This window comes from Ovis aries, chromosome 26, assembly GCF_016772045.2.
Source record: "Ovis aries strain OAR_USU_Benz2616 breed Rambouillet chromosome 26, ARS-UI_Ramb_v3.0, whole genome shotgun sequence".
In the NCBI taxonomy this organism is placed as follows: Eukaryota; Metazoa; Chordata; class Mammalia; order Artiodactyla; family Bovidae; genus Ovis; species Ovis aries.
In genome coordinates, this window is record NC_056079.1 from 15,549,574 (window position 1) to 15,621,662 (window position 72,089).

Below are 72,089 nucleotides of genomic sequence, written 5' to 3' on the forward strand. Positions count from 1 at the left end.
AAAAACAAACAAACTGTCAATTTTGTATCAGGGTATAGCCAATTAACAAAGTGGTGATAGTTTCAGGTGGATAACAAAGGGACTCAACCATACTTATACATGTATTGATTCTCCCCCCAAACCTTCCCCAATCCAGGCTGCTGCATAACATTGAACAGAGTTCCATGTGCTATACAGTAGGATCTTGTTGGTTATCCACTTTAAATATAGTAGTATGTACATGTCCATCCCAAGCTCACAAACTTATGGTTGCCAGGGGGCGGGGAAGGGACAGTTAGGGAGTTTGGGAAGTTTCCCTAATTCTCTCTGTGCATTAAGGAAGTGAAGCTCAGAGCAGCTGGAGAAGACTCTTGGCAAAAGGAAGCAAACATATGTTCCTCCAGGCTGGTAAATGAGCCTATCCAGAAGCAGCACTAGGCTGCTGCTAAGACCAGAGTTGGAGTTTCCCAGAGAGAGGTGACAGCCTTGTCCCCTACTACATCTTACCCCACCTCATCCCCCAACCTGGAGCCATCCAGACCAAGGGACCTTGCTTTAGGAACCATTAATGAACTCCTCAGCAAACTGAAATGGACCAAAATTGGGGAATTTAATTCAGATGACCATTATATCTACTACTGTGGGCAAGAATCCCATAGAAGAAATGGAGTAGCCCTCATAGTCAACAAAAGAGTCCAAAATACAGTTCTTGGGTGCATCCTCAAAAACGACAGAATGATCTTGGTTCGTTTCCATGGCAAGCTATTCAATATCACAGTAATCTAAGTCTATGCCCCAACCAATATGCTGAAGAAGCTGAAGTTGATCAGTTCTATGAAGACCTAGAAGACCTCCTAGAACTAACACTTTAAACAGATGTTCTATTCATCATTGGGGATTGGAATGCAAAAGCAGGAAGTCAAGATATACCTGGAATAACAGGCAAGTTTGGCCTCGGAGAACAAAAGGAAGCAGGACAAAGACCAACTGAATTCTGCCAAGAGAATGCACTAATCATGCAAACACCCTTTTTCAACAACACAAGTGATGCCTTTACACATGAACATCACCAAACGGTCAATACTGAAATCAAACTGATTACATTCTTTGTAGCCAAAGATGGGGAAACTGTATACAGTTAGAGGAAAAAAAAAAAAAAAGACCTGGAGCTGACTGTGGCTCAGATCATCAGCTTCTCATACCAAAATTCAGGTTTAAACTAAAGAAAATGGGGAAAACACTAGGCCAGACAGGTATGATTTAAATCAAAACCTGTATGAATTTACAGTGGAGGTGATGAATAGATTCAAGGGACTAGATCTAGTTAACAGTGTGCCCGAAGAACTATGGACAGAGGTCCATAATATTGTATGGGAGGTGGGAACAAAACCATCCCAAAGAAAAGTGAGAAGGCAAAGTGGTTATCTGAGGAGGCTTTGCAAATAGCAGAAGAACAAAGAGAAGTGAAAAGCAAGGGAGAGAGGGAAAAATGCATCCCATTAAATGCAAAGTTCCAAAGAATAGCTAGAAGAGACAAGAAGGGCTTCTTCAATGAACAATGCTTAATAATAGAAGAAAACAACAGAAGGGGAAGGACTGAAGATCTCTTCAGGAAAATTGGAAGCAGCAAGGGAGCATCCCACCCAAACTTGCGCACAATAAAGGATAAAAATGGCAGAGACCCAATAGACACTGAAGAGATGGAGATGAGATGGAGGAAGTACACGGAAGAACTGTATGAAAAAGATCTTAATGAACCGGGTTACTATGATGGAGTGGTTAGTCACCCAGAGACAGATGTACTGGAAAATGGGAAGGCAAGGGGGCTTCAAGAAGCACTGCTATTAATAAAGCTAGTGGATGCGATGAAATTCCAGCAGAACTGTTCAGATCCCTAAAGGAGGATACCATCGAGGTATGGAACAACTGATTGGTTCAAGATTGAGAAAGGAGTATGGCAGGGCTGTCTGCTGTCACCCTCTTTGTTTGATCTATACACAGACCACATCATGAGAAATGCTGGGCTGGATGAGTTCCAAGCTGGAGTTGAGATAGGCAGGAGAAACATGTTTCAACAACCTCAGATATGCAGATGATACCACTCTAAGGGCAGAAAGTGAAGAGGAACTAAAGAGCCTCTTGATGAGGGTGAAGGAGGATAGTGAAAGAGCCAGCTTAAGGCTAGATATTAAAAAAACTAATATCACGGCATCCACCCTCATTACTTCATGGCAAATAGAAAGGGAAAAGGTGGAAGTAGTGATAGATTTCCTCTTCTTGGGCTCCAAAATCACTGCAGATGGTGACTGCAGCCATGAAATCAAAAGGTGATTGCTTCTTGGCAAGAAAGGGATGACAAACCTAGACAGTGTGTTGAAAAGCAAAGACATTACTCTGCCGACAAAGGTTCATATAGTCAAGGCTATAGTCTTCCCAGTAGTCACGTTCGGTTGTGAGAGCTGGACCACAAAGAAGGCAGAATGCCAAAGAATTGATGCCTTCGAATTGTGGCACTGGAGAAGACTCCTGAAAGTCCCTTGGACAGCAAGGAGATCAGCCAGTCAATCTTAAGGGAGATGAACACTGAATATTCACTGCAAGGACTGATGCTGAAGCTGGAGCTCCAGTATTTTGGTCATCTGATGCAAACAGACGACTCACTGGAAAAGTCCCTGATTTGGGGAAAGATTGAGGGCAGAAAGAGAAGAGTTCGTCACAGGATGAGATGGCTGGATGGCATCACCGATGCAGTGAATATGAACTTGGGCAAACTCTGAGAGATGGTCAGGGACCGGAGGACCTGGCGTGCTACAGCCCGTGGGGTCACAAAGAGTCAGACACGACTAGGCGACTGAACAGCAACAAGAACAATGGACTCCTCAACCCCTTAGGACATAAGCCAGGGTGAGAGACCACTCTGCAGGGAGGGTGAGATAGAAGACACTCATTTCCTCCTAGCCCAAAGCACGTCCCATCCCAGTGGAAGGGAAGATATTGGAAAGACACTGCCCAAGATTAATCCTCAGAGGAGTGAAAAGCTGCATGATTAGACCTCGTTTCTACCTTAGCCCAAGCTAGACTCCAGCAAGGTATGTTCTAACAAGCTAAAGAAATGTCAGTTGACTTAGACAAAATGAGCCGTAACTGATTTTTTTTAAATTGAAGTACAGTTGATTTACTTGGATTAGTTTGGGGTCTACAGCAAAGTGCCACAATTATACATATTTTTTTTTCAGATTATTTTCCATTGTAAGTTACAATATGATTTTGAATGTAGTTCCTTGTGCTATATAGTTACTTCTTATTGTTTATTTTACATAAGGTGGTTTGTATCTGTTAAGTGATTTGAAAATGATTCTGGGGGACTTCCCTGGTGGTCCAACTGTTAAGAATCTGCCTTGAAATGCAAGGAATGGGGGCTCAATCCCTGGTTGGGGAACTAAGATCCCATATGCTGCAGGGCAACCAAACACACACCCCTCAACTAGAGAGAAACCTGCGTGCTATAGCTAAGACCCAGTGCAGCCAAAACTAACTAAATAAATATTTTTTAAAAAATAAAATGATTCTGGGATATGGTCCTATATTGATTCCAGGAACACTTCCCTTCCAAGGATACCAAACTCTATAGATACTCAATACCCTTATATAAAATGATGTATGGAGGACTGTAAGAGGCAAGCTTCTCAGCCCTCCTTTGGTTTCCAACCCTAAGGAGAGCTTGGCAACTGGCCATGCCTGGTCAGTGAGGTCTGGAATGGTCCCTGGCACTGGAATTTTCAAAACTATTCCAAGGAGATCTTGCTGTGCTGCTGGGTGTTAGGCACTATAGGGTAGTAAATATGCAAAAGTGTCGTCGAAAGGACTAACATATACAAGATACAGGATAGGCCCACGTTCAGCAGGAAACATACAAAGGAGAGAAGAATTATATATTTAATGCACTTTTTGTACTCTGGAAAACAGTTAAACAGAGCAGGAATCAACCAAACAAAAAGTTAAAATGGATCAACAGGAGACTGGAGATTTAGGAAAGGAAATAAAAGACTGAATGGCATTTGAAACGTAGTAAATTAGAAACAGCAGGAAACAATGATCAGAGCTGCAAAGTAAATTGGTGGCAGCAAGGAAGGACCAGAAATACCACCACAGAGGGAAAGACAGAGATGAAAGCAACTGAAGGCAAAAGATATGGTCAGCCCACCCAACAGCCTGCTCACGCAAGCAAAGCACAGCACAGGCTTTTCTCAAGTTCGAAACACATGACATTTACAGGAAAAAAAAATTCATTTAGAGAAGTACGAAGTACTCCTCGACATCAAAAGGAAGGAAAATTTAATAGAAAACTAAAAGGTATAAAGATGGCCAATTAGTGTATGGTCGTGTAAATTCACACAAGATGAAAACCAAGATAATGTAATTTATTGCCTTTTACACTTCCTGTTGGTAAAAACTGAAGAGATAAATAAAACCTAGTATTGACAAGGCATGAAATAGGCATTTGTATATAATGTTGGGAAAAGCTATCATTTTAAGATACAAATACCACGTTCATTATTAGGCAATTACCTACATGCACAGACACAGCTAGGGCACGAATATGTATGAGTAAGATCATTCTAGCATTTTCACTACTTGTGAAAAATAGAAAAAAATTGTCAATTTTTGTTTGTGGAGGACTGGTTTAAATTCGGAACTATCTGTATAAAGGGAATGGCAGGTGTTTAGAGTATATGTTAGGATATAGGAACTCTGTTGATATAGAAAGATCTTCAAGATGAACCAAGTGACAGGCTTGGTATTTAGTCACAGTTAAAATATGAATTCCTATGTGTCTAAAAAGACTATAGCTTATATTCATATAAAAATGCATTAAAAATTCACAATAAATTGTTCATAGTGATTACAGCTGAATGAAACTGAGCATTTGGGAGTAGAAGTGATATTTTATACCTTCCCATTCCTTTTGGAATTTTAATCACATGCTTGTATTCTCTTCATTTTTAATGATAAAAGACTTTAGAAGTTTTTCATTAAAAGGGGTTAGATATTTTAAAGTTTAAGGGTTTTTAATGGAGAAAAAATTCATTAACCAGCAAAACAGACTACTCATCAATGTTTCCCTCACAGTTTAGCATAGCTAAGATTTTACTCTGAAACATACACCATTATTTTTACTGGCAACTAAGAAATCACACAATTATATTGGAACTGGTGTTGAATAATTTTATTCTGTTCACAGAAAGAAACATGAATAAAATAGCTATAATTTAAATCTGACACAAGTATTAAAATTACACGCCCAGCATTCATTTTGCTAAACTGCAGCAAACAGAGTTTTCCCTCTCCTAGCACTTACAATCAAGGCCTGCAAAGGAGGCCTTCTTTCTTTTCTTGGAGAGACATCTTGAAGTTTTAAGTATACCATGAACTGACAAGTTTCAAACCTGAATTTTCATAATTAACCAATGTCATTTCTTAGAAAACAATATATATCACAGGCTTTGTGTGTAGTACTATTGTTTTTCCTTAGATTATGTTTTGTTATCTCACACCCCAATTAATGATTATTCTTAATATATAGTGACTCTTGTTAGCATGATTACTGAAATAATGAGACCCTAAAATATTGATTTCAGCTGCTCCCAGAACCTGACTGTTCCTACAGGACACTGAGAAATTGTTATCAATGATGTTAACACATATTAATTAATTTTAATTTATTTATCTACCCTCTCTTGCAACATAGAGACTTAAACGCAAAGGAAATGGAAGCCAGTTGCTAACTATTTTTAGAAGCGTTATACTTAAGGTGAATTAAGAAAGACAAAGAGATGGGAATACCAGACCACCTGACCTGCCTCTTGAGAAACCTATATGCAGGTCAGGAAGCAACAGAACTGGACATGGAACAACAGACTGGTTCCAAATAGGAAAAGGAGTACGTCATGGCTGTATATTGTCACCCTGCTTATTTAACTTATATGCAGAGTATATCATGAGAAATGCTGGGCTGGAAGAAGCACAAGCTAGAATCAAGACTGCTGGGAGAAATATCAATAACCTCAGATATGCAGATGACAACACCTTTATGGCAGGAAGTGAAGAGGAACTAAAAAACCTCTTGATGAAAGTGAAAGAGGAGAGTGAAAAAGTTGGCTTAAAGCTCAACATTCAGAAAACTAAGATCGTGGCATCTGGTCCCATCACTTCATGGGAAATAGATGGGGAAACAATGGAAACAGTGTCAGACTTTATTTTGGGGGGCTCCAAAATCACTGCAGATGGTGATCGCAGCCATGAAATTAAAAGACACTTATCCCTTGGAAGGAAAGTTATTACCAACCTAGATAGCATATTGAAAAGCAGAGATGTTACTTTGCCAACAAAAGTCTGTCCAGTTAAGGATATGGTTTTCCAGTAGTCATGTATGGATGTGAGAATTGGACCATAAAGAAAGCTGAGTGCTGAAGAATTGATGCTTTTGAACTGTGGTGTTGCAGAAGACTCTTGAGAGTCCCTTGGACTGCAAGGAGATCCAACCAGTCCATTCTAAAGGAGGTCAGCCTTGGGATTTCTTTGGAGGGAATGATGCTGAAGCTGAAACTCCAGTACTTTGGCCATCTCCTGCAAAGAGTTGACTCACTGGAAAAGCCTTTGATGCTGGGAGGGATTGGGGGCAGGAGGAGAAGGGGACGACAGAGGATGAGATGGCTGGATGGCATCACTGACTCAATGGACATGAGTCTAAGTGAACTCCGGGAGTTGGTGATGGACAGGGAGGCCTGGTGCGCTGCGATTCATGGGGTAGCAAAGACTGAACTGAACTGAAGGTATGGTCTGATTATATTTATCCTTAGGTTATAAAAGTTATAATACATTATGTTTTAGATTCAGTCTTTCTAACGCTCCTATGAGTTCAGCTCCCAGGAAGAATCAGGAGACAAAAATCCATGTTTTAAGAAAATTCGTTATGATATGGGGGAAATTCACCTACTTGTAGATAACCACTGTGATTTTGCAATTCAGATGTGAAGTTACTACGATGAGTACTTTAAACACACACACACATACATGGAGACACACTGTACTCTTTGCTTTATAAGATGAGAAAAAGACAAATACTGTATATTAACGCATATATATGGACTTTAGAAAGATGGTACTGACGATCCTACATGCAGGGCCACAAAGGAGACCGAGGCTAAAGAACAGACTATTGGCCTCTGTGAGAGAAGGTGAGGGTGGGATGATCTGAGGGAATAGCGTTGAAACATGTACATTACCATACGTAAAACAGATAACCATACGCAAGTTCAAGCATGATGCAGGGCACTCAAAGCCGCAGCTCTGGGACAACCCAGAGGGAGAGGGCAGGGAAGGAGGCGGGGGGGTAGCTCAGGATGGGGGGAACACATGTATACCTGTGGCCTATTCATGTGGATACACAACAAAAACCATCACAATATCGTACAGTAATTATCCTCCAATTAAAATAAAAATAATAAAAAATATAAATTGAAAACCTGAAAAAGCCATAGAAAATGCTTCCTCTCAAATAAAGAGTGTGTTTATTCTATATAGTTCCTATTAATTATCCTAATTGTCTGAGGAACCTCGAAGTGTCTTCTCTGTTGAACTGGACCAGGCCGTTTGCGTGGCTGACAACATGCGGCTCTCCCTATATGGAATTCAATGAAAACTTCAAATCAACATATCAGCTCTTATTCGAAAGAGCTTGTTCATCCACTGCTTTGTTTTACCTACTACAGTTCAGTCCTCTCAGAGAAACACTGAAAGGTTGGATTGGCATGCTAAAGTTGAATTAAACGAGTTACACTTTCTATGGTTTCCCAGGTGGTGCTAGTGGTAAGGAACCCATCTGCCAGGGCAAGAGACACGTGAGACATGAGTTCAGTCCCCGAGTCGGGAAGATCCCCTGGAGGAGGGCATGGCAACGCACTCCAGTATGCTTGCCTGGAGAATCCCATGGACAGAGGAGCCTGCCGGGCTACAGTCCATGGGGTCGCAAAGAGTCAGACACGACTGAAGCGACTTAGCACAGCAAGCTTTTTACTTTTCAGATGGTCACGGGTATCAGTGTCAAAACAGATCTGTCTGTCATTCAGCCACGGGAGATGAAGTCAATCAAGGCTAAACTCTGTCCACAACTTCTTGCTCAGATATTCTCCTTGATAATGAGACTGGGTAACACCCTCAGAACGGATAGCGTCTCCAACTTACAGAACATAAAACTCATGGAAAAAGTGTTTTCCTTAACAAACTTACAATATTATCGCATTGCAGACACTGCTTTAAGTACACTGCTTAAGTACTGTTTTAAGTATGATTATTGACTCATTTGGGACTTTCTAGGTGGCCAAAGTGGAAAAGAATCTGCCTGCCAATGGAGGAGGCACTAGAGATACGGCTTCCATCCCTGGGTCAGGAAGATTCCTCTGGAGTAGGAAACGGCAACCCACTCCAGTATCCTTGCCTGGGAAATCCCATGGATAGAGGAGCCTGGGGGCTACAGTCCATGGGGCTGCAGAGAGTCGGACACAAGTGAGCATGTACACACCCCATCTTCTTGAAGCAGGCTTTTCTTTTTAAAAAAAAAATTTTTTTTTCACAATTTCTTTTTCACCCTTTTGCTTTTCTTCACTCTCATGCTTGAGAATAAATCTCCATTAAAAAGTTACTCTGTACAGAACAAAAAGAGCCATATTCTTCATTTAAACATGAAGAAATCTAAGGGCTGAGTAATTTTCCCAAGGTGACGTAGCTGGTCGGTCAGTGGCAGAGCTGTGGTTTGAACTCAGGTACCATGGTATCAGCATCCAAGTTCTGAATGACTTTGCTATACTGTTCCTGTGACTGTGATGAAGTTTTCTCAATCTCAGCACTATTAACATTTGGGGTTGGATAATTCTGTGTGTAGGGGACTGTCCCATCCACTGTAATATCCCCGACCTCTGCTCACTAGGTGCCTGCAGCATCTACCCACATCCCATGGTCTGCCAGGCTCCTCTGTCCATGAGATTCTCCAGGCAAGAATACTGGAGTGGATTGCCAGTTCCTTCTCCAGGGGATCTTCCCGACTCAGGGATCAAACCCTGGTCTCCCACATTGCAGGCAGATTCTTTACCGTCTGAGCCATGATGGAAGCCCCCAAAACAAAAAGGCCTTCAGATATTGCCACATGTCCCTCTTGTTAGAAAATCGTCCCCTATTTCTATCATTGAAACAGAGACTGATTAGAGGGAACAGTAATAGAAAAAATATGAGATGACTAAAAACAATCCCACCTTTTGAGACAGGCTTACTAGGAAGCATCTCAGCATATGCCTTCATTTGTTTTTAGTTTGTCTCTTTCCTAGCTTTCTTCTAAACTCTTCTTTGGCTTAGGCAGCTAGAAAAAAAGAGCTCTTTCCTTTTTAAACTCCAAGCATTTGAGAAATTTACGATGTACTCAATGCTGTCCGAGATGATAGGTGTTCAGAATTATAACACAGATTTTAGCTTAGCTGAAGAAAAGCAGCAGCAGAGAAGCTAGTGTCAGCAGAGCAGAAGGCTGTTCTTCTAACCTTTCCAGGCTTTATAATGACTCTGCCCACCTTACTGCTAATGATTAAATGCTCTGTTTATAACACTGTATTTTTTAAAAGATTTTTTTTAATGTGGACCATTTTAAAAGTCTTTATTGAATTTGTTACAATATTGCTTCTTTTGTTTATGTTCTGGTTTTTTGGCATTCAGGCATGTGGACCCTTAGCTCCCTGACCAGGGATGGAACCTGCACCCCCTGTATTGGAAGGTGAAGTCTTAACCACCGGACCAGCCAGGGGAGTCTCCAGGCACTATTATTTGGCATCCTGTTACTCCCAATGCTATCACAGAGTCCAGTTCTGTACCGACATTTCCTAACATTGGCTGAGCTGATAGAACGGGACACCTATACTGAGCACCACAGTGATGACCTTCTCACTGGTGAACTTCTGATAGCTTTGGCCTATGGGTGCCCCCAGTGGCTCAGACAGTAAAGAATCTGTCTGCAATGGGGGAGACCCACACTCAATCCCTGGGTAGGGAAGATTCCCTGGAGAAAGCAATGGCAATCCGCTCCAGTATTCTTGCCTGGAGAATTCTATGGACAGAGAAGCCTGGCAGGCTGCAGTCCATGAGTTGCAAAGAGTTGGACCTGACTGGGCAGCTAACACACTTGGTCTATGACGTCTCCTGCTGGTGGTCTTGGGAAGCACAGTCATCTGATTGGTTTTCTGCCCATTAATACATTCATTCCGTATCCAGTGTCTCTAGCTACACACTCTCTGAATCTTTCTACACCTTCTTGTAGCACTTGCAAAGGAAATTTGACCATTCTGCTTCACTCTTCATATGGGCTATCACTTTCTTCAATCTTTCTACGAACCACATTACCAACCGATTAGCCCCATCAGGGTGTTCAGTGTTCACCCAGAAGAACAGAGAACGTTCTCATATTGATAAACTCTATCAATACTCCTTCCCCTTGGACCAGAATCCTTAGGATCCAGCCCAACATGTACTAACTAGCTCTGATTCACATGTGAGCGACGTTCTAGAATTTCTCTGGGTTGTACCCTTTTTCCTCTCTTACTATTCCCAGCACTTCCCTAGCCTGGTGGTGTGTTTTGACTCTAATTATGACTCAAGTGGAGGGGAGGGAAGATGGGGATAGAGCCTGAGCAGGGCATTTGCTGTCTTTCAAGGTAGAGACTTCCGCCTCACCTTCAGGCAAGGGGGTGGGGGAACAACAGACTTTCATATGAGAAATGGACCATTTCTTCCTGTCCAGAGGGTCTAGGGTTATCTGGGTGTGATAGGTAGCTTCTAAAGTGGCTTCCAATGATCTCCACCCCTGCCATTCACGCCCTGAAGTAACCACCTATCTTGGGGGTTGTTTTAATAAAAACAATACAGCGCAAGTGATGGGATGTTAGTTCAGACACGAGTTACAGAAGCAGTCGACTTCCTTTGGTTTCACTCCCCCGCTCTGGTACTGTCTGCCTGCTCGTGTCTCTTGGGACCTGCTTTAAGAAAGAGGCACATGGGACAAGGAAGAGAAGATGGTCTCCAAATAGAGATGATGAGGAACTGAGGTCCTGGGTCCACGTAGCCCCGAGAAAATGAATGTTGCCAACAACCAGGTGGATAAGCTGGGGAGCCAAGTGTCCCCCAGTCGATCCTTGAGATGACTGCATCATCAGCTTACACCTAATCGCACCATTTTGGGAGACTCTAACCTAAAGAGCTTTCCTAAGACCAGCCAGAGACCAGAAATCACTGACCCACAGAAACTGTGAATTAATACATGTTGCTTCTTTAAGCCTGTAAATCTGTGGGTAGTTTGTTACAGAGTAACAACTGATACATTCAAGTCAAGGACTGACATGAACATGGCCTTGAACTTCCTTTTGCTGTTTCTATGAAATGGTCATGCCAAGGTCTAGAATATAAGCTGCCTTTTCCCTACCCTCAGAGGTTGCAGGAAGAAATAAAGAAATAAATCCCATGCATGTACAGAGAACAAGAACAATCGTTTCGGGATTTAAAACAATTTTTTTATAGAAATACATTTGTTAAATAGAGCAACAAATTTATATTTGGAATAGAATACAGCTTGTTGGTTGCACATATCAAGCTGGAGAATATCATGTTCAATTAATCTAAGTTCCCTTCCATGATGGATGAGAACATATAAATATATGATATACGAACACGGGCTTCCCAGGTGACACAGTGATAAAGAATCCACTTGCCAATGCAGGAGACACAAAAGATGAGGGTTCGATCCCTGGGTTGGGAAGATCCACTGGAGTAGGAAATGGCAACCCACTGCAGTATTTTTGCCTGGAAAAATCCCATGGACAGAGGAGCCTGAAGGGCTACAGTTCATAGGGCCGCAAAGAATCAGACACAGCTGAGCACACACACACATATGATTAGCCATGTAATTTATATTCTGCTAAGTAAAATGCCGAAAACAGAAAGACAGGCTGATTGCTGACAAACAGGCATGTATCTTAAATAACTATCAGATGACCCTCCATCATTAATCAGCTTATAATTTCCAACAAATAACAGGAAAAACTTACTAACCACCTTGAAAATAATGACAAGAAATCAGTCATCTTTACATGTATACAGATATATATATACATATATATATACATATACACATATATAAGTTTTATTAGAATGAATAAATATAAGCAAACATCCCACTGAATTTCATCTTTGGCAGTTACTAGGTACAGACAGGTAGACAAAAGTAAAGAAAAACATGAAGTATATTACATGATGAGTTACTTTTTCAAAATTATAAAAATAAACTGTTTTTTGAAAAAGCAGGTTTTGTAGGTTTTTATTTAAATTTATACTCAAACAACAAGAAAATGGTGACAAGTATAAGGCAATATCAGAATTCAGGTTGATGCTTTCTATTTTGAGTTTGTCTAAACTTTAGCTCAATGGTCAGAGTGCTAAACACTCATCATGGCAAAAGAAGGTACAATTTTTTCTATTTTAAATGAACAAGATTATTTTCTCACCTCAATGTTAATAGGACAGATATGCTCACATCACTCACTTCATAGTAACAGTTTTATCAGGAATTAGAGCACCGGATGACCCATGAAAAGACAGAATCAGTACCTAATATATCAAAGCAACAATAACCAACTGGTTTTGAAACAATCGTGTTAATCATAGCCCTCTTGTAATCAGAACAGTAACATGTCCTCATGGGAAAGGTACTGTTTCCTACAGACAAAGCATCATTTCATTATTACTAACAACAGAGCACAATACCCAAGTAATCTTTTCACTTTTCAAAAGTTCTCTGTGGAGAACATTCACATTCTCTGAAATCATCAACATTAAAAGATGAAACAAAAAGCAGTCAACTAGTTAAAACACACAGTATGTATGTACATATATGCACAGATACTTACACACAAACACTGTCTCTCATGTTAAACTCAACAATAAAAATATTCCTAAATAAAACTCAACATTCAAAAAACTAAGATCATGGCATCCGGTCACATTACTTCATGGCAAATAGATGGGGAAACAATGGAAACAGTGGCAGACTTTATTTTCTTAGCCTCCAAAATCACTGCAGATGGTGACTGCAACCATGAAATTAAGAGACGCTTGCTTCTTGGAAGAGAACTATGATCAACCTAGATCGCATAAGAAAGGCAAAGGCAACGCCAAAGAATGCTCAAACTACCGCACAATTATTCATCTCACACACTAGCAAATTAATGCTCAAAATTCTCCAAGCCAGGCTTCAGCAATATGTGAACCGTGAACTTCAGATGTTCAAGCTGGTTTTAGAAAAGGCAGAGGAACCAGAGATCAAGTTGCCAACATCTTCTGGATCATCGAAAAAGCAAGAGAGTTCCAGAAAACACATCTATTTCTGCTTTATTGACTATGCCAAAGCCTTTGACTGTGTGGATCACAATAAACTGTGGAAAATTCTGAAAGAGATGGGAATATCAGACCACCTGATCTGCCTCTTGAGAAACCTGTATGCAGGTCAGGAAGCACCAGTTAGAACTGGACATGGAGCAACAGACTGGTTCCAAATAGGAAAAGGAGTACGTCAAGGCTGTATATTGTCACCCTGCTTATTTAACTTATATGCAGAGTACATCATGAGAAACGCTGGGCTGGAGGAAGCACAAGTTGGAATCAAGACTGCCGGGAGAAATATCAATAACTTCAGATATGCAGATGACACCACCCTTATGGCAGAAAGTGAAGAAGAACTAAAGAGCCTCTTGATGAAAGTGAAAGAAGAGAGTGAAAAAGTTGGCTTAAAGCTCAACATTCAGAAAAATAAGATCATGGCATCCAGTCCCATCACTTCATGGCAAATAGATGGGGAAACAGTGGAAACAGTGTCAGACTTTATTTTTTGGGGCTCCAAAATCACTGCAGATGGTGATTGCAGCCATGAAATTAAAAGGCACTTATCCCTTGGAAGGACAGTTATGACCAACCTAGATAGCATATTCAAAAACAGAGACATTACTTTGCCAACAAAAGTCCATCTAGTCAAGGATATGGTTTTTCTAGTAGTCATGTATGGATGTGAGAGTTGGACTATAAAGAAAGCTGAGCACCGAAGAAGTGATGCTTTTGAACTGTGTTGTTGGAGAAGACCCTCGAGAGTCCCTTGGACTGCAAGGAGATCCAACCAGTCCATTCTGAAGGAGATCAGTCCTGTATATTCATTGGAAGGACTGATGTTGAAGCTAAAACTCCAATACTTCGGCCATCTGACGCAAAGAGCTGACTCATTTGAAAAGACCCTGCTACTGGGAAAGATTGAAGGCAGGAGGAGAAGGGGATGACAGAGGATGAGATGGTTGGACATGAATTTGAGTAAACTCCGGGAGTTGGTGATGGACAGGGAGGCCTGGCGTGCTGCAGTCCATGGGGTCACAAAAGTCAGACACGACCGAGCAACTGAACTGACTGAATGACTGACTGAGACAGTATATTGAAAAGCAGAGACTTTATTTTGCTGACAAAAGTCCGTCTAGTCAAGGCTATGGTTTTTCCAGCAGTCATGTATGGATGTGAGAGTTAGACCTTAAAGAAAGCTTCATGGACAGGAGTTTAAGCACGCCCCGGGAGTTAGTGATGGACGGGGAAGCCTGGCGTGCTGCAGTATATGGTGTCGTAAAGAGTCAGACACAACTGAGCGACTGAACCGATTGACTGAAATAATCACCTTTATTAATTTAAAATGTTTCTGTTCTGAAGATGGTAAATACTACAAAAATGATTAAGGCTTGTGATTGTAATTATATATTCCTTTATGATCGATGTCTCATAGTGGAATTTAAATTTCCCTTTGCCACTTTAAAGTAAGGTGACTGGGGGGCTTCCCTGGTGGTCCAGTGGCTAAAACTCCACACTCCCGCTGCAGGGTTTGAACCCTGGTTGGGGAACTAAGATCCCACATGCCACAGAGAATAAAAGCAAAACAAAAGAAAATGATTGACATCTTGCGCAACGACTCCAGGGGTAGGTAGTGTAAGTGGAACCCAGTTAGGATCTATCCCACATTTCAGGAACGTGGCACAAAAGTTTAGATCACATCTATCTAAAAACCTGACAATTACCAGACCATCTCCTGGTACCCACTTGATTTATTCCTAAAATTTTACCCTATTTGTTATTGCTACATTATATGTAGGTTAAGATTTTGGCCAAATATTTTGGTCTTTTCCTACATTTTTACAATTCTCCTTTACATTGTCTTTGGTGTTCCAAAAGACCCTTGCTAAAACAAGTACTCACTCACCGGCAACATAAATATTAGACCCAACTAAAATCTCCCTTTCCCCCCAAGTTTTTACCAACATGCTCTTTTGAGAGATTTACGAAAGTTGCAAGCAAAAATAACAAAACTGTTGTTCATCCTTGTAGAGAATCTAGCTTTTGTTTTTGTTCTGTACAAAATAATTTTAAAACGAAGATTTATTTTCAAGCATAAGAGTAAAGTAAAACAGTGAAAAAAATTCTGAAAATTATTTTTTAAAGAAGAAAAGGCTGCTTAAAGAAGATTGTGTGTGTGTGATCAGTTGTGTCTGACTCTTTGTAACACTATGGACTATAGCCCGCCAGACTCCTCTGTCCATGGAAGTTTCCAGCCAAGAATACTGGAGTGGGTTGCAATTTCTTCCTCCAGGGGATCTTCCCAACCCAGGGATCAAAATCCCATCTCCTGTGTCTCCTGCATTGGCAGACAGATTCTTTACCACTGAGATACTGGGAAGCGCTTATGCTCAGATAACTCTCTAATGTAACATTCAGTATTTAAATTTGATACGCATCTATTGTGGTCCAGATGTGTTTGCTTATTCACAGTGAAATATTTGATAATGCATCAGAGGCAGTCCAAAAAATGGTCAAAATTATTCTTCATTACAAAACGTTCAAGTTGAACGTGTTTACTCAAAGAGCAATTATAGATTTAATATCCAAGACTGGTTATAGTGTCACACTGCTTCCCAGAATATTTAAAATCAAGCAGTTCTGCTTTGTCAAAAAATAATACTGTTTATGCACATAAATGATTTACATACCCAAATACACGGTAATGAAACATGAAGTCAAGTAGAAAACTGAAATTACTCCTTCCTCAAAGCACAATACTCTAGTCACTCCTTAGTTTTAAACGAAAATATGAAGGTTACATAATGAAACACAGGCAATAAAAGTCCCAGACTAATATATTCCAACTGGTATAAGAAATACAAGATATGTTTAAAAGCGAGATTCAGTAGAGGCAAACAGGGGCAAAACAGAATTCTGTGTGATTAAATTTTTCAGAAAGAAATACAATTGAGGCAAGCCCTCCAGAGTTAATATGCAAATGACTGATGTAAATTGAAATGGTCAGACTCTGGAGTCTGTCCACTACAACTGGATATTAGTGTAGGAATGTAAATAATATCATGTTAGAAATTGCACATGATTCTAGCAATTGACTTTTTAAAAAGACAACAATAGTTTTTGTTCTTTTTTTCTTTTCTTTTTTTTTTTTTTACTATTCTTATCCTCAAACAGTCTTGTGTAGACTTTGTGTATTCAGATTCTGGTTAAAAAAAAAAAAAAGTATTTCCTCACCTTATAACATAGGTGTTGCTATCAGCTTCACAAAGCAGCCAGCCTAGGCAGTGAAATGCAAGCTACAGACAGCCCAAATACTCATAAAATCTGCAAATTGTGCCGCTTCAAAATGTCATTTCATTTTACTGCTAACCCTCATATCAACACCAGGACTCTAACAGATAGAGGGAAGGTTGACAAAAACTATTACACTGGTAAGTAATTCTGGTAAATTAAAGAAGTTTACCTTAACAGAGGCTTATAGTTAATTAACATAGCAGACCTGATGAAAATGTGCTCCCTTCCGTAACGCAGCACATTGCCAGCTATTCATTTTGTACTATGCAACAGTATTTATCATTAGATCAACAGTAATCTAGTAGTCTTTAAAGAGCTAATCTTTCAAACAGTTCACAAAGTAATTTACACACTGGGGAAATCAGGCACAGCAGATTACCTACCTATCTGAGGTTTTGTCAGGAGAGAAACACTTTCTATTTATTAATATTACAGTGAGGACACCGCTGATCCATGTCTCGAAGGCTTACATGTCTTTTACAATGTGATTTCAACAGAGGAAATCTCAGTCTTTGATCTTTATGAGTTAGTTTTTCATTGCCGTTCTTTTAATGAGCTAATATTTTGATGATAGAGAGGAAAAACATTTCTAGACTTTAAAGTCACTTACTTGCTCTTCAGGTGAGATACTCTACTTGGCAGATAATTTTTAAAAGGCATAGCTTCTGTGCAGTATTTTTGCTATTGTATAAATTAAGAAATAAAATGCTATAAAGAGCAAAAAATCATACTACACATAGTTAGCAACACAGTAATTCATCCTCAGCGTCAAGAACAAAGTATAATATCTTTCAAAAGGAGTTACCATGGTTAATCTTTTTGAAAGTTCAGTTATCTGAAATTTGGAACATTAGCTTTAAAATGATCTTTACTATTTAATTTAGCTATGACTAGACCTTTAACACATAAATGACTTGATGGGAAAAGTTTGAGAGATGACTTACAAACATACACACACACACCCCCATCACTATCACCATCATCTTCTTCTCTACAAACTATAATTTGCTGTTGTTCAGTTGCTAAATCCTGTCTGAATCTCTGCAACCCCATAGACTGCAGCACACCAGGCTACCCTGTCCTTTACTATCTCCCGGAGTTTGCTTAAACCCATATCCGTTGAGTCGGTGATGCCATCCAACCATCTCATCCTCTGAACCCTCTTCTCCTCCTGCCTTCAATCTTTCCCACCAGCAGGGTCTTTTCCAATGGGTCAGTTTTTTGCATCTGGTGGCCAAAGTATTGAAGCTACGGCTTCAGCATCAGTCCTTCCAATGAATATTCAGGACTGAATATTTAGAATATTCAGTTTCCTTTAGGATGGACTAGTTTGATCTCCTTGCAGTCCACGGGACTCTCAAGAGTCTTCTCCAACACCACAGTTCAAAAGCATTAGTTCTTTGGTGCTCAGCCTTCTTTATGGTCCAGCTCTCACATCCATACATGACAACTGGAAATACCATAGCTTTGATTATATGAACCTTTGTTGGCAAAGTGATGTCTTTGCCTTTTAATATGCTGTCTAGCTTTCCTTCCAAGGAACAAGCATCTTTTAATTTCATGGCTTTAGTCACTGTCTGCAGTGACTTTGGACCCCAAGAAAATAAAATCTGTAATAATTTAGTATTTCCCAAATACGCTTAATCAAACAAATTATCAGAGATATCTTTTACAATAATTGACCCTAGAATTTTCCAAGGAGATTCTGATTATATATCTGTAGAGATATTAGCAAACATATCCAGATCAGTTTTGTTTTCTGGATATAGTTGCAAAACACCAATTCATTCTAGAATGTGATAGTTTGTTTTTCTTGTTGTTGTTTTATTTTTGCATAACTTTAAAATACAAGAAAATTTGGTTCTAATTTCCTGCAAAGCACTCCATGCCACAAACCTCATAGTACTTCCAAATAGCTATTTGGATTAAACTTAGAATCATAGTTTATGAAACCATAGTTTACTCACGCTTTTTTTCCTTCTTCTTCTAGACTTTCAGTATTATTAGGGCAATGAAATATTGAGCTATTACAGAATATTGTTTTGAGTTACCTATAAAAGAAAAACTTTCTGGTTTAGCAATTTACTTGCCCAAATCGATTATCAATCAAGAATCCATTCATTGCATTTAGCGCATATATATAAGAATCTATAGCTCTTTGATTCTTTGGCATTTTTAACTGATTCAGTTCAGTTCAGTCACTCAGTTGTGTCCAGCTCTTTGTGATCCCATGGACTGCAGCATGCCAGGCCTCCCTGTCCATCACCAACTCCTGGAGCTTGCTCAAACTCATGTCCATCGACTCGGTGATGCCATCCAACAATCTCATCCTCTGTCCTCCCCTTCTCCTCCTGCCTTCATCTTTCCCAGCATTAGGCTCTTTTCCAGTGAGTTAGTTCTTTGCATCAGGTGGCCAAAGTATTGGAATTTCAGCTTCAGCATCAGTCCTTCCAGTGAATATTCAAGACTGATTTCCTTTAGGATGGACTGGTTGGATCTCCTTGCAGTCCAAGGAACTCTCAAGAGTCTTCTCCAACACCACAGTTCAAAAGCATCAGTTCTTCAGTGCTCAGCTTTCTTTACAGTCCAACTCTCCTATCCATACATGACTACCAGAAAAACCATAGCTTTGACTAGACAGAACTTTGTTGGACCTTTTAACTGATTAGATGACTCAATAAATTAAAAGAGAAAAATTCAAAGCAGCTGGTCAGTGACATGAATGATAATGATATTCAGTGACAAAATCATAATAAACCAAATGTCTAACAAAGATGAACACAGTTTTCTATGTAGTTAGTGCTTTAAAATACTATGGTTATTGACATTTGAAAAGAATTCTGTCACATAATTTGTTCTTTATCTAGTTGAATGTTCAGCTTTTAATAGAGAGGATCACTGTGGTTATCACGACTGCAGCTCCCCAGTGCTAATCCAGCCAACTGAAGACTTGGTGATGGCCATGGTTGTGGAGTTATTCACTGATTTATTTTCAGTCTTTCTCTGTGTAATGAGTTACTCATCTCACTTTCCCTTTTTTGTTCCATGTACTCATTTTTAAGTAAAATACATTGCTTGTTTTTCTACTAGAAATATTCAAAAAGTGGAGGGGAAAAAAGCAATTAGTACCTTGGTAGCAATTATTACCTTGGGAATACCAGACCACCTGACCTGCCTCTTGAGAAACCTGTATGCAGGTCAGGAAGCAACAGTTAGAACTGGACATGGAACAACAGACTGGTTCCAAATAGGAAAAGGAGTACCTCAAGGCTGTATATTGTCACCCTGCTTATTTAACTTATATGCAGAGTACATCATGAGAAACGCTGGGCTGGAAGAAGCACAAGCTGGAATCAAGATTGCCGGGAGAAATATCAATAACCTCAGAAATGCAGATGACACCACCCTTATGGCAGAAAGTGAAGAGGAATTAAAAAGCCTCTTGATGAAAGGGAAAGAGGAGAGTGAAAAAGTTGGTTTCAAGCTCAACATTCAGAAAACGAAGATCATGGCATCTGGTCCCATCACTTCATGGGAAATAGATGGGAAACAGTGGAAACAGTGTCAGGTTTTATTTTGGGGGGCTCCAAAATCACTGCAGATGGTGATTGCAACCATGAAATTAAAAGACGCTTACCCCTTGGAAGGAAAGTTATGACCAACCTAAACAGCATATTAAAAAGCAGAGACATTACTTTGCCATCAAAGGTCTGTCTAGGCAAGGCTATGGTTTTTTCCAGTGGTCATGTATAGATGTGAGTTGGACTGTGAAGAAAGCTGAGTGCCAAAGAATTGATGTTTTTGAACTGTGGTGAGAGTCCCTTGGACTGCAAGGAGATCCAACCAGTCCATTCTAGAGGAGATCAGCCTTGGGTGTTCTTTGGAAGGAATGATGCTGAAGCTGAAACCCCAGTACTTTGGCCACCTCATGCGAAGAGTTGACTCATTGGAAATGGTCCTGATGCTGGGAAGGATTGGGGGCAGGAGGAGAAGGGGATGACAGAGGATGAGATGGCTGGATGGCATCACCAACTCGATGGATGTGAGTCTGAGTGAACTCTGGGAGTAGGTGATGAACAGGGAGGCCTGGCATGCTGCAATTCATGGGGTTGCAAAGAGTTGGACACGACTGAGCTGAACTGAACTTTGGTGGCACTTGGCAATAAAAGAAAAGTTTGCACACTTTCTCCACTTGAATACATTCAGCATTTTTCTTAAAATTAACTCCCACTCTGTTCCCTGAACTACACTCTTCAATGAACGTATAACTCATGGTATGTTCTGTTTCTCTTGGTAAGTAGAACCAGAGACTTGTTCAAAATGCTGACAGCACATTAGCTCAGACATATAGGGACAAACTCTAAAGACTGTAAGCTTTCTCCCCCACGTTGTTTTTCTAGGCATCTACCAAGAGGGAATGAAAATGAGTAAGGCTTGGAGTAGCGTTCAGATCTTGCCATTCATGCTCCACATTTTTAAACGGAGTCCACCTTTATTAGGTTATGGTTGGCTATTAATGGAGAGGGTTTGCGTTTAATTCTATCTGCTACATGATTGGAGCTATCCACAAAGAACATCTTGGTGGTACACAATGAGACTATAATTTTTCTGTATTCCTGCCTGAAATTTTGGTTCAGTAGTCCATATATGATCGCATTGAGGCAGCTGTTGAAATATGCCATATAGTAACTAGCCACAAACAGCCACTCGGGGATCCTGGGTGCCATGCTGGCGGGGTCCGAGGCCACAACGAGACCAATGAAGTTCAGAGGAGCCCAGCAAATGGCAAAGAGGACAAAAACCACAAACATGGTGACAAAATTCCTGAAGTCCTGGGGCTTCAGTTTCGGTTTGTTGTCCGGTTTCACCTTCCATCTGACCTGAAGAACCAGGGCCCAGATTCTCAGGTAACAGAAGACGACTACGAGCATCGGAACTATGAAATGGAATACCACCACGGCGATCGTGTAGGCTGAGCTGACGGACTGCGTGAAGGTACAGGAATAGATCCTCGGGTCGTACTGCAGGGTCCCCACACACAGGTTGGGCACGATCGCCACGAGCGTCAGCGTCCAGATCAGGAACACGTAGCAGAGGGAATTCGTGCCGCTATACAGCTTGCCGTATCTGAGGCTGTGGCAGATGCAGCAATAGCGGTTGATGGCAATTCCCGTGATGCTGAAAACGGACCCGATGACGCTCAAGCCCATCAGGAAGCCACTAAGTTGGCAATGCAGGGAGCTCAGGCTCCACCCATTGTTAACTATAGACGCCAGCGCCAAGGGGTACGGATACACGGCCACCAGCAGGTCTGCAACTGCCAGGCTCACCACAAACACATTCCCTAAAAGAGAAAGGTTTAGAAAACATGGGTTAGGGCCCGTCTCACACGGGTTGCATGGGTTTCCTTTCCTGGGTATTCAAGCAAGAGCTGTGTCGGCTGCTCGGATGGCCCGACATCACAGCTACCGGAAGACAGTGAAAAGTGTTGGTCGCTCAGTCGTGCCCAACTCTGTGCGACCCCATGGACTGTAACCCCATCAGCTCCTCTGTCCATGGGATTTCCAGTCAAGGCTACTGGAGTGGGCTGCCATTTCCTTTGTGGTTAGGGCCAGTTTCACGCGGGTCGCATGGGTTTTCTTTCACAGTTTTTTAAAAAAGAGCTGGGACTGCCACTTGGGTGGCAGCTTCTGCCGGATTCTAAAAGAAGCGGAAGCCATTTCCCTGAGAACTGAGCTCTTCATTGTCTTTATCAGATCAACTCCACTGTTCCCAAGCTCCCGGATTCCCCAAACAAGGCATATTTCGTGGTTAAAACTGTCCTCTTTTTAACTCCTTGGTTTCTCTTGTGCTTTAAAAAAATATATATATATTTATCTTGAGTTCAGGATACGCCCATCACATCTTTTATTCTGGAATCGTCTACATTATCTGAGAAACCTCATATTGCTTCTTCTTCTTTTTTTTTTTTTTTTTTTACCTCAAGCCAGGCAGGACTTCCCTAAGTTCCAGGCCTTTTATCGCTCTCTAATTCTTCAAAGGTTCTCAAATTCCTGTTCCTGGAAAACAGAGGGCCCTCATCTATATCGTATGAGAAAAAGCATCCTATTATCAGCAGCTAGGTTAGAATATTGGCTTCGCCCCTTACTAGCTGTCTAACTGGGGCAAGTTACATTATTACATCAAACTTTAATTTCCTCTTCTGTAAGTGGAGATAATGATGGCATTGTCTTTACAGGGTATGATGAGGACTAAATGAGGCCATCTCTGTCAAGTACTGAGCAGTGTCTGGCACATGATAGGTGATCGATAAATGCCCTACAACTGTCTCACCTCAATCCAAAGGAAAAGGGAGAAATGCTTTTAGATTTTATGAACAACTTAAGGTAGAAAAATTAAACTCTAGATAATCAGGGTAAGTAACAATTTTATATGAACACAATAATTCAACATATTTTAAAGGTTAAGTATACTCCAGTCAAATTTTACAAGCTCTTTTACAAGTATGTTAAAGTTAAGTCCCCTATATATGAACAAGTTCTGTCCCGAGAGCATATTCTTAAGTCCAATTTGCTTGCATGTCCAACATAGTTAGCCTAGGCACCCAACTAGTAGAATTGGCTACATAGTAGTATACTGTAATAGGTTTATAATACTTTTCACACACATAATACATAAAAGTGCTAATCGCTCAGTCATGCACGACTCTTTGTGACTCCATGGGCTTAGCTCTGTCCATGGGGTTCTCTAGGGGTGAACAGTGGAGTGGGTTACCATTCCCTTCTCCAAGAGATCTTTCCAACCCAGGGATCGAACCCAGGTCTCCTGCTTTACAGGCAGATTCTTTATCATCTGAGCCATCAAGGAAGCCAAAATACATAAAAAACAAACACACAAAAAAATTAAACATTTTTAATCTTACAGATATTAAGAAAAGGTGGCAAGAATACACAGGAGAACTGTACAAAAAAAGATGTTCACAATCCAGATTATCACGATGGTGTGATCACTCATCTAGAATGTGAAGTCCTCCAGGAATGTGAAGTCAAGTGGGCCTTAGGAAGTATCATTAGGAACAAAGCTAGTGGAGGTGATGGAATTACAGTTGAGCTGTTTCAAATCCTGAAAGATGATGCTGTGAAAGTGCTGCACTCAATATGCCAGCAAATTTGGAAAACTCAGCAGTGGCCACAGGACTGGAAAAGGTCAGTTTTCATTCCAATCCCAAAGAAAGGCAATGCCAAAGCATCTTCTTCACTCCGCACTCTTCACTTGAGTCTGCACTCATGTCACATGTTAGTAAAGTAATGCTCAAAATTCTCCCAGCCAGGCTTCAGTAATACGTGAACCGTGAACTTCCAGATGTTCAAGCTGGATTTAGAAAAGGCAGAGGAATCAGAGATCAAATTGCCAACATCTGTTGGATCATCAAAAAAGCAAGAGAGTTCCAGAAAAACATCTATTTCTGCTTTATTGACTATGCCAAACCCTTTGACTGTTTGGGTCACAATAAACTATGGAAAATTCTGAAAGAGATGGGAATACCAGACCACTTGACCTGCCTCTTGAAAAACCTGCATGCAGGTCAGGAAGCAACAGTTAGAACTGGACATGGAACAACAGACTGGTTCCAAATAGGAAAAGGAGTACGTCAAGGCTATCTATGGTCACCCTGCTTATTTAACTTATACGCAGAGTACATCATGAGAAATGCTGGGCTGGAAGAAGCACAAGCTGGAATCAAGATTGCCGGGAGAAATATCAATAACCTTAGATATGCAGATGACACCACCCTTATGGCAGAAAGTGAAGAAGAACTAAAGAGCCTCTTGATGAAAGTGAAAGAAGAGAGTGAAAAAGTTGGCTTAAAGCTCAACATTCAGAAAAATAAGCTCATGGCATCCAGTCCTTTCACTTCATGGCAAATAAATGGGAAAACAGTGGAAACAGTGGCTGACTTTATTTTGGGGGCTCCAAAATCACTGCAGATGGTGACTGCAGCCATGAAATTAAAAGACACTTACTGCTTGGAAGGAACCAACCTGGACAGCATATTAAAAAGCAGAGACATTACTTTGCCAACAAAGGTCCATCTAGTCAGGGATATGGTTTTTCTTGTAGTCATCTATGGATATGAGAGTTGGACTATAAAGAAAGCTGAGTGCCAAAGAATTGATGCTTTTGAACTGTGGTGTTGGAGAAGGCTCTTGAGAGTCCCTTGGACTGCAAGGAGATCCAACCAGTCCATCCTAAAGAAGATCAGCCCTGGAAGTTCATTGGAAGGACTGATGTTGAAGCTGAAAACTCCAATACTTTGGCCACCTGATGCAAAGAGCTGACTCATTTGAAAAGACCCTGATGCTGGGAGAGATTGAGGGCAGGAGGAGAAGGGGACGACAGAGGATGAGATGGCTGGATGGCATCACCGACTCAATGGACATGAGTTTGGGTGAACTCCAGGAGTTGGTGATAGACAGGGAGGCCTGGTGTGCTTTAGCTTTAGTCCATGGGGTTGCAAAGAGCCGGACATGACTGAGCGACTGAACTGAATCTTACAGTACTTTGAAAAATACAGTAGTACAGTACAACAGCTGGCACACAGGGGCTGTCATCATGTGAACAGGCAAAAAGAATTACTGACAGGATGTGGGAGAGAAGGTGGGAGATTGGTACAGCCGATTGTCAGCAGTAGGTGATGGAGGGCAAGCTGCAACTTCACTCACGCCTGATTGGATGGTACAGGTTCTGGTTCCTTGGTGGATTCAGTTCTATCTCCCCTCTTGAAAAAACTGATCCTGTGTTGTCTGGATAGTAGCTCTTTTTGTTCTCATCGTAGATAACAGAGTAGCACTGAATCGCATTGTGGAAGAAAGGCTGTTACAACGCTTGTGTACCATTCTATGTTCAGCTCCTGTGTCTCAAAAGCTATCAGTGCCTCCTCAGACAGAACTAACTTAGGTGGCTGGACAGGTGAATGCACGTTGACATCTTTGAAAGTTTGCCGCTTGAAGGCTCATACGTAGGGGACTTACTGTATTTACTTGTGTGGTTTGTTCTCCTTTGTTTCATACTCTTCTTCTGCCCTGAGCAGCTCCTCATCTAACTTTTCATTGCTCCCCATCCCTCCCAGTCTGTGTTAAAAGAAATGCTTAGAACCTTCACTTGTTTGCCCCACCATAGGAAAGAGCTTTCTCTTTTGAAGATTCCTAAATCACTTTATTTTTACATCTTTCCATTTAAGAAACGTTGTAATAAATTCCATTCAGTAAAAATGCATTAAGTGAATAGGTTCTGGGGAAATGAGAATGAATGGTCAGGATTCCTCCGACCCTCAATCTTAGAAAAACAAACACAATTTAAAAGAGAAGGAAGAAGTACGGTATGAGTATATACAGAAGACAAGACAGAGAGGCAGGGAGGGGGCTGGACAGAGTGGGAAGAACGTTTCAGGCAGACTGGTGTGTATTCTGCGTTGATTACATTTACTTGTAAACTTGGCTCTCCTCTGTGTCCACACTGTTGTCCCCTGAGATTGTCTGCCTGATATTTGTATCCTGAATAGTACCCAGCTGAGACTTCTGCTCTAATGTTCAAGGAAGTAAATTAAATTGTCTTCTCCCAACATCTGAAATAAAATAACCTTTGTGAATTTTCTGTCCGAAAAATTTTATTCCAGCCTGAAAAATGCTGCAAGGAAGTGAAGAAAGCAGCAGTGACTAAAAAAGGCCAGGTTTCGCATCTAAGTAGGAATTTCAGATAGACTGTCATGAAAACAATTTTGTTTGAAAATAGGTTATACTAAGCCAAATTGAAGCAATAAATGCACATTTATTTTTTCCACAGTTCAATTTCAATTACCAATGAAATGTTTAAATTCTAACATGGGCATATTTCAATAAATTTTTTGACTCAGCATGTTTAATACCTTAAAAACGAGAATATATGAAACTCAGCTACAAATTAAATTGTCATCAAAACAGTACATTTTTATCCAGAATGTTATGATGACAAATGGGCTTGATATAGATTTTTAAGTTTTAAAATAAGATAGTAAGTGATGTCACAAATTTCTTTCATGGCTTTAATCCTCTGCTCCATTTATTTTATAGTGATTATGCTTCTTTTCTGTTCAAATAATTACCATAATCAAATGATTCATTTACTTTTCTTTGAAATGATCCTATTTTACAAGAGGAGAAGAAAAAAAAATGAAGCCTTAGATTCTATGCAGATGTTGTTGTTGGGGAGCTCAGCTAGAGGCTTTGTCACAGCTGGGGTGTGTGTGTGCGTGTGTGCATGCGTGTGTGTGTGTGTGCGTGCGTGCGTGTGTGCATGCGTGTGTGTGTGTGTGTGCGTGCGTGCGTGCGTGTGTGTGTGTGTGTGTTGTGTGGTGTGACAGGGAGGAGGAGGAAAGAGAGTTCCTATTTTTCATTTAAGAATTCTACCAGATAAAAGTATTCACAGTTAGACACCTTGTAAGGTCATCTCTTCCATCTCAGCTCTGGGTAACGCCAGATAGATACAACCCATCTGCTCTTACAGACACCTAGAAGTCTATAAAACCAGCATAGCAATGCACTCTGAAATTTAAAATAATCTCTGTTAATGGCTTACTGGGTTCCGGTCCTTCCTCCAAGGTTCAAGTCTGACCTCACTCTCCCTCTTGACATCCATCGTTTCTTCTCAACCGCTTTGTCTGTGAACTTCAGGCTTGGGATGGTTAATTTTATGTGTCAACTTGACACTACCTTGGTATATGTGGTTAAACATTTATGGGTGTGTCTCTAAGGGTGTTTCAAAAGAAGTACATTGGAATCAGTAGACTGAGTAAAGTAGAGGCCCTCCCCAGTGTGGATAAGCATCATCCAATTCACTGATGGCCTAAAGAAAACAAAAATTTGGAGGAAAGGAGAACTCAGCCTTGCTGGCTATCTACTGAGCGGGAACCTCGGTCTTCCCCTGCCCTTGGACTGGGACTTCTGCCTTAGATACTCCTGACTCGAAGGTCTTCAGGCTCAGATTAGAACTCTGCCCTGGCTCTTCTGAGCCTCCAGCTTTAGATGGTAGACTGCGGGATGCCTCAGCCTCCACAGTCATGTGAGCCAACTCTTCATGATAAACCTAGCATCTTCAATGTATATAAATGAAGCGCATTTATCCCGGAAACTGTGATGAGTGCTGGGCGCTTCCGTTTACTGCAGCTGCGCCCTTCTACAGAGAAATGCCCTTAGTGGAACAATGAATGACCAGCTGACCCTGGTGCACAAAGGCCAGCCCTCCTGCCTCGAGTGGTGATAACTGCATGGTTGGATTTACTCCTAGAGGCCCTCGCCTCATGGTCAGGCCAAGTCTAGGCTTCACCAGCAATCCCACCCTTGCTTGACTCGTTCCCTGCCTGATCGCCTTCTCTCACTTACTTCTGCTCCCTCCTGAGTGCACACTTTCTACAAAGCATGAGCACCGAACCTCTGATCTTGTTCTCAACTTAGGCTTTTAGGCAAAATAAGACAGACCTTCAGCTCTATGATGAGTCTGGGTGGTTTTCGAAAGAAGTCATCAGCTTCTTGGTAGAAAAAGAGGAGCTAGTTCTATGCCATCTTACAAACCAGGCAACCAACCTCTTTGGGTACAAGTTATAGACTCTGCATGCTTCTTGGCATCACTCTTCAATTCTTTCATCCTCACTAGGGGTGGACATGCTTCCTACATCTCACCTCCACCTGTGCGTGGAGGTCTGTCTTCCTCTAAGGCTGTATTTGAGATTCAGGACTGTGAGAAGGAATCTTTCAATCCTCCCTGACAGCAAGGTGCCTGGCATATAACAGGTACTAAGAACAGTTTCCTGGATGAACAAATACATCCCTACTCTCTAAACAACACCTGTCCAGAGCAGAAATTGTGTGCTCTTATCTGCCCGAATTTAGGTTTCTCAACAGACCAATATTCATTCCTCTTTCGTTTTCAGCCTGGACTTCACCTGTGTGCAGAGCACAATTAGAGACTCACTGAATTCATTGCTCATAAAGATTTTTTTCAACCACCGCCCCCCCCCAAAAAAAACACCTGCTGTGCCTGGACTTTAACATCAAACTGGTAAAGATCAATTAAAATGGGGGTGGGGGTGGGGATGAGCTTCAGCTACTCTTGGAAATATTTTTCATTTGTTTTAAGTAGCAAATCCATAGACTCAGCTCTGAGAAATCTGGTTTAATGAAGACTCTGCTTATACACCTGGATGATATAAAAAATTCCATGTGTTTATTAAACTTTAAGGGTAGGACAAGAGAAAGTTGAGATGTTGAAGGTGATAGGGTGCAGTACAGGGAAGGCAGAAGGCTTATTTTGCACATCAAAGCTCACTGGCCCTGTCTTACGTTCTTGAACTTCAAAGGACTGTATCTCAGAAACCTGTCTTTTTAGATTATCAGAGGGAACAGATGCTCCGAAACAAACCACACCTGAGTTCGAATCCTGACTATGTCGCTTGCTAGATGATCTCCGGTAAATCAAAGCCTCAGTCTCTTCATATGTAATAAGTCACGATACTAACAGCCATGGTGAAGATGCAAGAGAATGCACGGACTGTGCTTGGCTTTGGATAAACACGCATTCCTCACTTTTCCTTGGCTGTGGTGGAACAGCGTTCAGCTTCATAAAAGGTGGCTCCCTGGAGCAGACGCACACCAGGGCTGGAGGAAGCGTCTCTGCCCTGGCTCTTGCCTGGATCTCTGTCACCTTGCAAGGGGCCTACTCCAGGCAAATAAGCTCCCCCCCTTTTTTTTTAAATTTATTATTATTTTTTTTTACTTTACAATGTTGTATTTGTTTTGCCATACATCAACATGAATCCGCCACAGGTGTACACATGTTCCCAATCCTGAACCCTCCTCCCTCCTCCCTCCCCATACCATCCCTCTGGGTCATCCCAGTGCACCAGCCCCAAGCATCCTGTATCCTGCATCAAACCTAGACTGGCGATTCATTTCTTATATGATATTATACATGTTTCAATGCCATTCTCCCAAATCATCCCACCCTCTCCCTCTCCCACAGAGTCCAAAAGACTGTTCTATACATCTGTGTCTCTTTTGCTGTCTCGCATACAGGGTTATCGTTACCATCTTTCTAAATTCCATATATATGCATTAGTATACTGTATTGGTGTTTTTCCTTCTGGCTTACTTCACTCTGTATAATCAGCTCCAGTTTCATCCACCTCATTAGAACTGATTCAAATGTATTCTTTTAATGGCTGAGTAATACTCCATTGTGTATATGTACCACAGCTTTCTTATCCATTCATCTGCTGGTGGACATCTAGGTTGCTTCCATGTCCTGGCTATTATAAACAGTGCTGCAGTGAACATTGGGGTACACGTGTCTCTTTCAATTCTGGTTTCCTCGGTGTGCATGCCCAGAAGTGGGATTGCTGGGTCATAAGGCAGTTCTATTTCCAGTTTTTTAAGGAATCTCCACACTGTTCTCCATAGTGGCTGTACTAGTTTGCATTCCCACCAACAATGTAAGAGGGTTCCGTTTTCTCCAACCCTCTCCAGAATTTATTGCTTGTAGACTTTTGGATAGCAGCCATTCTGACTGGCGTGAAATGGTACCTCATTGTGGTTTTGATTTGCATTTCTCTGATAATGAGTGATGCTGAGCATCTTTTCATGTGTTTGTTAGCCATCCGTATGTCTCCTTTGGAGAAATGTCTGTTTAGTTCTTTGGCCCACTTTTTGATTGGGTCGTTTATTTTTCTGGAATTGAGCTGCAGGAGTTGCTTGTATATTTTGGAGATTAGTTGTTTGTCAGTTGCTTCATTTGCTTTTCTTTCTAAAACTTTCTCTCTGGCTGCGCTGGGTCTTTGCTGAGGTGTGCTGGCTTTTCTCTGGATGTGGAGCACGGGCTTCATTGTTCTGCAGCATGTGGAATCTTCCCGAATCAGGGATAGAACCCGTGTCTCTCTCCTGCACTGGGAGGTGGATTCTTAACCACTGGACCGCCAGGGAAGTCCCCAAACAAACCTACTTTTACCCCCCTGTTCCCTCCAGCTATCAGCCTCTTCCTCTCCCCTCCAATTTTTCAAGCAAGGCTGTCCCTCTATTTCCTTTCCACCAATTTTGAATTCACTTTCTAGAATATCTGGGTGCTACTCACACCACGTTGGTCAAACTTCTCTCCAGTCATCAGTGACATTCTTCCTGATCCCTTCTCTCAGCCTTCATCCTCCTTAAAGTCTCTGAAACATAACACCCTGTTCCCAGGAGACCTGTCCTTAGACTACCTTGCCTGAATAGTAGAAGACGCTGTTCTACAACACACGGCTGCGTGTGAGGACAGCTTGGCTCTCTGGCCACCTCCATCCTCCTTCCTTCCTGGGTCTTCGGTCTCTTTCTCTGTTGAACTGCACCTTCCCATTCTGCTCCTTAATTCAGACTCCTATCGGGTCGCACAGAGTTGGACACAACTGAAGCGGCTTAGCAGCAGCAGCAGCAGCAGCAACACTGTGAACACAGATGATGACTAGCTGCTCTTAACTGTTAGATAAATACAGCCTCTTTACAATAAAAGAGACTAAGAACACCATAAGGAGCTCAACATAAAGGAATATAGTACAGAAACGTACCACTGCACATCACCTATGTTTCAATTAAAAAAAAAAAAAAAGGGACTTGAGGAATAAAAAGGTAATACACTTGACCCTCTTGCCCTAGCTCAATTTTGAGTTTTTAAAGGTGTGAAATCTTGCTTAAGGATTCTGCTCATTTTCTAGATCTGGTCATTCTGTTCTTAGAAGGATGGGTGGGGGAGACACCTGTAATATGTAAATACCCATATTATAGCTGTATTGATCCAGTCTTTCATCTTTACACTGACTACAAATTACTCACATATGCACTATTTTTTCGGAGAAGGCAATGGCACCCCACTCCAGTACTCTTGCCTGGAAAATCCCATGGACAGAGAAGCGTGGTAGGCTGCGGTCCATGGGGTTGTAAAGAGTTGGACATGACTGAACGACTTCCCTTTCACTTTTCACTTTCATGCATTGGAGAAGGAAATGGCAACCCACTCCAGTGTTCTTGCCTGGAGAATCCCAGGGACAGGGGAGCCTGGTGGGCTGCCATCTATGGGGTCACACAGAGTCAAACACGACTGAAGTGACTTAGCAGCAGCAGCACTATTTTTTATATCACAGAATGAAGGATGAAACTTTAAAGACAGAAATGGAATATCTGAACCATATTTTTAAAAAGGCAATCAAAAAATTCTATTAACTCTACTTGGGCTGTGCGTGTGTTAGTTCAGTCGTGTCTGACTCTTTGCAACCCCATGGACTGTAGCCCATCAGGCTCCTCTGACCATGGGATTTTCCAGGCCAGAATACTGGAGGGGGTTGCCATTTCCTTCTCCAGGGGATCTTCCTGACCCAGGGATGGAGCCCATGTCTCCTGTGTCTTCTGCATAGCAGGAAGATTCTTTCCCCACTGAGCCACTGGGGGTAGTCTTTATTTCCTTAGACACCTTTCCTGGTTTTGAAGGTCTCAGGGAAATACCAGCTTTAGTAGACAAATTAATGCCACTTAATAATATCACTATTTAATTAGAGAAGAACTCTAAATTGCTAAATTAAAAAAAAAATTCCTGTCAATATTAAAACTGGTGGGCCTTCCCTGGTGGTCCAGTGGTTAAGAGTCTGTAAAGAGTCTGTGCTTCCAACACAAGGGGCACAGGTTTGATCCCTGGTCAGGGAACTAAGATTTCACGTGCCACACAAGGCGGCCAATAAGTGAATATTAGAAATGGTGCAATCATATCATTGCCCTTTTTATATGCTAAAATTAAATGAGAAATAAAAAATGCTAACAGTACAGAACTATAAGATTCTCATAAAACTAAGTTTTAAAACTTCAAAATTTGGTTCTTTTTTTCATTCACTTAGAGAATATTTAAAAAGCATATATCTATATAGTATATGCATGATATATATAAACATATATATTTATTACATGTAGCAACCTTTTTAAAAAGCTTATTTGGTAAAAGAATGAGAATAACTGAAAGTACTTCAGACCCTAAATAGAGGAAATAATTAATGTCACTAGTAGAATAAGTAAAAAGGGCACAAATGAAATTAAAACTTAAAAAAAACACTAGCAAATAAAACTCTTAAAAGTATACATTAGAATGTAAACCAAATCTTAATTAACTGGAATAGTGTTTGTTTTGCCAAAGAACTATGTCCCAAGCTCCAATATTATCGTAGACTTGGTACCTAGGAGACACCCAACAAGTATTTAAGAAAAAAAAAGAAATTGAATATATGGAAGATAAAAGTACATTATCCCTTTCTAGACCACAAGAGAGTTTTGATTTCCTAAGTGTTTCAGAAAATTACATAAGATAAAATACAAATCATTGATCATAAACATTTATGATCTGCCATTCAATAGATACTTGAGAAAATTTTTATGAATTTAAGTTAGCAGGTTCGTCCTCGAACCTTCCCCAATAGGTATTTCTTCAGGCTGTATTAATTCCTTCACAAGATATGGGGCCAATATATTCTCCTCAAAGCTCTGCTTTTGTCTCTATTCTTGACTCTTAACTGTTGACTCTATTGATGTTCTCTCATTGATTTGCCCTTAAAGGAAAGGTCACGTTTCTCTGTTTATTACCCTCTACTCTTTCATCCTGAGGTAACACTTTAAAAAATGCTCATGACTACTTTAAGCTCCAGCTATCACCTACCAATCAACTGGAAAAGTTCCTGTTATGTAACATGTTCTGAGTCTTACACCTTTACACTCCAGGTTTTATTTCTATTTGAAAATAAAAGAACTAAATTTTAAAAGTACCTTGACTGCAGCCATGAAATTAAAAGACACTTTCTCCTTGGAAGAAAAGCTATGACCAACCTAGTCAGCATATTAAAAAGCAGAGACATTACTTTGTCAATCAAGGTCCATCTAGCCAAAGCTATGGTTTTTCCAGTAGTCATGTATGGATATGAGAATTGGACCATAAAGAAAGCTGAGCACCAAAGAACTGATGCTTTTGAACTGTGGTGATGGAGAAGACTTTTGAGTCCCTTGGACTGCAAGGAGATCCAACCAGTCCATCCTAAAGGAAATCAGTCCTGAATATTCATTGGAAGGACTGAGGCTGAAGCTGAAGCCCCAATACTTTGGCCACCTGATGTGAAGAGTTGATTCATTGGAAAAGACCCTGATGCTGGGAAAGACTGAAGGTGGGAGGAGAAGGGGATGACAGAGGATGAGATGGTTGGATGGCATCACCAACTCGATGGACATGAGTTTGCACAAACTCCGGGAGTTGGTGATGGACAGGGAAGCCTGGCATGCTGCAGTCCACGGGGTCGCAAAGAGTCGGACATGACTGAGCAACTGTACTGAACTGAACTGAGAGAAGGTCATCTGTTGAAATGGGAGCCATGTTTTACATATGCTTAGCATTGTGGCTTGCATTTTGACAACCAACAAGGATTTGTATTCTGTCTCATATTGAAGGTATTCAATAAATACTTATTTAAATAAATACTCAGTTCTGCTGCTGCTGCTGCTAAGTCACTTCAGTCGTATTTGACTCTGTGCGACCCCATAGATGGCAGCCCACCAGGCTCCCCCATCCCTGGGATTCTCTAGGCAAGAATACTGGAGTGGGTTGCTATTTCCTTCTCCAATGCATGAAAGTGAAAAGTGAAAGTGAAGTCGCTCAGTCATGTCCGACTCTTAGCGACCCCATGGACTGCAGCCCACCAGGCTCCTCCATCCATGGGATTTTCCAGGCAGTTCAATCAGCACCAAAAGTGCTCAACATCAAAGCAAGTAAGCATCCTTTTAAGCTACAAGCTCAACAACTCAAATTCACCCTGAAATAGTCTAAATAGTATTCAGACTCAAGTAGATTCTTTTTTTTTTTCTTTTTGTCCATTTCTCTAAGACTAATTTCTTCAGTGTGGTTGCCAAAAATGTACACCTCTGTGGGAGAAAAAAAAAATTTAGAGAACGTCAATCAGAAAACCCAAAAGTTTATCCTTGATTGGCAGCATTATTTAATTTCACTAAATTTCCTTGAGCTGTCACCCAGAGTCCTCTGGTTTCAGGTCAGCTAACCTATTTGAAAGTTGAGAAGATTAGGTTGCTGATTATGGAATCAACTTTGTGAATGAGAACAGATAATATTGATGACACCATGCAATAAATTTAAAAAATAAAAAACTAAAAATAAATAAATAAATAAAAAATAAATGAGTAAATAAAAAAATAAAAATAAAAAAAAATAAAAACAATCTATTAATGGCCTCTTTGGTAGCCTAGAAAATCCTTATTGTATTTATTTTTTAGAAGATAGGGCATTTCTGTTAGACAACTGAAAAAATATGTAGGAAAAATAGGGAAATTCAAGGTACCTTGTAATGATTTTACTGCTACTGCTAAGTCACTTCAGTCGTGTCCGACTGTGCAACCCACTAGATGGCAGCCCATCAGGCTTCCCCATCCCTGGGATCCTCCAGGCAAGAACACTGAAGTGGGTTGCCATTTCCTTCTCCAATACATGAAAGTGAAAAGTGAAAGTAAAGTTGCTCAGTCGTCCCCGACTCCCAGCGACCCCCATGGACTGCAGCCCACCAGGCTCCTCCGTCCATGGGACCCTCCAGGCAAGAGTGCTGGAGTGGGTTGCCATTACTATTCACCTCGAATGTTCCAGTTTTTATTTTTCAAAGGTGTTAATAAAGAATGAGCAAAACAAGCTTGGAGACAGTGGAGATTTAAAATGACTTCCAAGGCAGACATTTTTCAAAGCAGGTATTTTTTTTAAAAAAAAGCAGAACCCTCAAATGTTAGTGAGAAATAAAAAGCAGATGGTTTATATTTTATCCTTGGTTGACTTTTTAAATTTCCAAGAGAAAAATGATTCTGAAAGCTGGCAAAAGTAAGTTCTATCTCATCCATGATTAATTTAATGCTGAAAATTACTGCTTTCTTATGAAACTGAATGACGGGAAGAATACAAGATCCAAATTTAGCCATGTGGACCCAAATTCAATCATGTATTTAGGAATCTAAAACCACTGCCCTAATGTTTCCAGGGAATTTGACAAGTCTGGAAAAATTTAGAGTTCCATATTAAAATACTTAAAAAAACACAATGCCTAAGCATGCAAAGGAAAACATCAATAAAGTGGGTTGCCACGTCCTTCTCCAGGGGATCTTCCCGACCCAGGGATCAAACCAGGGTCTCCTGCATTGCAGGCAGATTCTTTACCATCTGAGCCACCAGGGATAACATAATAATACTTTTATTTATAAAGTATTTTATGACTTCAAAGTGATACATAGATAGGTGGATGGGTGGGCAGAATCTAAGTTTATCCTCCCAGCATCCCTGTGAGATAAGTACCCCACTAGACAGATGGACAAGCTGAGGTTTAGAGACATTGAAAAACTGGGCTCTAAACATACCACAAATAAAAGTACTGCAAATACAAGACTCAGCCTGAGTCTTCTGACATTAATTGCCGTGTGCCTTCCACTGTACTACACTGGGCTGTGTGCTGAGATAAGAAATACTGATCATTTATCTATGAATTTGGGGGTTTAGTTTCCTTTATCTACCTGAGGAGGCTGTTATAAGGACAAATAAAACAAAATGTGGGAAAGTACTTTGAAAACTGTAGATTGCTGTATAAATTGTAAGTACAAAGCAGTAGACATTCCAAATAAGAAGTTATTTTTCCACTTTATCCACAGACATTGGACCAAATTTGCTGTCTGTGAAAGCGTGACACGAAGTACAATTCCAGCAGTTTCCTGCTTTAATTTTTCTCAAGCTTGAAAAGCACTTCAAACACAAATTCAGAAATAACTTAAAAATAGGATGGTAGGGTTGAAAAGCTGAATTCCTTTAATAATCGGGGTTGGTAATTTGATATGGATGCTGTAAAATATCTATGCATTAAATTGAAATGTTGACCAAAGATGGCCAGCGGTTTTTGCAAAATCGCGTATGAACCAGAGTAATAAAAAGGAGGCTTCGGTTTTATTACAAAAGGTTTAGATTTACCATTAAAAACACCGGACAGATCAGTGAGGAATACTGTATATCCTAGAATCTAGGCCTTTGTTACTATTTTAGTTACCTTATACCTGATGTCATGGATATTCAGCATATCACAGGAAAGCATCATTGACAGTGGCAAGAGAACATAAGGTGCAGAATGAACGCATATTGAAAAAGAAACCAATACAATATTGAAAAGTAATTAACCTCCAATTAAATAAATTTATTTTAAAAAAAAAGAAAGTTCCTGGGGACTTCTTGGTGGTCCAGTGGCTAAGACTACATGCTCCCAATGCAGGGGGCCTGGGTTCCATCCCTGGTTAGGAAAACTAGATCCTGCATGCCCCAACAAAGCCCTGGCACAGCGAAATGAATAATTCTTTTTTAAAGAAAGTTCCGGAAAGGATAAAATGACTCAGAAGTGTTGAAAATGAGTTGTTTTTATTTTCCTTTTTGGATTCGGGCACTTGGTTCATATATAAATAGTTTAGATTCTGCTGTGTTTTTCTTTGGCTTTAAAGAGTCCACAGAACTCTGGGTTTTAAATCACCGGGAAACCATGTGACTAAGCCACTTTCATGGCCTCTACATGGACATTCCAAATTGATACTGCGGGAGAGACTGTCTGATTCTTTATTTTAGAACCACTTCTAACATCCGCCTTTGAACGCCTCTGTGAGAGGGAAGCGTTTGCTTATGCGAACCTGCTGTTTTCCAGGTGTGCATTGTTGCAAATTGAATGGCCAGGCTGGCCATCTATTGAGGCCGCTCCTCCTGAGTAGTTACAGCTTGAAAGGGTCACGACAGGCCTGGAGGAGCCCATCTCTCCCTGATGGCCCACCCAGAGGCATTCAGGATTGCTTGCTCACATAGTCTGCTGGTCAGCTCATCATATGTGTCCCTGGCTCAGTCTGCCCAAACTCATGAGAACCTCATTATGCCCCAGAGAAGTAACCCATTGTTCCACAACCAAGAAAGAGGCCCATCAGAACAGGCTCGAATTATTCTGGGTAGTTGGTCACTTCATGCTCTTCCAAGGAGGGAAAACCATATGGAAAATTTCTAAGATTTGTAAACATTTCTTGGGAGATAAAATGGGGAAACAAGATGTCATTAAGATATTTTCCTCCAGCCAATATATGACAAATGACCCAGGTAGTTTAGGACAAGTGAGGCATACTTTCATAAGAACTACGGCACCAATTATCACCACCTACACACAGTCTAGTCAGTTTCATAGCACTATGATTCCCAGCTTTGTAGTCAGTTTCATAATCACGTAAATCAAAGGACTCAGAATCAGAAAGGACTCAGAGATCTTGTCCATCAATTTACTGAAGGGCAAACAGCCCAAAGAGATTATGGATAAACACAGATCCATTCAGGAAAGAAGGCCCAGAGCCTCGGTTCTGGACACATTTTCTTCCCAAGCTCCTTCCACTCCTCCCTATAGGATCTGATTTACTGGTCTCCAACACAGGAGCTCTCAACTTACGAGCAGCTGCACATACTTATACTTATTTCCACCCTATCCCTGACTCTAAATCCACTCTCTATTATCATGCCATGAACCCGAACCCTCTTCTGACATTTCTGAATTAATAAGGGAAGCTCCGACCCACACCACTCTTTCCCATCCTCACAGGATCCCAAGAGGCTCAGAATTCAGACAAGGCAGGTTGTTTTACAGAAGCTCATGAGTTCAGGTGATCTAGCAGTTCTGAAGATTATTTCAGCCATATTGGTGGTCTGAATGCTCTTGTGGACCAGCTAGCATAAGAACCAAAATATCATATACAATATTCTTCTAAGAAATCCATAGTGTGTTAATCGCTCAGTCATGTCTGACTCTTTGTGACCCCATGGACCACACCCCGCCAGGCTCCTTGGTCCATTGAATTATCTGGGCAAGAATACTGGAGTGGGTTGCCATGCCCTTCTCCAGGGGACCTTCCCGACTCAAGGATTGAACCCAGGTCTCCTGCATTGAGGGTAGACTCCTTGCCATCTGAGCCACCAGGAAGTGAACTTGTACAATACAACACACTTATAAGTTCAGGGCTATATTTTGCTGATGCTCAACAGACACAATTAGGAAAAAGAGATACAGGTATGACTTTTACTAAGTGACTGAATCTAATTATGTGGTTGAAGAAAATCAGAGACCAAAGAGCAAAAAAAAGACAATGGAGAAGAACAAAAGAGAAGGCAAACAAAGAGAGAAAGGAGGGGAAGGAGGCAAAAAAAGCTAGTGCAGGTGACGAGAATGGTCAAGGGCTCAATCAAGCAGCTATGAACACATTCACTGGGACCCGGGCTGCAGAACTGATGACCAGGTGGTGAGTGTGGTCAAGGTTAACAGAGACGGCAGTGAGCACTGTCCTTCATGGCCTGAGCAAAGGATACAAGCAAAGAGTCAAGCTCAACACAGGCAACAATCTGCTCATAGATGATAGAAAAACTTCAGGGTGGTGGTTTCCAGTACTTGGATTCTGCATAAATTCTAATTCAAACTGTGACTAATACTGCCACCCGTATTTCAAATCATTTCCCAAAAGTGATGGTCACTTATGTAAATAAATATGTTAAAACACACCGAGCTGTACACTTATGTTTTATGCATTTTACTAAGCTATATCTGAATTTGAAAATAATATTAGGTAGGCATTGCTAAGACCTAAAAGCATCTTAAGACCAGCCCTGGAGCATCCAAGTTTAAAATTCATAAGTCAAGGCAGAGGCTCCATGTTTTCTCCATAGTTTGCGCAGCCCTTCCATGCGGTGACACAGGATAGACAGGAATAATGTTCAATATTGATCTGAAAGAAACAAGTGTGGGAGTGGAATATCAGTGTTGATCACCCAGTCTTGGAGTCACTCTGGGAACGTTTTTTTTTTTTTTTTTTTACTCTATTGAAAGTTTACCCCACTATGCACCAAACTGAAAAATAATAATAAACCTCTTTAGAAAGGTATCTTTCTAAACAATTGCATCCTTGTCTTCTTAGGCAGAACATCCTGAATGTGATCAGGTCTTTCCTTGATGGCTCAGAGTCATAGGTAACAAATCCATCATTGTGCTCTATTCTTCTCGAGATCGGTTAATGCTGGGCAGTTATTTGTTTCTGTACAAAGTTCCCCTAAAAGGCTGTGCTTGTTCAGCTTTCCAGACCTGCTTTTAATGAGTCTGTTTCTACCCATGCTGTTTGCCAAGTGTACCGTTCCCTTATATGTGTCAATCTTCCTTTTAACTCACTGCTTATAATTTATGAGGGTGCAGATACTAGCCTCAGAGGTTTGTGGCGCTCCAGTGCAGAACAAATCAGCCATGGGTGAGAGCCCATTACTTTTGCTTACTTCCATTTATTGCCTATTTTCTATAGAGGTTATACTTCCAGATAATTAAATTTTAAATAAATAAATCTTACTTTATTTTTTAACCTAAAGTTTTAAAGTACAACATGTATGTAGAAAAATGTGAAGTCATAAGTCTACAGCTTATTTTAACAAACTGAATATGCCTGTGTTAGGTGTACCTAGGGAAAAAAAACACACAATTACACATGCTTTATGCTTTTCAACATATGCATCATTTTCCACACGCAAAGTTTGCAAAGTATCCTTTTCCAAATGCATCATCTCACTAGGTAACCACAACAATCTGTGAGGCTGAAAGATTAGATATTTTCTGTATTTGACAAACGTGAAATGTGCGGCTTGGATGTCTTAACTGATTTCTTAGATCACAAGGTAGTTAGCAAGTATGAATGCCAATGTTTCAGTGCAGAAATCTTCCCATTACACTATGAAATTTGCTCAGAAGATGCAAATACGATACTGTTCGTTCTTAATATCAAATTTTGGACAGGAGCCCAGCAGACAGTCTGTCAGCACCTAAGATCCTGGTGGCTGGCTGGGGTTCGTGTCTGCGTCTGTTATGGTTCTGATGAACAGGAGGAGGGGCGCTTACACAATCATGCCATTATACCACTTTCCCAAAGGAAAGTCCTAGTTCAAAGTTTAAGATCCCTTGGCATTCCTGTTTTCTTGTCTCACCTCTTCCTTTCTCTCCTATCCATCTTTTCATCCTTAATACCAATAAAATAAAATTGAAGGACTGTACAATCATAATTTTTCATAAGGATACCAAAACTCATATTTGAATCAGTGATCTCTATCACTGTTTCATATTACCATCAATTCTGTTATTGTTTAGTCACTAAATCACGTCCGACCCTTTTGTGACCCCGTGGACTGTAGCCCACCACCCTTCTCTGTCCTTGAGATTTCCCAGGCAAGAATACTGGTGTGGTTGCCACTTTCTTCTCCAGGGGACCTTCCTGAACCAGGGATCAAACCCGCATTTCCTGTGTATACTGCATTGGCAGGCAGATTCTTTAGCACTGAGCCACCTGGAAAGCCCACCATTCATTCTAGAAAACCTCAAATAGTTTGAATTGTAATAGTGGTTCTTTTGAATAAAAATCCCCAATTATAAAAGTATAGAAGTATCAAATATTTAAGCTCACCACAGGGCTGTCTCCCAGTTAGCTCCAGGAATGCAATGTTTTATAAACTCTATCAAAAAAATTGCTCAGCAAACAATCAAATTACAAAGCAGTGTGACGGGACAGCACCTTGTCTAAGTTCTTTTTCGTAAAGCATAAAGAAGTACACTTGGGCCAGGCATGTGGATATATATTTTTTTTAATGAAAGGTTCTGTAGGATTCAAACTTTCCAAGTGCTGCAACTGTTGATATCAATGAAGTGAGGTAAGCTCTTGGAGAAAGATCTGAGAATTACACCCTACTTGACAATTTAGGGTTGAAAGCAAAGTCCTGTTATTAACCCCTAACCCAAGGAGTCAAAACGATCACTAACGCAATGAGACTATTGCACTGCAGATTAACCCATCATAATCAGAGCAAGCATGCCCAGAACCTGGAGATCCACGGTGCAGTGGGGATTGGCAGGAAATCAGTCCTGGTGAGAAAGCAGGCTTCTCAACTCTTCTCCTGGGATATGACAGAGAATTCTCATACCAGGCTCACAGCGCTGGTCTCCTCATATCCTCTTTTTTTTTTTTTAAAGAAAATTCCATTTAACTTAAAAAAAGGAAACAAAAACATTTCACCCATTTGTCTCCACCTCTCTAGCCATTTCCGGCAATCTACCCACAACGCCCGATCTGTTTTCTGCATCATGAGCTTGGTTTTTTTTGGGGGGGGTGGATTTACATGTATGAGATATAATATGCTATTTGTTTTTCTCTGGCTGACTTATTTCCCTTCGCATAATGTCCTTAAGGTCTATCTGTGTTGTCACAAATGGCAAGATTTCATTCCACTGTATCCATTCAGTTCAGCTACTCAGTCGTGTCCGACTCTTTGCCATCCGATGGACTGCAGCACGCCAGGATTCTACCGTATGGCTGAGTAATATCCCATTGTGCATTTACATAACATTTTGTTTATCCTTTAAGCTGTCAATGGACATTTATATTGCTTCCATATCTTGGCTACTGTAACCGACGCTGCGATGAACATAGAGGTGCATATATCTTTTCAAGTTAGTGCTTTGCTTTCTCTGGGTAAATACCCAGAACTGGAATTGCTGAATCCTGTGGTAGCTCTATTTTAAATTTTTTGAGGAACCTCCATACTGTTTTCCATAGTGGCTGCATCATCATTCCCACCAACAGTGTAGAAAGGTTCCTTCCCTCCACATCCTTACCATCACTTGTTCTCTCATCTTTTTGATGATAGCCGTTCTGACAGATGTGAGGTTCTATCTCATTGTGATTTTAATTTGCATTTCCCCCTGCAATTAACTATAGTGAGCATCTTCTTTTATACCTGTTGACCACCAGTATGTCTTCAGAAACATGTCTATTCAGATCTTCTGCTCATTTTTTAATCAGATGTTTGGGTTTTTTGCTATTGAGCTGTATGAGTTCTTTATAGACTTTGGATATTAGCCCCTTGCCAGATATATAATTTGAAAATATTTTCTCCTATTCCATAGGACGCCTTTTCAGTTTGCATGACTTCCCTTGCTGTATAGAAGACATTTAGTTTGATATAGTCCCACTTATTTATTTTTGCTTTTGCTGGACTTTTGATGTTGGATTCAAAAAATCAATGTCAAGGAGCTACAGTCTACATTTTCTTCTAGGAGCCTCTTGCTGAAGGCAGAATTCCTTTTGGCAACCTCGTTTCAGCCAGTCAGTGAAGTGAGGCTATTCAATGAACCAACTCCAATTCAATTCATATTACCAAGTGTTGATTAATTCTTAAACTATGGACAGTGCCAAGCATTACAGAAAAAAGGGAGCCCTCTCAGAAAGGAACTCAACAAAATCAAATTGTTGACTGACTACCATTTAGAACAAAAATACCACTATTAACAAATTTGTAAGCACATGGTTCCTTCCCATCCCCACCCCCAGCTCCTAAAAGTTTGCCTCCAAATACAGAAGTAGCCATCTAGTCATCATTTAGAGGTCCAAATAGCCAGTGTCCTACAGACAAATTGTTCTGGGGCTCCCACCAAGGATAAACTAATTTCAATTCATTGCTTGGAGAGAAAAAAAAATGAAGTTTAACTCAAGCACAAAGTTAGCTCTAGTAGTATAGTATATGAAAACACCCTCTTTATTACATCAGTTTCTATGTTTAAAATGCAAATTTGTTTAACGAGGGGAGAATAATAGTCACTTTTCCAAGCAGGTATAGGTGTCTGTGGTTCTTTGTATGCTAAAAACCAAAAACTCTTCCTGACAACAAAACTAAAAATACTTTCCCTATCATCTTGCCAGCTTACCTATTTTCTCATATTTGAACAAAGCTGGGAAAAATCGGTTACATGTCAAACCAAGCAATTGATTTATTCATTGATCTGATTTGAAAGGAACTTTCTGCAACCTGTATGTGGTCTCTCTCAATCTAATAAAGCTCAGAAACTGAAAATTGTACAGTGGGTCCCCCCTCCAAAAAATAAAATCTGACTCTGACTTAGAAATTGAAGGCTTCTTAGTTGGTTCAAGAAAAAGTACTTCGGTCTCTATTTTTAAATATGACTCAAGGCCCCAGGTTTTAAGAAAAAAGTTTAAACTTTCTAGGAAAAGAGCCAGTTGACAGCTCGAGGCAGCTGCGTGCTTGCAAAGGTGGCCGAACAGGGAAGAGGTTGCCGTCGGGGAAAGCTGGGGGCTTGCCTGTCCAGCCTGCCGGGTCCTGGGAGCCCCTACCTGCGTTCCTCAGCTTCTTGTTCCGATACACGGACAGGACCACCAGGAGGTTGCCCACGATGTCCACCACGATGGTGAAGATGAGGATGGAGGCGAGGGTGGCGGCCAGCCACGAGGGCCGCGGCCGCACACCGTCCCCGGCGCCGGGCGCCGCCTGCGAGACGTTGAGCAGCGCGCTGCTGCCGTTGCCCTTGGGGGTCCCGCCCGGCGAGCCCCACAGCCGCCCCGCCATCGCGCTGGCAGGGCCGGCGCCGGTGGATCCCCAGAGCGTCGAGCTCCCGCCCCGCCGCCTTTTATGACCCCGGCTCCCGGCCCGCTGCGGCCGGACTCCGCACCTGCCGCCCCGCCCGGGACACCTGGCGCCGCCCGGGTCGCCGCTGACTGTGCGGACAGCGCCCCCGTGCGGGGAGCCCGGGCCGTCGCCTGCGTCCCAAGGGCACCCTGCGCCTTCTTTAAAAAAAAAAAAAAAAAAATTTTTTTAATTGGAGGCGAATTACTTTACAATATTGTATTGATTTTTGCCATACATTGACATGAATCAGCCATGGTCCCCCATCCTAAGCCCCCCTCCCACCTCCTTCCCCATCCCATCCCTCAGGGTCATCCCAGTGCACCCGCGCTGAGCGCCCTGTCTCATGCATCAAACCTGGACTGGCGATCTGTTTCACATATGGTAATATACATGTTTCAATGCTATTCTCTCAAATCATCCCACCCTCGCCTTCTCCCACAGGGTCCTTGCGCCTTCTTAAGGAAGGAACGTTGTTGCTCTTTGGTCCAGGGACCCTTCCATGCTCCATTAAACAGTGTCCCCTCTGGGACATTTCCCCAAATCAGGGCCAGACTGCTTGGGCTCCACCCCTACCTCAGATCAGGGTACCTTAGATAACCATCATATGATCCAGGTTCCTCATCTGTAAAATGTGATGTTATAAAAAGTAACTCATCTAACCTTCTAGATGGTAAGAGATGAAAAAAGACTCAAGGAGCTTTGCAGTCAGGTGTCGCACCGTAACCCCTCACCCCTGCCTCATATGCTGCAAATGCCATCTGTAATGGTGATCATCTTTCCCCAAAAGCTGTTTTGGGGGCTTCTTGAACACTGTCCTTAAAACGACAAATTCCTGGCCTCAACCTCTGTGCACGCCTCTACATGCTTCCACTATGTAGGAAGAATGGAGAATGCTGTTGGCTTGAAATGATAAAGGTTCCACTGAGAACACTGGCTCACAGCAATCATAAACTCATTGTGCTTTCAAATGTCAGGGATTAAATAGATTCTAAGGAGCCACAAGCTTTTGTCTATAGCTGTTCAATTCGGGCAATCATTTTCTACCAGACTTCTCCCAGGAACAGTACAGACCTGAACACCTTTACCCGCCAAATCCCCACACTCTCCCTGCAGACATCTACAAGGCACACACTCACCCTACAGCTTTTAAAAACAAGCCTCCTTTGACCGCTGGAGGTATCCAAGAAATCTGCAACCTCAATATGTAACTACCAGCCACCAGGCTGTGGGAGTGACTCCAAACCAGTGTGAGATGAGCAGTCTGGAACTTTTCAATAAATCAGCCAAAGACTGATTAAATTATCCAGGAAATAAACCAATTCACCTGTATCCCAGGTTTTACTTTTGTGTCTTTTCTGTATCCAGGCCTTAAGGGTACAGTCTTTGAAACCAATTTCCTTTCATTCATGAATGTACTTGTTTGAGAAAAATTGACATACTTGGCTCTATGTTTAAAATACCGTCCTTGGCTTCTTTTTGTGCTAGTGAATAAGGTAAGGGAGCAGGTCCTAGGATGTGCGCATGCTAAGTTGCTTCAGTCATGTCAGACTCTTTGCAACTGTATGGACTGTAACCCCCAGGCTTCTCTGTCCATGGGATTCTCCAGGCTAGAATACTGGAGTGGGTTGTCATGCCCTTCTCCAGGGGACCTTCCTGACCCAGGGATCAAACCTGAGCCTCTTATGTCTCCTGCATGGGCAGCTGAGTTCTTTACCACTAGCACCACCTGGGACCTCTCCTTTTAAGTACTATCTTGCTCCCAGCCCTGGAGAGCCAGAGGGGCATGCTGCCTTTTCCCAGGTGCTGTTTTTGTTTGTTTTGATGCAAAGAGGACAGTTTAGAAGACCTCCTTTTGGTCCAGGAGATCCTCCCAGAACAAGCAACATAAAACCTGCCTGCCTGCCTGCCTTCCATTTTTTTCTTGCCCTATCCTTTGTGGTAGAGGAGCCTGGATGCTGTTACCTGTGTGAAAGGAAAGGATCAGAGGGGCATCCTTTGGGCTTGAGCTGAAATGTGTTGCCAAACACCACGCCTTTCAAGATGGTTCTCCGGCGCATCCTTAGAACCCTGCTTTGAGGACTGGTACTTTTATATGGAACGCGGAGGCCAAATGACACAGGTAGGGCTGCCCTCTGTTGCCCTCCTGCCTGAGGCCCCTGATTCGGAAGCTGCTAGAAGAAGCCCCTGGCAAGCAACAGAGGCCAGGTCCTAGGGTAAGCCTTGTGGTACATGCTGGAGTCATACCAGCGTTCAGGTGACACCCATGAGCACCCTAGAGAGAACCGCAAAGTTGGAAAAAATAAAATCTAGTCCTTACCCTCCAAATGGCAGTGAACACTCTGGGCGTATATATGAGAGAACAGGTGAAATGAGTCCACAGTGAGAGCACTGAGGAGGGAATTTGAAAACTAATAGATACTTCAAATGAGTTGAGTGATAGGACTTTAATTTTTTTAACAGAAATTTTAGGTTGAAGGCAAGGACAGATATTTCCTATATACACCCCTGCTGTCTACACAGCCTCATCCACACTCAGCACCCCACACCAAGGCGGTACTTTTATTACCATTTATAAACCTATGTTAACACTCCATTCTTACCCAAAGTTGTAGTTTACCTTAGGGTTCGCTGTTGGGGCTGTGCAGTCTGTTGGTTTAGACAATTGTATAATGACGTGTGTCCATCATTATAAAATCACGGAGTATTTTCACTCTAAAAATCTTCTGTGCTCTACCTGCTCTTCCCTTCTTCCCTCCAACCTCTGGCAACCACTGATCGTTTTTGTTGGCAGAGTTTTGCCCTTTCCAGAACACCCTCTGGCTGAAATTATACAGCATGTAGCCTGTCAGATTCGCTTCTTTCACTTGGGAATTTGTTTTTAAGCTTCCCCCAGGCCCTTTTCTTGCTTCATAGCAGCTCTATTTTTGGTGTTGAATAATATTCCATTATTTAGATGTACCACAGTTTAGTTATCCATTCACCTACGGAAGGGCATCTTTGTTGCCCCCCAAGTTTTTGGCAATTGTGAATAAAACTGTCCGGTTGTCACACAAGCATTGTACATGTGCTCTTACCAGTAAACTTAAAGCCAGCTGTGACACACATCATAAGTGATCATACTCTGTGATAACTCCACTAGACAATTTTTTTTCCCATCTTGAACATTGGGGTCAAAAATAGTTTGAAGCAAAACAATAGATTTCCATTAGCATTCTTTAAATTTCTTGCCTAGTTCAGCAGTATGATCTGAAAGTCATCAAATGTTTTCCATATGGTTTATTGCATACTCTTCCCCATCCAGGAACAACAGCTCAAGGACAATATTATTATCATTTCTCAACAAAAACCACCTTCATTCTTTATACCTTCTCTCACTGACAACACACATCCTACTTGCTTTGCACACTGAAATGCTTCCCTCATCATTTTAGTAGCTGTAATTACATAATATTGTATAGTATAGCCTTCTGTTAAGGTTAAAAGCCTTAACAAAACCAAGAAGTAAGCATTTGAACTGTTACCCCTGCATCTACTGATAGGCTAACTCAAGTACATATTCCATAACTTCTAAAAGCTTATGTCTTTCTCATAACATAAATTCTCTTTAATGTGGTACAAAATGTGTATTTAATAAACCCAAACATCTTTTGAAATTCTACTAATTAACCCAAGAAAGACTGAAGTCAGGCAAAGTGGACTGTGTTTGTATTTTGAGGACAGAGGAGTTCACTTCAAGCTTTCTCTTAAGCATAGTTATGTTCTCTTGGGGTCAGGATTTTGAAAACAGGATTTTATCAAACTAGCTTTCTTTAACAGCATATGCAAGGGGAAAAAAAACAGTTTTGGAATTTCAAAAGAATTTCATCTTGACCATTTTTTCCTCAAAGTTTAAAGAATACCGTTTCATAAATCATTAAAAAATTTTTTTCTCTTTAGTCATAATCTCATACTATAATTTTTCTAATGAACTGAACCTGGATTTACCATTTTACAGAAGACAACATAGATGCCAGTCACGCCAGTCACACAAAGGGGATATCTGCTCACACACCTTCAAACAGGAGGGTCACAAAGCCGCCAGGAGGATGATGGGAAGGGAATTAAACCAATACCTCTGGGACGCAAATGGCCTTCAAACCAACTGGCAAAACGCTTGAACAGCACTTTGTACTCCAAAGAGAAGTTAGCTGGGTGCACACCAGTGGACTTACTCAGCCTTGGAGCTTGTCAGCTCGTCCGGATGCATGTTTCTGCTCCAGCAAGGAAGAGAGTACGCTGGCAGCCTCTGCAGGGCAGGGGAGAAGCGGGGAGGCTCCCTGAAACAAGTGGTTTCAGCAGCTGCTAGAAACGTCCCCCTAAGACCTCCTCCCCGGGGCCGGTAAGCCAGGAGCGGGGTTCCTCGCAGCCATCCCGGCGCGCTGTCCTGGCCTCGACTGAATTCAGGAAAACCCTGGAGTCAGCTCAGCAGCCCCACCTGAGGCACCAAAAACTGTAATTGAAAGTGTCTGGGTCTGGCTGCCCACCCATCAAAAGCCGATAAAGAGGCAAGGTTGGTGGAAAGGAAAGCTTGCTTTACTTCCGAGGCCAGCAACAGAGGGGAGGGGGCCAGGCCTGCAAAGGCCGACTCCCGCCACTGATGCTCCCTGGGCAAGAGCTCTTATAGATGGAAGGAGGGGGCTGATGCAGGAATAGCACCGTCAGCTCTGCCAATCATCTTGAAATTGGTCCTGCAGTGATCTGGTCAAGCGTAGTTGGTGTAGTTGTCTTCGGTTCCAGTTCCAGGATCGACGTGCTTCCATTTCTTTGACGCCAGCTCTCAGAGTTGTGGCGGGTTATGCCGTGGCTACAACCTGCAGGGGGCTTCAGTGCCCACAGAACGGCTCAAAGGAGCTGGCTCACAGTATCATCTACAGCCCTTGAGGACGAAGGAGATGAAACATATTCTTTGGCTAAAGTTTTCCATGGACAAAAGGCAGGCAGAGCACGTGGAGTGTCTTGCTCTGTTTCAGTATCAATCAGAATATTGGCTGCTGTACTCAAATACAGTGAGAAAGTGGAATGCACACACACACACACACACACACACACACACACACAGATCCCCACAGCTGATCGTCATTAAGAATTTTCCTACAGCTTGAAGCATCAGACATTTGTAAAGGATTAGGGCAGCTTGGTTCTTCCTCGTTGTAAGAGAAGACAAACCCTGAGTTTCTTGCTGGCAGAGCTAGGACCTCATCATAAGCCCTAGTGAGAGATTTCAGCCCATTTGTTCTAAATAAGAATCCGGTTTCTCCAGGCGGGGCTCCACCAGCTTGTATCAGGCCCTGGGCCTGCATTCCATGAGCAATCTCACACTAAATATTTACCAAGCACTTCTGAAAAATTTCAGTGAGTCTGAACTTTAATAACTCAGGAAGTACAGTTGTGTAAATAAGAGGTTTTACCACACGCAGGGAGATGAAACGGCACTGGGGGTGTTGTGTGTGTGTATACTGGGGAAGGATACTCATGAATGGGGCTCGCTCACCACACGAAACACTTTAACAGATTACAATGATTTCACAGTGACGTGGGCAGAGTTCCCGAAGTAAGCCATTTCCTTCCCACTTCATCGGCTGCCTTAATGTTCCAAGCCTGGGGATGAATCAGCTTTGTCCCCAGAGTACACCTTGACAGAGGATAAGAGGGTTCACTCTGTGTTCCTGTCTCCTTTTGCGAAAGCATCAGAGCACCCGAAATCCATGAAGGGAGAAGGTGTGTTTGTTACTACATCTTTAACTGCAGATTTCTTACAGATAACAATCTCCGTGCCCCCATGACAGTCACTGCCAAGGTCCTCCAGATACATAGGGGTCAGAATCGTGCTGCCTGCATTTCAAATTAACATACAGAAAACTCATAAGTCATAAGGAGACCGTTCTGATTTTGATTTACTCTGTTACTCTGAGCATGTAACTGTTGTTTCAGCATTAACAAATACTAGAGCTTTTTGGGCACCCCTGGGGCTCAGACGGTAAAGAATCTGCTTGCAGCGCAGGACACTTGGGTTCGCTCCCTGGGTTGGGAAGATCCCCTAGAGAAGGGCATGGCAACCCACTCCAGTATTCTAGTCTGGAGAATTCTAGCTTTTTAGGAGTGGGGAGAATTCTAGCTTTTTAAGAGCTTTTTTAGGAGTGGGGAAAAAAAGAGTGCTAAAGTTTCATAGTTAAGTTTTTACTAAATGTGTTGCTTTGTAGCACATAATCCTGGACCACCCTGGAATATTTCTTGGTCAAAGGTCATGACTACTCGTAAGTAAGCTTTGTTCACTTTGTGTGCAAAGGTTAGAGATTAAATTAATATATGTTGATGCAATCCACAAGATGAAGGGAGCTTGAGTGACTCAGAGGATGGATGAATGGAGCAGACGAGGGGCAGAGTGAGGAAGGGCATGCGAGCATCGGAAGCACCAGTACTTGGGCCAAGATGAAATGTAGAATGTTTTTATTTTGTTCAATGAAGCAGGTGAGAGAATGAGGGGCGACAGGGTAGGAAGCTATGATCTTGACCTGAACATTTCCATCTTACTTCCCATTAAGAGAAGGGTGGGCTCCCAAGGATGAAGGGGGCTTTCCACGTGGCATCTTTGTCATCATGGACAAATGTCTCCATTTCTCTATATAAATGGGATTGTAAAAGATACTCCCCCACACCATAGTTGTAAAGCTTATCTTGCTAGGCTCAAAGAAGAAAGCCCAGTGCATAGACTCAGGAAGGTTTGATGTTATTATTCTAGTAAAGAACAAACCTAGCCTTGTCATTCAAGGTGGCAGGGGCGGGGGGGGGGGGGATCTCCAGAAGCATGGATCATTCAAAACCATGGCATAGACAGTATATGGAAGAACCATGACCTGAGGATATTTTTTAATTTTGTGAAGCTCCCCCTTAGAAGTAAACACTCGGCGTTTTTATCATTAAAATAAAAAAACTCAGAATTTATTATTAATAACTATCTCAGTCCAATAAGTCCTTTTAGTTGGAGAATAGTTTTGTACTTTGAACATTCAGTTTAACTAAAAGAATTCATGTTTTTAATAAGGTTTACGAATGAAGTTTTATTTTATCCATCCTAACTTAAAACATCTATTTGAAAGTAGGCCTATTTTTGAAAGAAGGGAAAAATACTCATTAGAGGTAAAAATTTAGATCAGAAGAGCATCACTTTAAAATGTCATTTGTAATCCTAATTGGCAGGTGGGGTTCACATTTCAAATCTGTGGTCCTAGGTCTGTGGCAGGCACGAAGGGCTTGACATGTCCTCTGGGGAGATGGTTTGTTTCTTTTCCTCTCTCCTCATCCTCAAACTGTTAGGTAATATCGATAAACATCAAAATAAATGGAAGCAAGAGTCATGAGACATTTTGAGAATTTCACTTTACCCCTTAAGATAATTGGATGATGGCTGTTGGTTTAGAAATCACTGAGCTCACACTTCTCATCTCTTTCTTGCAGACCCTGCAAAAGGTCTCAGCTCTGCTCAAGATGTATTTGGTCCCATGACACTTTCACTCAAATGCCATGCCTTTCCTTTCTTCCTATGTCCAGCTTCATCAAAACTGGAGCCTTTTCTGTGGTCACTGTTTGCAACAGCACAGTGACCCATTAATGACCCAAGTGTTCACAGAAGCAGAGGTTTTCTTGGGGGAAAAAATTACTTGTCATTCTCTTCAAGTGGCTCATTCTGTTTGCAGTCGAAGCTGTAAACTGCTGGTAAGAAAATTACTTTCTGACAAACAACGCTCTCTCGGCTGGTGCACTAATCGAAACTGAACCAGATGCCTTAGATGGAGAGCAATCAGAAAGTTCATGGGGTGAACCGGTTGTTGTTTAGTCGCTCAGTCGTGTCTGACTCTTAGAGACCCCATGGACTGCAGCCCACCAGCCCTCTCTGTCTATGGGATTTCCAGGCAAGAGTACTGGAGGGGGTTGCCATTTCCTTCTCCAGGGGATCTTGCCAACCCAGGGATTGAAACTGGTCTCCTGCATTGGCAGGCTGATTCTTTACAGCTGAGCATGGGGGAAACCCTCACGGAATGGACGCCAGTCTGCAAAAGAGAAAGAACAGCCCACACTGGACGCTTAAAAAGTGACTGACCAGACTCAGCAGGCTGGTGAAAGTGGGGAATGGCCGCTAGAGGGGACCCGCATCAACTGAAAAAGAGGCTGGGGGCGCTGGGCAGGGGGTGCGGATACTTTTCCAAGTCCAATAGACTATAAACCTAGATGGGGTATTGATATGGAGTCCCTGAAAACTGAACGGATATGAAGGCTAATTTTGTGAAGATGATCAGTTCCTGTCTAGACTTTATTTTTCACAGGAACAGGAAAAAGAGCAGGGTTGTCCAGCGTCCCCTAGACCAGGGCTTTCTGGCACCAAAGTCCTGACCCCCCAGCCCGCTGGGTGATTGGGAGGAGCCCAGGGCGCCAAAACACAGGGACAAGACCTCTGGTTTTAGAGAAGCCTAGCACCTGAAGTCTGTAGAAGGCAATAGCACCCTACTCCAGTACTCTTGCCTGGAAAATCCCATGGACGGAGGAGCCTGGTAAGCTGCAGTCCACGGGGTCGCGAAGAGTCGGACATGATCGAGCAATTTCACTTTTCACTTTCCTGCGTTGGAGAAGGAAATAGAAACCCACTCCAGTGTTCTTGCCTGGAGAATCTCAGGGACGGGGGAGCCTGGTGGGCTGCCGTCTATGGGGTCGCACAGAGTTGGACACGACTGAAGCGACTTAGCAGCAGCAGCGCCTCGCGTCATTGCACCATAAAAACGTCATCTCCTACCCATGCTGGGATGTGGAAAAGGCAGGGGAAAAAAGCGTGCATAGAAATATCACTGGAGAAGGAAATGGCAACCTACTCCAGTACGCTTGTCTGGAAAATCCCATGGACAGAGGAGCCTGGTGGATTACAGTTCATGGGGTCGCAAAGAGTTGGACATGACTGAAGTGACTTATCATAGCAAGACCACTAGGTCGATTGTAAGGAAATGTAAAAATGCCGTCAAAGTTTTGCCGTTTTTGTTGTCTTAGGTCTAAATTTTATTGTAGGCAGTATTTTGAAAACAATCCACGTACCTAGAAATCTGTCCTGAAGAGGAAAAGAAATGAATCTACAAAGACATTAATATTGGATTAAAAAAGACATTAATGTTGGGACCACTGTGAGAAATCATAAACATCATTAAGCATAGTAAAATAGATAGGTTCTAAATCCATATTATGAAACATTACGCTCTATAAAAGCATAGAACCATTATGTTCTTCATATGCCCTATGAAACTCTTTAAAAAGGCATTTTCTAAAAAGGATCATTTACATGGTAAAGCAGTGAAAAGCAGGGAGCAAAACTGGATACAAAGCACCAAGTTTGTAAATCAAACTTCAGTAGCACAGGGAGAAAAGAAAATCAGACCACACACACAAAACAATAATGGATTTGTTTCTGGGTACAAACGTGTAAATCACTTCAGTTGTGTCTCTTTGCAACCCTGTGGACTGAAGCTCGCCAGGCTCCTCTGTCCATGGGATTCTCCAGGCAAGAATGCTGGAGTGCGTTGCCATTTCCTTCTCCAGGGGATCTTCCGGACCCAGCGATCGAACCTGTGTCTCTTGCGTTGCAGACGGATTCTTTATTGACTGAGGTACCAGGGAAGCCCTGATTATCTCCTGTGATGCTTATATTTAGATGTTTTCAAACATTAAAAATTTGAACTAAGCTGCTTCATAAGAAATCAGAGGAAGCCAAGAAGAGAGACCCCAAGGAGGATGTTGAGAGCCTGGTAGAGTCTGGCAGGCAGCGAAAGTTCAGTGGCTATTTATGAGACAGGAGCGGGGATGAACACACCCAGCAACCCTCTGTGAACACGCAAACACGTTACAGGAGAGGAACTCTCTTTCAGCAGCATTTTTTTTTTTATTAAATATTTGGCATGCGGGATCTTTCACTTGGGCACACAGACTCTCTGGATTCTTCAGTAGTGGCACCTGGACTCCAGAGATCTTAGTTCCCTGAGCACGGGTTGAACCCGTGTCCCTGTATTGTATGGTGGATTCCTAACCACTGGACTGCCAGGGAAGTCCCTCAGCAACGTTCTTAAAGGAAAAGAACTCAAAGAGTCAAAGCTTCTCCTAACCCTTGTAGATAACTTGGCTACTAATTTGCGTTTTAATGATCGGTAAATAGCAGCAGGCAAAATTCTGTAACTGGTCATTTTGGCAACTCAAAGCACTGATTCCTCACAGCTTAATTCAGTCTTTCCATTAAAAGTAGACAACAGCTTTTGAACTCATATTACTCATTTATAGCGAGTGTGTCTTGGGTCACCCTTCCTTTCTCCTCCTTCACCATGTTTTAAAAATCGACCCCCCAGTCCTAGGTGAAGCTTAGTTTCTTTGGGAAGGGATGCGAACTTAGGAGGCCTGTTTCTTTTATTTGTCACAAATAAAAACCCAAAAAGCTTAAGGCAGCTTCCGGAAAGGCGCTGGGTGTCTCTTAGCACCTGGAAAACGTCTCTCACACTCGCTGCAGGAGATTTGTATGATAGCTCCACACACTTTATGATAAAAATAAATGTGACGAGCACAATTACCTAATGTAAATAGACTCTTCCCATTACACACACATAAATCTAAATTTTAGAGACGGAAGTGAAAAAAGCCAGTCCAAAATCGAAATTCAAAAGTTCAAATGTTTTGAACTAGCATTTTTTTTTTCTAATGGATATTAGTCTGCCAATCTCTTTTCAACTAAATCATAATTTCCAAGGGCAGCAGACAAAGAATGTGGCAAACAACAAGTGGCCTTCAAATACATCACCAAAAAAATATATATAAAACACCGAACCCAGATGGAAATGACATATAGAAGCGCTCAGAAACACGCAGTAAAATTTTCTAAGGCAGCTGAATTTTGCAAGGGAACTCTAAATGGGCAACAAACAAACAGTCAAACTGAAATCTAGTTGGGGAAAGTGACAGACCCTGACTTATACCTATCAAGGGTAATGGAAATAAGAGTCTTTTAAGGAAAAAATGGACACGCATATGCTAGTTCTATGTGGTTGCTTAATTTTTCTGTAATAAAAGTGTTCAACACTAATTCATATAGTTAATGTTATGTTAACCATTTTCATTTGAGACCTTTATATAATTTGTTTATTCATTTCTAACTAGCTCCAGATGATGCCTCAAAAAAAAAATGCTAATAGTGTTCAGTTTGAAATACGGTCTGTATAACATTTTGGAAGGTCAAAGTATTGTCAGAATAAAAACCGACAGAGTGCTAATGGTGGTGGGTAGACTTCCAAGGTGATCCACAAGAACCACACCTGGGGAGTAATAGTATAACTTCCCCTTGAGCAAAGATGTGATTTGCAAATACAATGGGAATCCCCATGATTAGGTCACTAATCAGTTGATTTTTAATTAGTCAAACGGCAGAGCATCCTGGATGGGCCTGACCTAATCAGGTGAGTCCTCTCCTTAGGGACTGAGGTCAGAGATGGGAAGCATGAGGGAAGTTCTGCTCACTTTGAAGCGTAAGCTACTAAGTTATCAGAGGGTCACAGAGCTAGAACCTGAGTCAGAGGCGGCCAAAAGAGTGGGTTCGGTCAGTGAGAAAGCAGGAAACTCAGCTGTACAGCCAGTAAGACAATGGGGACCTATGTCTCGACCCCAGGGAACTGAATCTGCCCACAGGATGCAAGCCTGGATGAGGACCCAGACCTTAGGAGGCCACAGCCTAGAGGAAAACTTGGTTTCAGCCTTGCAAGATGTGAGCAGAGATCCTGGTCATGCCAGGCTGGGCTTCTGACCTGCAGAGCTGGAGCTAACAAATGGGGGGTATTTTAAGTCACCATATGTACGGTAATTCGCAGTGGAGCACAGGGAACTAACAGTAATGTTCTTCTAGGCACTGGGGACCAATGGTTAAGAGCATATTCCAGACTTCCAGTTTAAGATGGCAGAGGACTGTATTTCTTCTCTTGAAAAACCAAGACAGGGAAAGGGAGAAAAAGTTAAAAAGCAACCGCGGTTTCAAAGCAAGTAAGAGGTGGCAACTGTAAAGCACACTATAGCATGCGAAGGTGGGTGGTGAGGGGAGTGATAAATCCTGCCTTCGCAGGGGAGGAATCAGACCTTGCAGTCTGGAGAGGTCGTGCAGCCTGCAATGATTTCTCATTGGAAAACGGGCAATGAATGGGGTGGGTCCCAGGGGTACGGGTTGCTTCAGCTTATACAAGTTGTCAGACCCCAGCCTCTCAGCTCGGTTTTGAGCAGGACTGTTCCCTGGAATGAGAGCTGGGGGACTAAGCGCATGATAAAACCACCAGTCTTCCCATCCAGTCAACTTTGAAATAAGAGCAACAGTATTTCTCAAGCAGAAATGGAAGGTCCCTTCCCTGGAGAAGTGAATTCTTAAAGTAAGACCTCTGGATATCAGCAGAGGTCCTCTCATAGTTTTGACCACATCCCAAGAGGCACTTTATAAATCTGTGAGAGATCACACCTGTTTCCCTTCTTTTTTTTAACCTTCTAATCTTGGCCTTTACACTAGCTCTTCTGCCAGCAATGCTGCTGCCCCAGGTGGCCCCATTGGCATCATTCACCCTTATCAACTTCAGCTGTTTATTCAAATACCGGCTTGCCATTGAGGTCTTCCACAAATATACCTCCCATCCCCAACCCTCCCCATCACTTTCCTTCTCACATACTAAGTTTCCCCTTAGCGCTCATCACTCCATACTGCGTTGTATTTTAGTGATTTACCATTTCCCCTTGTAAAATCTAAGATGACAGAGCAATTTTTGTCCATATAGAACAACACTCGGCAGGTGATCAAAAAGACTTTTTAAATATATAAAAACTAACAAAATTTTTAAAAATAAGAGAAAAGTTAAGGCAATTAAGAAAAATAGAAAGTTGCAAAGTAGATGGAAAGAAACATCATATACTGCTTACCTCTGTGGTACATATTTACATCCTCAAAGCAATGAAGACATTATGAAGGAATGAAGCCAAAAAAGTAAGCTGTAACAATACGGGAGGATAACAAGAGAATTAGAGGTTTAGAGGTTTGATCATCTTTTGCAATCCTGAAAATTAGTGACTCGAGAAATACACACTTAAAAATTTCAAAGGAAAGAAGAGAAAAACAGCATAAAGAGTTACAAGTGGTTTCAGCAAAATGTGAGTTTGCTGCTTTTGGTTGTACATATTTTAGCTCTCTTTGATGTTTAAACTCTATGTATTAAATATCATGTCATTTAATAAAAGGGAAAATGCATCTTTGCAAAGTTATAGGAACGCATGATTCTTTTAAATTCTTCTCACAGTGGCTGGCACGTGGTCGGTACTGAACAAGTAGCTGTGGGACAGAGGGATGGATTCTGACTATAAATACACATGGAAGATGACTTCTGGATTTCACTTTAAATCCTATAGAAGTAGGATATGTTTTGATAAGAGAAAGGTAAAATGCTTCACAGAAAGCTTTGTTTGTGATATAAATAATAGGTGAAAACTATACATGCACTGAAATTATGGCCAAGTAATAGCAAAAAATAATGTATAAGAAAAAAAAATTTTAATGTCGCTGCTACTGCTGCTAAGTCACTTCAGTCGTGTCCGACTCTGTGTGACCCCATAGACGGCAGCCCACCAGGCTCCCCCGTCCCTGGGATTCATTCTCCAGGCAAGAACACTGGGGTGGGTTGCCATTTCCTTCTCTAATGCATGAAAGTGAAAAGTGAAAGTGAAGTCGCTCAGTTGTGCCCGACACTTAGCGACCCCATGGACTGCAGCCTTCCAGGCTCCTTCGTCCATAGGATTTTCCAGGCAAGAGTACTGGAGTGTGGTGCCATTGCCTTCTCCGTTTTTAATGTTAGAAAATGTTTATTATATAAGAGTGCTGTGCCTCTATACCTATAGTTTTGAGCGGTATCACGTGGCCATATACTGCCACCTAGTGGTAACATCTGTAAGTACAGTCTGGTTTTGGCAACTGGGAGAGACTTGTCACTTTTAAGCCAAAAAACCTATCCATCTATATCCATCCACCCTTCTTTCTCAATTCATTAACTGAATCCTGAACAGGAGTATAAATACGGAGGAAAAAACAGACAGCAAAGCTAAAGTATTTTATTAATAATTTATTGTCAGTAAGAAAGACTGGTTAATGGTAGTTTTCAGTAAAAACCTTTACAAGACCTTGCATCACAAATATACAGACACTATAAAAATTGTGTCGTGGTGGTTTTGGTTCTACACGATTCTGCAGAAGGTCCTCATTACACTTTCCAATAATGAAAAATGTTTATAATCCTAAAATACAGCAACCCATTTATTTAAGACATGTTCATGGATCAGATCTGTCCTCATCCTATGTACAGCTGGAAATGAATGACTATACTGAAATGTATGAATGAAATGTCCTACTTCAGCTGAAAAGGACAGAGTGAAACCCTGGTTATATTAAAAAAAAAAAAAATCAGGGTGCTAGGTAAATGACAGGAACACCACCAAAATCCGGTCAAAAACAAAATGTACGAAGTCATCTTGAAAATCTAGGGGAAAACTATGAAAAATCAAATCTGTACATAAAATTTACAAAAAAAAAAGGAAAATTAAAATAATCAGATCTATATAAATACATGAATCATGCTAACGAGAGAGAGGAGAGCTGATTTTCGCTTCATTGTTTTAACACGGGACGAATGTAAATACAAAAAAAAAGTCTGGAAATGGAGCTGCGGACGTCAACCGCATCTGACGACAGTAGGTCAGGACACTGGCGATGGCGAACAGGTCAGGAGGCGCGGGCGGGGGTTCAGTGCAGCCATGCCCGGGGGCGGCTCCCCCTAAGAAGGGGCGCAAGCGCTGCTGCAGAGAACGGTGCAGGGCAGGGCATCCGCTGCAGGGATCGCTCTAGGTTCGCTGGGGTTCAGGCACTTGGGGGGGTGGGGGCGGGGGGCGAGTCCGCGGGGTCAGACCTCCGTGTGCTGCTGCGAGTCCAGCGGAGGGACTGTCACCTCCTCGAAGGGGCCGTCGTCTCCGCTCTCGTAGTCACTCATCATGACCTCCGACTCGGCTTCGCAGCACGCGGACACGTCGGAGCAGGACGCCGTGGAGGCGTACACCGACAGCGGCAGGCTTTCCACCGCGGGGGCTTCAAAGGTCCTGGGGTACCCCGCAGGGTAGGGGGCGTAGGGTTCTCTGCGGGCGCTGCCGTCGCCAGCGCCGGCTTTCTGAGGTTCGGACAGGTCCACGGCGTAGAAGCTGGGCAGGTACTGGTTCGGGTGGAACCTCTGCCGGCCTCGGGAGGCGGAGCCCGGGCTCCCCGCGGCCGGCGCGTCCCTGGGCGGGTGTATGGATTCGAACTGGTCGCTGAACTCGGGGGGCAGGGGCGGGAGCTCGTCCGCGCCGGGGAAGTCCTCTGGCGGGGGCGGGAAGTCACTCTCGATGTCGTAGCCTCCGGGGTAATAGTCCGTATCGATGGCGTTGGGATCGGCCGAGTACAGGGGGGTCTGCTCGTCGATTACCTCGTAATTGGGGAATTCCTGGATGTCCGGCAGAGGAACGCTGGGCATCCAATCCGACGTATCCCAGTGATACCCTTGTTGGAAAAGAAAACCAGATGTTAAAGTGTTTTCCTCCCCAGCGTGTGCGCCGCAGAAAAGGGCCCAGGGTATGCAGCACGCACAGGCGCAAAGGCATCCATCCCCGCGCACCGAGGGCCACCGTCAGGGCCACCGTCGGGGCAAGCCTCGGTCCCTGACCCCCTCCCCTCCTGCGCCGGTTCTGAGACCCTCTATGGGTTAGGCTCTGCTCCTGAAATCAGGACTTACAGTTTTAGGTAAGTATCTAACTTTCAAAGAAACGTTAAGTTTTTAACAGAAGCAGCAGTATGCCAGCGCCTAGACGACATGCACTTTCCTTCAAACGATTCCAATCATCCTTTGAGCTTTCCTGCAGTCATTGAGAACCCTCTGCCCTCTATGAAGAAGAGTGTTAGTTCAGCCTGAGGACCTTGATAAAGAAATTTTGTCCTTGCAGAAAGGCGTCTCAAGAATGTCACCTGATCTGCACTACTTGTCATTAAAAAGAGATACCAACGAATGTGTCTTTCAGATAATAAAAGTAATCACTAGCATGCAAAATTTTTAATGTAAATTTCCTTTAGAATGTCATAAACTTAATGTTACAATTGTACTATTTTCCATGAGTCCTCAGAAAGACAATAAATTTTATTAATTTAGTAACATAGCAAAGCATGCCTCAAAATCAAACAAAAGGCAATTAAACATTGACAAATATAACACAAATGTAAAAATTTTTGATAAACTACATTAATTTTGTTTCTTTAAAAAGGACTAAGGGTCATTTTCAACTATATAAAGGTATAATTATTAAAAAAAAAAAAACCTTCCAATTTGGGGGTAGCCTCCCACCCCAGGATTTTTGAAATCCTTTGGCAGCCAGTGAAGGTGAGGCAGGCGCGTTTAGAATGCAGGCCACAAACAAGGACGCAGTAGTTACGGTGCAGACACGTGCAGCAAGTCAGCACTGGGTCAAGTCTCCGCCCATTTGTTTAGTGAAAAATCAATGAACAACTGGCATGCATAAGTCACCTCTTGATTTGCTGAGGTCAGGAGCAGCCAAAGACTCTTTTGGTTGCAGAGTAGAGAGAAAAGAAAACACTTGTAATTAAAAGAGAAAGACGGCTGAAAAGGCAATAAAGATAAGTCCATAACACAATATAAACTGTTTTATAAAGGCCCAGTCAGCCATGTACTGTGCCTTCTACGCCATTATCTATGAAAATCCCAAACGGTGAGAAACTTGTGTAGCACAAATAAAATGGGACGTGGGAGCGGAGGGAGAAGATGAGGGATGATGAACTAGGGATGTGGCCGGGAAACTTGGACAGGATTTTACTTTCTTTCCCTTGTTTCTGGCAAGCTACTCCTGAAAACGCAAAATTTTGTTAGGAGTAATTGAAATAAACTGATAAGGAATTTAAATGACCCCCTCATGTTACTGGGAAATACTACAAAATCAGTTTTTTTCCTAAGGCTGGGTAACATCAGGTTGCTTAGGTGATAATCCAAAAGACATAACTATAGCTACATGAGAGACCCAAACTTTATAGCACAATATAGCCTTCACATGTCCATAATTCAGAGAAACCACGAACACACTTAGATACTGATGAACAGCTAAGAGAAAACCTCACCAGACCCTGCCCTAGTTGAACATGATTTTATATTCACATTGTCCACCTTTCCTTAGAGACACCGTCAGCTGGCTTTAACCCTGAGCCCACCCAAATCTGCCTGGCCTCTCCCTCTCCTGGAGTCCTTGTTTTGCACACAGAACTCCAGCATAGGGCAGAGTCAACGTGAATCACGTGACCGTGGAGCAGGCGGCTTACCCTGGCTAAGCTTCAGCCTCTTCTCTTTGAAACAGAGGTGGAAATCCCTTAGTTATTATGAGGATTAAATCAGATAATGTAGGTCAAGCACTAACCATTGACTATCATTGTAATTCTTACTGAGGAAATAAATGACTAGTAATTTTCTAAACTAGACCCATGCTTTCCGTGCATTCAATGATGCTCTTGAAAACCCAGTGATAAAGTAGCTTGGAACAAATAAGATTTGATTGACGGTTCTCTTCTAGGAATTTAAATCAAAAACTGAAAAAATTGTGGTGATTTCTAAAACATGAATAAGCCAGTATTTAGCTAATATTTACCTCTGGAACTATTCTAAAAAGGCTGCTAAAAATGTGGTAGTTTCTTTCCAAAAAGAGGACTGACAACTTCTGTCCACTAAACAGCCATTCCATTATTCTTAGTTTTCCATTTTAAACTCAATTTATATTTAATATGTCAAAGACATTTTTCAACGAAAGAGACTGCCATGAAAGAACTATTCGAATTCTGTTTCTTCAAACTCAGTCAATATATTATATAAATATTAGGGTTTCATCATGGGAGAACTAAGACTCAGTAGACACAATATAGATCCCCTTCTGATACACCAAGTAAAGACATGGTAACTTCTTGGAAACTAAGTGTAAGGCTCACCAGTAACTGAAATGAGTAAGCTGCACCCCATCAAACTTGGCTTGAAAGCATCCTTCTCTCACCTATGTCTCAGCAAACCTATCTGTTATCCCAGCAGAAAGGATTCCCTAAGCTTCGTGGGCTCCCAGTGGTCTAGGCCAGTAGTTCTCCAAGTGGTTCTCTAAGTGGTTCTTAGACCAGCGACATCAGAATTAACTGGCGGCTGGTTGGTTAGAAATGTGCATTCCCAGGGCCCCAACCAGATTTGCTCAATCAGAAATCTTGGAGATAAGGCCTAGCAATTAAGCTTTTCCCAAGCCCTACAGTGAGCTGATTTCTAGTCTGAAAATACCTGTGCACTCTGCATGTGATAACTCGAATTCCAGTGCCCTGAAGGAGGGCTAATTTGAACTAATTTAAGGCAGGAATTTCTTAAAATTTTGAACAGATAAAGCTTCCTATGAAATGATTTTTACTCAACCAAATATAAAAATATTGCCTTCTATCATCTTCTACAATTTTCCTCGACCATACGGGAAAATACAAAAGGAAAGAGTCAGGTATAGGCAATTATAAAAAGCTGTGTTATACTTAGTTTTACTCCTATTCACATGAAGAGAATTTTCTATATTAAAACATTTTTTTTTAGATAATTAGAATTACTTTTAACTTCTTCATACTGTTCCCTGTAAAGGCAGTTGTCAAGACCCTAGGGTGACTTCTGGCAACTGTGTAAATTCACTGTGAACCACAAAAAAGTAACAGAGACCACAGACATATGTAACATACGTAACATACATATATAACGATATTTTGCAACACCTCTGGATTATGAATGGACACACCTAAACAGCATAAAAGTATTCAACCTCTTCAGAAGCATCACATAAGGACTTTGTACAACACTGCAACAGCAAAAGCACACCACTCCAGGGACAGTCACTGTGAACACCAACACAGAACACACACACAACTATACCTTCTTCAGTCACCATGTCAACGACAGCATTGACAAGGTGTATTACAGTCACTATGGAAGCTTGTGAAAAGGCACAAGAGCAGTAAATTAGAAAGACCTTCAGTTAGTCAGGAAACTGCATTAAATATGATTTCTGCATATTATACAGTTTCTACCTCATAGTTCAATGACATGAATACTTGAAACATAGCTATATAATTATGCATGATCTCTGCACTTGTTCCTTATATGTCTCCGATTTTTCCAATCAAGTTACATATTTGTTATCATTAATCAAAGGAACAGAGTAACGAGTAACCATATTATACTGTAATTTAGGAAAAGAACTTTCAGCCATAAATGTGTTTCACAATTACAATTATGAATTAAGTCAGGACAAAACAACCCTGATTTTAACATCCCATGGGCAAAAGCTTTCACATTCAAAGAGTCAAATACTTGGCTAAGCCAATTTTCTGGGTCCATTTAATACACTCATACATTGTTTGTGGGGAAAAAAATTAAGAGCTGCATAATAAGTTAAAATATGCAGTATGAATACAAAAATGGCTTTGTCTGTGTTCTCTGTACTCCCACCCCAATTTTCTTGTCTTTCTGCAAACGAGTTAACAGCTGGTGAGTAACATACCAGCAAAGAAACGCAGACTGTCTGCCTGGCTGTTTCCTGTGTAAATCCCCTTTTCATTCCTCTACTAAACTGTTTCAAAGTATTTGTGCCAAGATAAGTAAGTGTGCACGTAATAGGCAGAAGGATAGCCTCCGAAAAGGCCACATCCTCGCCCTGGGAACAGGTTACCATCCTTGGCCAAAGGGACTTTGCTAATGCGATGAAGTTAAAGAGCCTGGGATGAAGAGACTCCCCTGCATGATCTGTGCAGCCCCCATGTAATCGCAAAGGTTCTTAAGGGGAGCAACTTTCCCAGCTGTGGTTGGAGAGCTAGGACTACAGCAGACAGACCGGTGAGGGGCAGTGTTGCTGTCTTTGACAGATGGAGGCCATGAGCCATGGAATGTGGGGAGGTTCTAGAAGCTGGAAAAGGTACAGGACAGGGTCTCTCCTCTGGCGTCTCCAGAAAGGAGACAGTCCTGCTGATATCTTAATTTCAGCCTGCTGAGACAAGCGTCACACTTCTAAACTGCAGAACTGTAACAAATCTATCTTGTCTTAAGCCACTAGGTAATCTATTACAACAGCCTTAGAAGACTAAAAATATGATTTAAATATACTCTTAATACAGGCTTCAAATTTATGATTCATAATGATTAAAATTATGATAAAGGTTAAAATAAAGACACTCCTGGATAGTATATTTTTTCTCACATTGTATTATCTGGCAATTAATTTTCATAACTAGTTTGACCATAGCTTATTAAAAGTATCTAGGACTATTAAGAAGAATGATGTTTCAGTTAAAAGAAAAAAAAACCTAGGTAAAGACAGAAAATACTGGCAAAATTCTGAGATTTATGAAGAGCATTTAAGGACAAATATATAAATTATTACATGAATTGGCAACTCTATAATGTTTTAGAATTAAACCTAATGAAAGAATTCTACTTTGTTGCTGGTTCGATAAGCAGAGCTCTGTCCAAATACTTTATCGCTTAATAATAAACACTGTTGCACCTTCATATCATATATAACATACATATATAACATGCTTGAAATGGCTCAGGAATGAATGGAACACACATATGGCCATCCTTAGTTTTGAAATGGTCTCTGCAGTGTATTATGGACCATCTACTCTGGGTTTAAAAACAATCAAATAATTATTAGTGAGTTATTTCCTTCCATCAATAAACTGTTTACACATGGCATTTTTATGCAAAAAAATTACAATCAAACTAATTCTGACATTCAAAATTTTCCACTAAAAATTCATTTTATAGGATTTCTGGATACTGAGTTTTCTCTACTGGTATGTGCTAATATGATAAAGCTGCTTATCAATGCCATTCACCCTCAAAGAAACAAAACTGTCAGCAAAGATCCCACTGTCAAACTTTCTTCATTAGAAATATAATCCAACTTACTAGCAATCTCTTAAACTGCGCTCTCAGTCAGTACGCTCTGATCCAAATGGGAGCTGAGGCCGCAAGGGAGTCGGTGGGGAGAGACAAATAGAACCTTGTAACAATCACAGGTGCTGCTCAAGTTGCCCGTGTCAGACTATCGCATCTCCTCTTAGGGCTGTGGGGGTGTGAGCGTGTGTGCAACACAGGTGTGCTCAAGGAAGCTGGCACGAGGTTTTGTTTTTTTTTTAAATCCATATAACTTCTATAGCATTCACTGTCATGGAAGAAAGGTCGATGCAGAACTAACTGATCAGACAGAGCTTATCTTTCAATCGGTTACATTTTCTTTCTTATTATGACCAGTCACTACCGTTCCAATTCCTAAGCATGAAGGACGTTTTCAACCTCGTCCCCAGTGGATGTTCATGCAAGGCTGTATAACTGTGGTCGGAAGTGAAGTGTGAAGACCGTCTGAGATGGAACAGCGACTGTGTCCCTGTCCTGTGTCACGTGAGCGGGGCTGCGGCCGGGGAGCGCTGCGGGTGCCTGTTTACTCACCATTGTCATCGCACGACTCCGACTGGAAGGAGCTCAGGGAGTGCACTTCGGACAGGCTTTCCCGGGCGCTGTACGGCTGAGACGGCTTCTCCTCCAACGGCTTTTTGGAGAGACAAGGATCAAGGTCCACTACTTTAGCTAAAAGGAGATGACAGACAAGACAGTTACACGCCACGAAGGCAGGAGACTCTCTTTTCTTCCCTGCTGTATCCTAACACGAAGCAAGTGTGACCCGTGGACTGCCTGGGATTTATTCAATAAAAGAACATTGAAAGAAAAAAAAAAAGAAACATCTCCAAAACAGAACGAGATACAAAATACAAAACCTATAAATACAGCTTGCAGACTCATAAGAATAAAAATTCTCAATAAACCGGCCTGTGGTGGAGACTATCAGACAACATGGGGAATTAAAATTTTATTTGAAAATGGTAATATATAGCTTTTTCAAGGCACCCAATAGATGTCAGGCCACTTAAATATTGTCGCGTCTTCCAGCCACATCTGACAAAAAAAAAAATCCTATCATGCAAATGCCCTCCCAATTTTTCTGTCAAAAAATCCCCCCACCAATTAGAGTTGAGAATCCAGATCAATTACAAAAACGAAATGATCTTTCCAGATGAATGGAACACAACTAGATTCAGTTCCTAAATTAAAGCAACATCGTGGCCACAGTGCTAGGGCAGGGATGCGAAGCCAGGAAAAGGTTCCCAATCGTACCAGAGCTCTGTGGAGTCTGGGCATGTTCATCACTAATAAAGACGCTACACTGCCACGAGGTCAGAGACATTTTATCAAAAACAAGAAAACCGTTCTTACTATCATAGTCGAAGTCCCAGCTAGGTTTCTGGATGGAATCGCTGTCAGAAGGAGAGTTTGAAGGCGGTGGGGGAGGCAGGTTTGGGGCCACACTGCAGACGGCCACGGCCTTCCGGTGTCCATGCATGGACTCAGGGTTGAAGGTGCTGAACTCAGGGTGCTCAGGTATAGCTGACCCTTCGAAGGAGTTGCGGTCAAGGTTGTTTCGAGAGTCACTTGGAATGCTTGGGGTGTAGGAGATGGGCCGGACAGGCACCTGGGGTGGTATGTCAGAGTAAATGTTCTTATTCAGCTTGGAATCAAAATACGGTCTTTGCAAGAAAGCCGCACTGGGTCCCAAGTGTTTGTCCTCGGGTTCGGGCTGGGGTTTCTTCTTCCGTCTGATCATCTTGCGGCAGAAGACGAACACCAGCACCAGCAGAAAGATGCCCGTGATGAAGACGACGATGCCGATCCCCTCGGCCAGGCCGATGTTCCAGGGGGTCGACACGTACTGGTTGGGAGCCACGTCTTCGCAGTGTTTCCCCTTGTACTCATGGCTGCAGTTGCAGTGGTAGGAGCCGTGTGTGTTCTCACAGAGGGCCCCGTTCCGGCAGGGGTTGCCAGCGCACTCATCAACGTCGCTCTGACACCTGCCGAGACAGCCCAGGGTTAGGAGAGGCCTTGGCAGCATCATAGAGACTAAAGGCTAAGACTCAGCCAACACTGACCTGGGCTTCCCAGGTGGCACTAAGGGTAAAGAACCGGCCTGCTAGTGCAGGAGACACAGGGATAGGTGAAGGCTTTTGTAGATGTATAGCACTAGGCACTTGTATGTAACAAGCACCAAGTTTTTAAACTGAACCTGGTGGAAAGCCTAAGGTGAAATGGCCCCTGGAACTGAAAACCATTTCATTCAAAGTCGACAACAGGCATCTTAGTGCCTCATATTCTTCATCAAAAATAATGATCGCCTCTCAGACTATGCAAGGCTCACAAAGATACCTAAAGAGTTGAGAAATGTTTTAGATGCTACATAAACAATGAAAAAAAAGTCATCTATCTCATAGATGGGTAACAACCCCATGAGCATCTGTTTTTAAAAAAAGACAATCTTACTGTTTCCACAGTTACTTCCTGCAAGTACCCATACGTTCCTTTTTTATAAATCACATTTCTAAAATATAAAAGCATTTTATATTCAAAGCAGATAGTATTCCAAGCCTTATATCATGTTCACTTGTTGAATTTTTTTTAAAAGAATGAAAAGATAAATTATACAAAGAGTCACTATGAGCTCTGAATTCAAATTCTAAAGCAACACAGTCCAAAGTATTGAGGTTTTGTTGCATCTGCCCATCGCTGTGACCCTACAGAGAGCTGCAAACATAGATCTTGAAAGAAGTCAGTTACCTTTCTCCCCTAAAACCTGAGTCACACTGACAGACAGCACCATCCAAACTGTCAAAACACGTTCCACCGTTTTTGCAAGGTTCATCTTTGCAGTAGGGGCTGAGCTGGCACCTGAAGGACAAGGGAAAAACAAGCATAAAACCCCAATGTTTTTCCTGCAACTACAGGAGCAAATGAATGTAGGCCCTGCAGGCACACGCAATGGCATGAGAAGCGCTGCTGCTCTAGCGAATGACGGAAGCCTGGGGAGACCTACACACCTCTGGCCGGTATACAGCCCTCTGCACTGGCAGATGAAGTCTCCGTTGTCCACAACGCAGGTGCCGCCGTACAGGCAGGGGTTGGAGGAACACGGGTTGACGCTCACCTCGCAGTAGGTCCCGATGTACAAGGCGTTGCATTTGCAGTAATAACCTAAACCAGCAAATGGGAACCAAAAGTACTATCACTCAGTAACTCAAAAAAAGAGAAGTCTCAGGGTACTGGTTTTTATGTTTAAGTGAAAATTTGGCTCTCTAAGACTTGTAAATCCTGTTCGGTTCTCCATACCCTCTGGGTACAAAGCTGTCTGTATCACCAAACCTTTCACCGCTGGTATTACCCAAATACAAAGGACTGAAGAGGGAACTTGTGACTCGATCAAGGTCATCCTAACTTACCCAAGGGGGCCCAAGGCCTTATGGAAAACCACATTCCCACCCCCATCTCGAGTAGGCAAGGCTGGCAGGCCCCTCGCTGGGCCTGTGGGTAAAAGGAGACTTAGGGAGAACCATGTGGAACCAACTCCAACCCGCTGGTTGGCGTCCTTGGGGCTGGAAAGGCATTCAGGGTCAGCTGTGGTTTCCTGAGGCCAGGGTGCAGAATGACACATATCTGGAAAAGCAATGTACTGAGGCCACCGCTCAGCGGGAGAGAAACTGTCCTCTCCAGCTGCTCCCAGGATGAACCCTAAGCCCAGCTCCACTCGAGCGTCACTTACACCGGTTGCGGTACGTGACCAAACCGACTGACTGCACACGAAGGAGAAAAGCAGAAATGCCGGGAGACCTCCACCCCCAGCGCATACACGTGGATGGACCACTCAGGAGAGGCTCTGGTGTGAGGCTTACCTCCCGTTGGGGAGGGGTGGCAGATGCCCCCGTTCTGGCAGGGGCTGCTCGAGCAGTCCTCCGTCGCCGTCAGCAAGCACCCGGGAGACACATCCACTGACTCCTCGATGTGCGCGTAGCTCCTGGGTCTGTTGTTTAAGGGCAGCTCCTGCCCGTTCAGGTAAATGGAGTCCATGCAGCCCCGGAAACCGTTGCCCACCTGGGGGCTCCGTCCGTGCCGTGAGCCCTGCTGGCGGACGTGGCCCCCAAAATACACGTGGCTGTCGAGGTTGAGGGTTTTCAGTGTCCCCGGGGCTGTGCCCGAGGCGGTGTGGACCTGATCCAGAACCAGCCTGGCGTAGTTCCCGTTCACCTCCAGGGACACCGCATGCCACAGCCCGTCGTTGACCTGGATGCTCTGCACCGAGACGATGCCGGGGCCGCTGCCACAGTCAAACTTGTACTGCAGCCTCCCGTTGTGGATCTGCAACAGAGACAATCACTGTGCACGCTACTCCCGCGGAATCGTCGAGCCCAGCCTCGGGTCACGCATCTGAAGGAGGGGCTGGGTCTGCCGTCTGAAGGCAGCAAGTCAGTGCAAGTAGGGATGAAAGGGAAAGTTGCTCAGTCGTGTCCGACTCTTTTCGACCCTATGGATTGTAGCCTGCCAGGCTTCTCTGTCCATGGAACTCTCCAGGCAAGAAATATTGGAGAAGGTAGCTTTTCCCTTCTCCACGGGATCTTCCTGACTTGGGGATCGAACCCAGGTCTCCCGCATTGCAGGCGGATTCCTTACTAGCTGAGCTACCAGGGAAACCCAGGGCCTCGCATTTAAGTACTAGAGAAGAACACGTGCTTCTTGGTTTACTGTACAAATAATAAAACCAGGCCTCTCGGGGATATCAAAGTTCCAACTACATAACCTAAAGGCATTACGTAAGTGACTGGCAACTGCTAACCAAACAACAGAAGCGCATCAGATTTTGTTTAAAGTCAAAAACGAATCACTCTTGATTAAAAAAAAAAAAGAGAGAGAGAGAAGGTAAGCTGATCATCACTTCAAGTGTATGTAGGACCTTTCTATAAACTCTCCGTAATATTAGTAAGATTAATATCAGAGTTTGAATGTAATGGTCATAAGAACCTGAAAATGTTTGTAAAAAAACAAAAGTAAATGTCTATGTTACTGTAGAGCAAAAAGCCCCTTTCATCCCACAGAACTTATGTGTTGGTATCGATGAATCATTTGAAGGAAGAACTCAAATCATTTCATGTTGCTTATCTTATTCTTTTAAAAAACGGGCCATCTGAACATACAATGGAATTTATACTTTTAAAGTCTCCCACAATCTGAGATACAAATATGCTCAAACACTTACCTCCAAGATGCTGTAGTCGGTCCCTCGGGCATACATGACAACCGCGTGGGCAGAGTACGTGCGAAGCCTCATGGTCAGCTTCATCTCTAACTTGTTTTCATTTTCCATTAGACGATATTTCACAAAGCTGTTTCCAGTAAATGTCACGGATGCACTCCCTGGGAATCACAAAGAGAAGACATAAATCAGAACCAAGTTTAAGCATATTTGTGTAAGTTGTCCCCCCACCACCATGCCCTAATTCAAGTTTTGGATCTAAGATTATACAGTGTAAAATTCAATTCAATGGGAAATGTCTATTTGTTTCATAAACAGCAACAGCAAAACTGGATTTCCATTTGCAGCGAATAAGTTAGACTACTGTAAAACACAGAGAAATGAATTCTAAGATAAATAAGGGATCCAGGTATGAAATAGCCATTAAAAAATCACTCGAAAAAAATTTAGAAAAATACGTGGCCTCAAGGTGGTTTGCAAAATGGTCTCAAGCAAGACGTAAAACAATTCATATTCTACAAAAGCGATGAAACTAATATCAATCCAGAGATGAGAACTATTTTGTAAAATTATTCAGAAATGAGAAAATAAAAATTAAACCAATCAAAAGACCAGTGACATACAGACAGTGGGGTCTATTAACATGTAAATAATATTAATACTCAAAACTATACAGAGCTCCATCCATTAAAAATAAGAAACAGACAAATAATCCAATCAAGCAGATAGCATGAATTGGCCAGTCACAGAAGAGGAAGTGCTACCAGGCCATGAACAAATGAAAAGACAACTTTCACAAGTAGCCAGAAAAACGGCAATTTAAGTAATTAGATGTCATCTCATCCCTGGTGGCTCAGATGGGAAAGAATCTGCCTGCAATGCAGGAGACCTGAATTCGATCCCTGATTGGGAAAGATCCCCTGGAGAAAGAAATGGCAACCCACTCCAGTATTCTTGCCTGGAGAATCCCATGGACAGAGGAGCCTGGTGGGCTACAGTCCATGGGGTTACAAAAGGTCGGACACGACTGAGGGACTAACATTTTACATTTTTTCACTCTTTTATTCTTCATTGAACCTCTCACCTGGGCACTGACCAGACTTGCCACCTGGACAGACGCAGGTATACGTCTCCTCTCTGGGGTCAGTGACACATTCTGATCCTTCAGGACATGGATTGTCTTCACATCCGTGATGGACAAGTGGGCATTTTCCCTCTTTGTTTAAAAAAAAAAAAAAAAAAGAGGGAAGAGGGAGAGCTAATGAATAGGGATTTCAAGAAAACGGATCTTTCCTGTGTCACCATCAAAGGCTGTAACGTGAACCGACCCGCACGCCCCTTTCCACCCCCGTGTGCGTTACCTCTGCAGAGGCACACGGCCGTCC

General features: G+C 42.2%; 2 protein-coding genes across 11 annotated transcripts in view; both read right to left on the reverse strand.

The window, feature by feature from the left end:
- Window positions 1-21,117: 21,117 nt before the first annotated feature.
- MTNR1A (melatonin receptor 1A) lies at window positions 21,118-44,324 on the reverse strand. The gene is given in 2 exon segments (NM_001009725.1): window positions 21,118-22,081; window positions 44,070-44,324. Coding segments are annotated over 2 exon segments (1,101 nt in total). The 5' UTR covers window positions 44,302-44,324; the 3' UTR covers window positions 21,118-21,212.
- Window positions 44,325-58,538: 14,214 nt separating this feature from the next.
- The window catches only part of FAT1 (FAT atypical cadherin 1), a 122,329-nt gene continuing 108,778 nt past the window's right edge, over window positions 58,539-72,089 (reverse strand). For 5 of the 10 annotated variants that reach the window (XM_060407138.1, XM_042241339.1, XM_042241342.1 and 2 more), the window contains 11 exons: window positions 72,066-72,089; window positions 71,789-71,920; window positions 70,708-70,865; window positions 69,350-69,812; window positions 68,501-68,654; window positions 68,241-68,351; window positions 66,849-67,480; window positions 66,027-66,164; window positions 63,450-63,509; window positions 61,032-61,067; window positions 58,539-60,016 (listed from right to left, as the gene is read on the reverse strand). The exon at window positions 72,066-72,089 is cut by the window's right edge and continues 778 nt beyond it. In XM_060407138.1, coding sequence (XP_060263121.1) covers window positions 59,388-60,016; window positions 61,032-61,067; window positions 63,450-63,509; window positions 66,027-66,164; window positions 66,849-67,480; window positions 68,241-68,351; window positions 68,501-68,654; window positions 69,350-69,812; window positions 70,708-70,865; window positions 71,789-71,920; window positions 72,066-72,089 — 2,537 coding nt within the window. In that variant the 3' untranslated portion in view covers window positions 58,539-59,387. Of the gene's footprint in view, window positions 60,017-61,031; window positions 61,068-63,449; window positions 63,510-65,486; window positions 65,540-66,026; window positions 66,165-66,848; window positions 67,481-68,240; window positions 68,352-68,500; window positions 68,655-69,349; window positions 69,813-70,707; window positions 70,866-71,788; window positions 71,921-72,065 lie in introns of those variants that run through there. The other 5 variants (XM_060407140.1, XM_060407139.1, XR_009598659.1 and 2 more) reach the window with 4 other exon arrangements.